The following is a 52,356-nucleotide window of genomic DNA, read 5'->3' as shown; positions in this document are numbered from 1 at the left end:
TTTACATATAAACGATCACCAGTCATCCTCCAAATCCTTTAATTTAGAATGGCGAGCTGCAAGAATAGCTTAGATTTCCAAAAACCTGCAGTAATCTGACAAGGAAAAGTGCACTAAGCACTTTTCCACATCAAAGACCGTTTTTATAAATTTGAGCGTTGGCGTGGATTTAAGCGTACGCACACTCTAAGATCAAATCTGTGCATACGCACGCTTTATAAATGAGGCCCTAGGTGTTTGATTTTATACACTCTTGGTAATGGGTCGGATTTAAAAACTTGAATTCAGAAATTAAGAGGTGTGTCCCAATACTTTTGTCCATATAGTGTATATAGATGTCACTCAAAATAGAGGTAACAGGTTTGCAATTTTAAAAACCTAAATTTAAAATTTAGACTAAAGTCAAATGTTTGTTTGTAGTTACTGAATAATTTCCCATAAATTGAAAATGTAGTTTTATTTGTGCTTACAATACCTTCCAAGTATATGATACAGAACTTCAATTTTGAAAAAAAAAAAGCTTTTTTCTGTGAGACCTTAGCATTGGCAATTTGTAGTTTCTTGACTGTAGGAGGAAGGTACTTTCCATGAATAGGTTACTAAATTAAAATTTAAAAACATAATATCACATTTTCACAGTTACAGTTAAGACCTCTGGCAGGTACAGACAATGTGTTTAAAACAAATAATCTGTACCCTATTCATGGAACATGACTAAAAGACCACAAACAAAAGGTTCAAAATGGAAATTAATTTTGTCTCTTTATGCAGTTTTTTTAAACATTAGTTAAATACATTTGAATGACATGGAATTGAGTTTATCACAGAACTGAGAATTTTTCTTACCAGTTTCTGTCTAGACATCCTACACAATCTAAACACTACAATCATCCGCTTCATCTGACAATGGCAAATAGGCACAGAAGAAAAAAAAAATATATATGTATATAATAAAGAGGAATTGATCATAAAACCATAAATCGCTCTTTCAGACCTGGAATCCTCACAAAATATTGCACAATTTGAATTAAAAAAAAAAAAAAAAATCCAGAGCCTGGAAGCCTGCCATATTGTTGCATAGCCTTTAAATGATCTTCCCCCATCCACAGTCCTATGTCATAAAACACAAGAGATTCCGTTTTTTGTTCTCTTACTTTTAGTAGTTTTTTCAAACGGTCATGAAGATCAACAAACTTGTCCTGTCGTTGGACAGCCACCGATCTTCCCAAGTCAAACACATGGAGAAACCTCTACAAAAGCAGAATATGAAAAGACAATGGACTTCTGGATCAGTGACTTTAGCTGAAGGGCGGCAATGCTGTGAATTTAACAGTCTGACATTCACTGCTTACGTATGATTTAAGTAATATCTGTTAAAAATAATGACATGTTCACTCTTGCTTCAGTTGTCATTTCTTATGACTTTTTTCTCTAATGGCTTTGAAGCCTGTGGTAAGGCTATCGACCCCAATGTACTTCCCAAAGATGGAAATACAAGGTTAATGTTCGGTTTTAGATGCATAAGGCAATAATCTATACACCCTCTCTCTCAAAGCCAGACTTGACCTGAAAAACCACAGACTGTGATGAGTTTGTGCAAAAGACGAAAACATCTGCCTAAACTAACCACAAGAACAAATGTCTCTTGATGAGGATTAGAAAATACAGAAATGACCCCATGACAGTTTTCAAAGAGGATTATGTGGAAGGAGGACTTATTCTGAGTATAATGATTCTCTGTCGTCACCTGTCCACTTCTTTGACTGACAGCCCAACCTATATACCAACATCAGAGAACTCTTACCATGAATAGCATCAAATTTAGTGGTCAAACTGCTCCGTACATATATGATAATACCATACCTGAACACAATGGCCATGAGCTAGATTTTAAATCGGGTAAGGAACATTTGGTGGCTTGCTGTAGTGAACTTTAGTAGGGACCAAAACATCATTCTAAATGAATTCTCAGCATTAATGTTATCATTAGAGGAATGGAAAGAGAGCAAAAACAATCCTCGCACAAGATGTGCAATATGCGATGTGTATTTGGATTTAAAGTAAGATTGCCGCTCACGCGGCCTGCTGATACCTGCAGCTCCATAATCAGGAGCCCCAAAAAGTACCATAACTGAACGATACATCACATTTCAAACTGAATTCTCCCTGTATTAAAAGTTTCCAATCAAAAAAAAAAAAAAAAAAAAAAAAAAAAAAAAAAAAAATCACATGTAAAGTCTCCAAATGATCACACCCTCACACATGGCATCATTTTGACAATTCAATGCGTATTTACTCTTAAGAATATGACTAGATGGCGGAAGTTCTGCTTCTGCCCTCTTCATGTTCACATCAGAGGTTTCCAGGATGTAATTACATAAAGCTCCATCACAGCTTCTCCTCTTGATGCCTTCTGGATTAATTTACAGAGAGGGGTGGCGACTGTAGAGCGTGGATTATTTTTTTCCGAATGGGGGCGACCGAGTAAGCGACTCAAGCCGGGGCGGAGTGGGAGTCCGAGCTTTCGCTTTTGTTCTTTGCCTTGTCGTCCCAGTCCGTGGCACCCTTGTGCATTTCTGCTGCTCTGCAGTCTGTGTGTGAGGTCATTGGGGAGGAAGTAGGATTCGTTTCAGATTCCATCTGCCCACCTCCACCACCAGGGGGCCCCAGACCCTGAGCGCAACCCCGGCCCTTCATGTCAACCGCAGGAGCATTGGCTGCGCTAATGTTTCCATCTTGGTTCTCTCCTGCTGTGCTCATACTGTGCAACTCTGTTACACCTGCGCCAGACGACATTGGCTGTTGGATCCCTCCCGGCTCCAAAAGAGAGTCGCCCAGGTGTGTAACGGACAGAACGTCTGGGCCTATGGCGATCTCAGCCATCCAGTCGAGGTCGGAACTGGATGAGTTGACGGGCAGACCGGGATTTACCACCAATCCGTTGTGGTTTTCAAGCTGAGGTTGGTCCTGAGCGGCTTGCCGGTCCTGGCCATTCACATTAGCAGCTGCGTTAGCCTGGCCGGCGGGCGCAGCATTGCTAGTGTTGTTGTTAAGATTGTCCTGCAATGCAGTCTGGTTTCCTTGGCCCACCTGCTGGTTCTGAAGCAGCATCTCCTGGATCCGGATCTGTTGCAGGATGGCCGGCAGCTCATAGTGGTGGAAAAAATAGATCATCGAGTGCTGTGGAAGATGAAAAAGCTCATGAGCTACAAACAAGTTCATGCAAATTCACAGATTTCCCAATTACAAAAAAAAATCTGAAATAAGATACCTGAATGAAGAGCCAGGAAGTGACCAGAGCCAAGCTGCTGTACTGGCCATTAAAGCGGTAATGATACGCATAGAAGGCAAAGTGATACAGATAAAAAAATCTGAAAAACAGCACAAGAGATACTTCAGATGAGGTTCTAAATGTTCAGCTTAAATGTGTGATATGAATAAATAGTGCTCATAAACCTCTGTTTATGCTTGGACAGTAAAGGATTAGACCCGGAAACAATATTCCTTGCATCCCGACGCTAACACCAACCTTTGTCCGCTTTCAAGCATAAAGCATTTTGTCCCAGTCTTTTTGACCAATGAATTTCTATAACTACTGAACAAGGATTTTTAAAAATAATTCTGATTTACACTGATTTGCCAAAGAATCATTTAGATCATTTTGTGGAGGGAAAAAAAGCAGCTAACTTGGCCTACTTATCAGCTGCATACCTATGATGCTGTCTAGGTAGGCAGCTCACTAAGTTTTAGAACAGAGATAATATACACCACTTTAGTTCAATTTTTAATAGGCTGATCCGAGTAGATTCAACCTACAGTCACCGTTTCCCTATTTCCGATAAACAACAAGCAACTGATCGAAAGTCATTCATTTCCAATGGTCTGGATAGTAGTACGGGAGCTATGTGGAGCATGGAGCGTACATGAATGTTGGAGATAGTGGAAAGGTGGCTTAATTTCGAAATATCTTAGTTTTCTAAACTAGGGCCCTATGATTTCTGCAATGCTGAAAACGTGGATAGAATCGCGTAATTCAGTCATAAAAATGGAATTTACTATATAATGTGAAATGGAATTTGACAATTTTTGGATTAATAAATCAAAAGAAGGGCTGTAAACTTAAATTAACGTGATTTGGACTACGGTCTGTGAATATTGAACCGCACTGTGTAAACTGTGTAAATGAATGGTGCAGTTTCGTCAACTACACATACTCAAGCACTTGTGATGCTCATGGTGTTTTCAGTGTCTGCTGTCCACTATATGAAGACTCAACATGAACTTCATCTCCAAAGTTGCTTTGAGAGTCACTTCATGAGCATTTCACCATTTAATTTCAGAAAAACTTTCATCATATCATATATACACAGAAACTCAAAGGTCTTTACGACATCCTACCAAAATGAAAGTTTGGTTTAACTAAGAAATTGCCAGAAATACACTGTTCCAAATTTTTATGCAAGTGACATTAGTACAATAAACATTCAGTTAGTTTTTCAAAGAAAGTGTTTTATTTCTCATATCTTTTTAAATAACTGGTATCAATCTCAGGTTTGTTAAATACTTTGCCAGGTCTTCTTGGGAAACCTATGGAAAACCTACTTAAAGAGGTTGTTCCACATTATGCAAGTCACAGTTCTCATGCAATATGGGGAGGAAGAAAGATCTTTCTGAAGATGAAAAGCATGAAAAGGTGTAATGTCTTGCAAAAGGCATGAAAACAATTAATTTGTGAAAAATGAATAGAGATTTTCGAACTATCAAAAGATTTGAGAGTGATTTAGCGCAAAGAAGAACTCGGTCAGACAAAGGCTTATTAAGGAAAGTTTGTGTCAAACAAATTAATTGTATTAAAAGGGCAGCTATAAAAAAAGCCACTGTTGAGCAGCAAACAGGTTATTTGAAGCTGCTGGTGCCTCTGGAATCCCAAGAAACTCTCCATGCAGGCTGGCAGTTGTGCATAAAGTATTTCAGCCACCTCTAACAAAAAGCCACAAAAAGAAACATTTACAGTAGATGTAGAAATACATTTTTAAACGGTTTTATTGCTGTGGTGTTTTTTGAAGCATAGTGCATTGTCCTGCATGAAAATCCACAGCAGAAAATGGTCAAATATAAACTCCACATATCTTGCAGAAGTCATTTTGACAGTCTCAGAGACCCTAAAGCAGTGGTCTCAAACTCAATTCCTGGAGGGCCACAGCTCTGCAGTTTTGCTCCAACCCTAATCAAACACACCTGATCCAGCTAATCAAGGTCTTCAGGATTACTAGAAACTCCCAAGCAGGTGTGAGTTAGTGCTGGTTGTAGCTAAACTGTGCAGAGCTGTGGCCCTCCAGGAATTAAGTTTGAGACCACTGCCCTAAAGGGACTTTAGCTTCTAAGCTTCATGAAGCAGTGATTTGAAATCGCCCATCACTAGATATTGCCATGAAGTCGTTATTTTGTTTTTTTGGCACACAAAAAGTATTCTCGTCGCTTCATAACATTAAGGTTGAACCACTGTAGGTCACATGAACTGTTTTAAATACGTCTTTAGTAGCTTTCTGGGCATTGAAAGTGTTAATTGTCTTGCTGGCAATGCAGGCCTCACTGAGCCATTGGATTTTATGAAAAATATCTTCATTTGTGTTCAGAAGATGAACAAAGGTCTTACGGGTGTGGAACGACAAGAGGGTGAGTATTTAATGACAGAATTTTCATTTTTGGGTGAACTAACCCTTTAAGGTGAAGAATTAAGTGTGAAACCATCAGGAATTTATCTTCCAGAATCTGGCAGTAATTTTTGGTGGATCGTTTTTTATTCCATATCTGCAAGACGGACTTTTCAGGATAGGAGATGGAATAAAAATGAACTCCCACACCTTACTGCCAGATTCTGGAAGATAAATTCTTAATAATAATTATGCACACCTGAATAAGGCGTTTTATATTTCCAGCCTTCATGAACAATTATATATCACTTATAAATGAGTAAATACAAAATTAATAATAGTTATTAAAATTGATGTGGTTTGGAATTGGTAAAACGTGCTTGGAAAAAAATATGATCAGAAAATCAACTTGCCTAATAATTCTACACACGGTGTATTTACAAATGACTCTTCATGTATTTCTAAACCCAATGCAAACATTTCTCTTTGTGGCCTTTAGTTAGAGGTGGCTGAAATGCAACTGCCTATGCAGCTTTCCTTAAGCCTTTATCTGACTGAGTTCTTCTGTGCTCTAAATCACTCACAGATCTTTTGACAGTTCGACAATCTCTATTCAGTTCTCACAAAATATTAGTTGTTTTCATGCCTTTTGCAAGACATTGCACCATTTCATGCTTTGAAAATATCAGAATCATCTTCAGAATATCATCTTCAGAAATATCTTTCTTCCTCCCCACATTGCATAAAATCTGTGACTTGCTTAATAATGTGGAACAACCTCAAAGTAGGTTTTCCATTTAACTAAGAAGACCTGGCAAACTATTTAATAAACAGATTGATACCAGTTATCTAAAAAGATATGAAAAATAAACACTTTCTTTTAAAAACTAAAATCTGAATGTTTATTGTACTGAAATCCTACTGATGTGTCACTTGCATAATAATTTGGAACACAGTGTATATTTCTATTGTACAGTAGAATGTACCTCTCAAAGTAATTATAAAATACAATTCTGAAGACTTAAGAATAACCACACAATTTTTCTTCCACGTTTTAATTTTAACAGTTATTAACAGTTAAGTTAATTTTAACACTGTTGTGCAACATTTTGTTTGCCAAAAAGGTGTTGTTGAATTTTCATCTGATAACATTAAAAATTTATTTAATCTTTTTAAAAATGTGTTATGCCTTCATGGAGAAAAAAAAAATGGAATCCAGAAAAATTGTATAAAAGTGTCTGCCAAAGTCATAAATGTAAATGCAAAATGAAAGTAAAACAGCAGAAGTGTCTGAGACATTGGCATTTACCTGTGTTGATGAGGTAACATACCTAAGCCAGTGGCGCTTGCTTGTATTGGTGTGACAGCAGATGGCATCATATTGGTCCGCTAACCAAACAATGAGGATGATGTAGAAGGCAGTGGTTGTGTCATTGAAAAACTCAGACATGATGGCCTCCATCCCTGCAGATAGGATCAAATAGAGGCATTTGCAGTCAAACAACCTTCATAAAATGTTTTAATAAGAAATTTTCATGTGATATATAAAGTCAATAAATTAACAGATCAGGCATCAAGTTGATAGGAGACACAAACAGATATGAGAACATCTCTTCAAAACCCCAGAAGTGATCTCTACCTACCCACAAGTGCTAGGATGACAGTGAGAAGAGGGGCGGCAGGGAAAGCAATGGTCATATTCATCTCCAACATCTGGAGAAGATCCACTGAGAAAGAGGAAATCAGAGAGATAGACTTTTTTAAAATGTTGGCTTTTTTACCGTGTTATGAATTTGATCTTGGAACATGATCATAGATGCTGATGCAGTGGTGAGGAATTGAGAGGCTGATTGGAGCCTACCTATAAAGACAAAAATCTGGTGGTGTGAGTACCGCAGCAACATGGAAACGGACAGAGTCTGAAAGAGAAAAAATAAATAAATAAAATAAAAAACTTGTGTTGGAATTTTCCATTTGATTCACTGTTGTAATAACATTTTCAAGACTCATCTCTCTATGGTCCAAGTGACTCAAAAGAATAGTTCACCCAAAAATTCAGTTCTGTCATCATTTACTCAGCCATATGACTTTCTTCATTTAAAGAATCCCAAAAAGAATATAATGATCACTTTTTTAATATTATGAAAGTGAATCATAACCAAGGGCTATCAAGCTCCAAAAAAAGACAAATAAAAAGCATAAAAAAAAAAAAAAGTCATGTTAAATGTTGTCCATGTGACTTATGCAACACATTATGAATCATTCTTTTGAGTCATCGTTTGAATCACTTCATCCAGTTCACCAAACAGACTACTGATTATGTCACAAATGTTAACACCTTGCTGGTGGGGAAGATTATTAGTGAATAATGACTTAAAATTCAGTCAGTTTCTCACTTAAAACAATCATATAACAGAAGATTGGTGACCATTCACTGTACCGGTAATTGAGTGGAAAACAATAACTAGAACTTTGTTAAAGTTTGTCCTAATATTCCACTTACAAAAAGTCATGGGAATGAATAAATTCATTTTTTGGTGGACTAATTACCTAAATGCTCAAACTGAACTGATGTGATGACATCACACCTACAATCCAATCACTAATAAGCACTCTGTAGTGCAGGGGCAGTAGAGTAAAAGTACTCACAAAGATAACCATGATTACAAAGGCTGCCAGGTAGGAGGTACGAGCCATCCACATACTGACAAAACGGTAGTGTTCTCCAGAGACCACGTTCCTCAAGAACCCTAAAAACAAACAAATCACATTCTCATGTCGTAGTTGTGCCATAATCAAAAAACTGTTTTTGAGAGAGAACTTTTAATTTACCCTTGTTTTCCTCATTCTCTGCTAAAGCCTTCACACTGGACATCAGGATATCATCATAACCCAGGCATTCGTCCAGGAGGAAGCGACTGAAACCATCTCCAAAGCACTGATCCTTCATGGGGTCTGCAGACAGAGAGAGATTCTGGTTACTACACAGCAGTACTAATTAACACTTTATGTGTGTTTTTTTTTTTTTTTTTTTTTTTTTTTTTAAAAGGTATGAAATACAGGGGTTGGACAATGAAACAAACACTGGCGAATACAGTGTTGTCGGTTTCACGACTATATATGCTCAGGTGGCCAATCTTCACTGATTTACATTCCATCAGTAAATGCAGAGTTTGAAGGTTGAATTAGCAGAGCAATTGCACAGCTGTACATATTGCAATTCACACAACATAAATGGGAGACACATCAGTTAAGAGGACAAATTGTTGGTGCGTGTCTTGTTGGCTCATCTGTGACCAGGACAGCAAGTCTTTGTGGTGTATCAAGGTAATGTCAGCATACCACCACGTAGGATGAACCACATCCAACAGGAGTAACTGTTGATGCAAGAGGAAGCTGTCTGAAAGGAATGTCTAGATACTAACCTACATTGTATCAAAAAAAAAAAAAAAAAAAAAAAAAACTAAAAAACACAGCTGCCCGACTCACTGCATAATTAAATACTCACCTCAACTCTCCTGCTTCCACCAAAACTGTTCGTCAGGAGCTCCACAGAGTCAATGTTCATGGTCGGACTGCTACAGCCAAACCTTTGGTCACTCGTGCCAATGCCAAATGTCGGTTTCATTGGTGCCATTCCCAAGACAAACTGATGCTGTATTGGCCACAAAAGGAGGGCCTACACCATACCAATAAATTATTGTGGTCTAAAACCAGGTGTTTCAGTTTCATTGTCCAACCGCCCTGTATGTTCAGTTGAACAGTTCACCAAAAAGTACAATTGTAATATTACTTATACAGTATCTCACACAAGTGAGTACACCCCTCCCATTTTTGTAAATATTTTATTATATCTTTTCTTGTGACAACACTTTAGAAATTACACTTTGCTACAATGTAACTACAACTGTAGTGAGCTTGTATAAGAGTGTAAATTTGCTGTCCCCTCAAAATAACTCAACACACAGCCATTAATGTGTAAACCGCTGGCCACAAAAGTGAGTACACCCCTAAGTAAAAATGTCCAAATTGGGCCCAATTAGCCATTTTCTCTCCCCGGTGTCATGGGACCCGTTAGTGTTACAAGGTCTCAGGTGTGAATGGGGAGTAGGTATGTTAAATTTGGTGTTATCGCCCTCACTCTCTCATACTGGTCACTGGAAGTTCAACATGGCACCTCATGGCAAAGAACTCTCTGAGGATCTGAAAAAAAGAATTGTTGCTCTACATAAAGATGGCATAGGCTATAAGAAGATTGCCAAGACCCTGAAACTGAGCTGCAGCACGGTGGCCAAGACCATACAGCGGTTTAATAGGACAGGTTCCACTCAGAACAAGCCTCACCATGGTCGACCAAAGAAGTTGAGTGCACGTGCTCAGCGTCATATCCAGAGGTTGTGTTTGGGAAATAGACGTATAAGTGCTGCAGAGGTTGAAGGGGTGGGGGGTCAGCCTGTCAGTTCTCAGACCATATGCCGCACACTGCATCAAATTGGGCTGCAAGACTGTCGTCCCAGAAGGAAGCCACTTCTAAAGATGATGCACAAGAAAGCCCACAAACAGTTTGCTGAAGACAAGCAGACTAAGGACACGGATTACTGGAACCATGTCCTGTGGTCTGATGAGACCAAGATAAACTTATTTGGTTCAGATGGTGTCAAGCGTGTGTGGCGGCAACCAGGTGAGGAGTAGAAAGACAAGTGTGTCTTGCCTACAGTCAAGCATGGTGGTGGGAGTGTCATGGTCTGGGGCTGCATGAGTGCTGCCGGCACTGGGGAGCTACAGTTCATTGAGGGAACCATGAATGCCGGAGACTGGGCTGCAGGGCAGTATTCCAACATGATAACGACCTCAAACACACCTTCAAGACAACCACTGCCTTGCTAAAGAAACTGTGGGTACCTAAAGCCTACTAAGCATCTGTGGGGCATCCTCAAATGGAAGGTGGAGGAGCGCAAGGTCTCTAACATCCACCAGCTCCATGATGTCGTCGTGGAGGAGTGGAAGAGGACTCCAGTGGCAACCTGTGAAGCTCTGGTGAACTCCATGCCCAAGAGGGTTAAGGCAGTGCTGGAAAAATGGTGGCCACACAAATATTGACACAAATATTGACACTTTGGGCCCAATTTGGACATTTTCACTTAGGGGTGTACTCACTTTTGTGGCCAGCGGTTTAGACATTAATGGCTGTATGTTGAGTTATTTTGAGGGGACAGCAAATTTACACTGTTATACAAGCTGTACACTCAATACTTTACATTGTAGCAAAGTGTCATTTCTTCAGTGTTGTCACATGAAAAGATATAATAAAATATTTACAAAAATGTGAGGGGTGTACTCACTTCTGTGAGAAACTGTATATACAATTGTAGTATTTTTTTACTCTCATATCACTCAAAACCTTTATGACCTTTCCAAGAATCACAAAAGGTGACTTTCTGAAGAATATTCTTCAACCCTTTTTAATATTATGAAATTGAATGAGGACTGGGGGTGTTAAAGGGATAGTCCACCAAAAAAAAAAATTCAAATTCTTTCATCATTTACTTGCCCTTATGTTGTTCCAGTCCACACAATGAAAGTCAAAGGACACAAGCTGTTTGGTTACCAACATTCTTCAAAATATCTTCTTTTGTGTTTCGCAAAAGAAAACAAGGTCACGCAGGTTTGGAACAACATGAGTCTGAGTAACTGATGACAGAAACTTCTTTTATGAGACTTTAAAGGGATAGTCCACCCAAAAGTGGACTATATGACTTAAATTTTGACTCCATATGACTTAAATTTTGGTCTGCTCATTACACAAATCAAAGTCATACGTGAGTGAAACAGCATGAAGGTCAGTAAACAATAGCTGCGTTTCCACTGTCGGGCCAAAAGCGAGCGTGCTGGTGCGTGCCGGGACCAGAGGTGTTACCACTGTCACTTCCGTGGCTTGATCGTGCCTCGGTGGGGCTTCATCACGGCCAACGGCCAGGGTTTTTTGGCCCACCGAATACCATCCAAAGCGGGCCAACAGGGGCTTGAGGAGTGGTTATAAACAGAGGAGTTTGAGAGTCAACACTGCTGCTCGTTTCCCATGTTTTCATATAAGGCTAACAGCTAACCTCAACATTAAAGACATTTAAAACGATTTTCAGCTCAAAACTCACTTTCAGACACCAGCAAGTGCGTGAAGTAACTTCCGTTTGCAGTCCGATGGGGATTCTGATCACAGTATGTGGCAGAAATGTATTTATATGATTATAATCATGTATGTTTCAAAAAAATTTTTTTTGAAAATTAATTGAACTGCTCGTTCTTTCTAAAGAAATGTGACGCAAAATATGATATTGCAATAGTATTTTTCTAAATGTGTAATCGTTTGGAGTTGTTTTGTGGATTGCTGTGATCACAAACGGAAGCAGGCACGACTGATTAAGTATTCTCTCTCTTTTTATGTGATATAATAATATATTCAGTTTGATTCAGAATGTTTGATGTGAACTCCAGATCTAATTAGTTTTCAGTCTGCTAGCTTCCCCGTGCTGGTGAAATGGTGTGGTTGTGTGACGTTGTTCTATGGAGGGGGTGCTAAGGGCGGGTTTTAGTCTGACAATCTAAACGCAGCTTGATTTTGGCCTCGCTGCTTGAGGTCTGAGGCTACTGGCCCCGCCGGGCACACTGTTAGCGCTGGCTCGCGCTGGCCCGACAGTGGAGAAGTGGCTAATTACAATTCAAATTTTTGGGTGAACAATGCAGGTTTTCTGTTGATGTCCTGGAGAGTGTGATGTACTCACCCAGGGTCACCACCATAACAGGGATGTTGAGTCGCTGACGTGTGGCCTGGGACAGCCGAAGGAAACCGTATTCCAGAGAATATTCGACAATATACTCTTCTTGGGGCCACACTGCACAAAAACAAACACAAACACTGATAAATGCTGACGTAAAATGCTGATTCGTTTCACTGAATTCAGAAATTCTTCCATTAATCTAAAAATCTGTGACTTCACACAAATGGTAGAAAATTATAGTTACTGTATTAAAAAACAAAACAAACAAAAAAAACAAAAACACTCTGATTATGTTGTCATCAATCTTTTGTGGTTACAGTTGTCATCAATCTTTTTGTGGGGACACCTACTATTCAACAATGATAGATAGATGGGGTCCTCCGGATGATGCATTATGTTTACTGTTATCACCTTGTCAAATCATAATAAAAGAGCCATGTTTGCAGTTGTGTCACCCTGACATTTGAGAATATACAAACTGCTGGACAAAAGTTTTTCCATTATCTCAACAGTTTTAAAACTACTTATATTTATAAAAAGTGTATATATGAAAGGTTTCAAACCTAAAATGATGCTACAGTATTTAGTTTTTAATTTTTTTTTTTATTAAGACACCATTTTTAAATAGTTTTCTTGTTCATTTGTTCAGACAGTTGCACCACCTGACATTTTGGGGATTTAAGATAACAAAACATAATATAATATGTATTATTTAAATGTACTAAAAATGAATTCAAAATAAATAGGTTTTATAGAATAAAGTGATATGTCATTAATTTACAAATTATTTTAAACGGAAATAATGCACTTGGACATAAAAATTATGCACATCAAGTCATTGACCCATAGATAAATATGACTTGACTACAGAAAAATATTTAATATGTAAAATACAAATGCTTGTTATGTCCTTTTAAAATATCTCCCTTTTATTTTAACTTCCTTTTGGGTGTTTTAAGCTTTAATTTAGAGGTCTAACACCCTTGCAAATTACATCCTGCTCATCTTACACATTGAAATGAACTAATTTAAATCCAGATATTCAAATGGAAACAGCGTAATCTGGATCTGAACTGTAACGAATTACAGTATTAGGGACAATCCGATATTATATCTTACTACAGTCCATGGTGATCGTTTCTGAAGCCATGGGACTCAGCACACAGGGCCTTAGAAAAGGGTAAGGTAATAAAGGAATGTGGGAACAGAAAGGAAATCTGACCAGGGGAAGTGAGGGCTGCAGTGGATGGAGGGAGGAGAGGGAAGGAATTCACACAGGAGGAAGAGGAGAAGGACCAGATGGCTACAGAGTGGAGCGTATTTGAGATGTTTACCTGCTCGAGTTAGCATCTCAATCTCGGAGACAGTCTCCCTCAGCGGCTGCATACCTTTAGAGGGGGCCTGGCTGAAGGACAGATCCTGGGATTCATTCAGGCTGGAGCCAGGAACACCGCCGCTCATCGACGGATTCAGTCGCGGCTCGATGTCCAGCTCAAACTGCGTGTGTGTGAGAGTTAGAGAGAGAGAGAGAGAGAGAGAGAGAGAGAGAGAGAGAAAGACTGTCAGAAAGATCTGGAGAAGGGTTTTTAATGAAATAATTCACAAAAAAAAAAAAAAAAAAAAATATACTAATCTATCATTATTTACAGGAGCACCCATATTTTTTTCCCCAAAGAATATTCATGCAATTAAAACTTGTGTAAGGACCAGACTGAAATTGTGTGGTTAATATTATATATAATAAATTATATTATATAGACTCTATAATATTATATAAAAAACAATTTTCTATTTTTGAGTGAATTATCCTGTTAATGCTTGGCCCTTAATCTTCGTTTTCCTGTTACTGGGTAATAAACTCACCTGTACTGTGCTGTTGTCAAACATCTCCATGGTCATCTCTTCCTCCTCTTCAGCATCTGCCGGCACCATTGGCTGTCTGGTTTCACTTCCATCCTCTTCTGATTCCTTCACGAGCCCCTGGATTCCCTCCGTCTCGTAGAACTGAAGAAAGATGGGTGCACGGCTGGAGTTGCGCTGGATCTCCACACGCAGGATGCCATCACGGGGCCATTTCTCCCGCACATGCTCTAGGCAGTTGATTGGAGAGCGTGAGAAGGCAATGTGGATGTAGGCCAGGATGAAGAGCATAAACAATGCCTGCCAATCAAATAAAATTAAAGTCAATAAAAACAAAAATGTGCAAACAAACCACAGTTTAGGCAACAAAGCATTAAACATAGCACTTCTACAACAAGGATGGCATGATACGATATATATAAAAAACAACAACAACAACAACAACAAAAACGCTCCTTTCATATTCACAAGTCAAAGTTCTGATTAGTCTGGAACTTCAGATAACCTGAAATTGAGATCATTTACTATAAGAATATCCTGTAAGTTTCAGAACAAAAAACTTCCTCATTGGTGCAAAAACAGCTTTTATTGAAACCAAGCTCAGAAAACGACTCATTTCAGATTTTGTCACATTACTACGTCATAGTGTGACGAAAGACCGCCTCTGCAGAAGTTTGTTAATGGCTACTTCTACATCATTGCCTCTTTAGCCCCGCCTACCGATCTGAGCATGTCATGTAGTAGTAAATACGAGACAGACACAAACACAGTTGTGGAAAAACAGTCTTTGCATTGCAATCCTTGTGATTCTAACATTAAGAAAGCATGGATTAACTTTATTTTAACAAAGTTCCAGTCAGATCGCGTCAGTAAGACACTGTTCATTTGTTCGCTTCATTTTACTGCGAATTCATTTTTAAACACGGCAACAGTTCGACACAGGCTTTTCAGAGATACTGAAAATAAAAGATGATGCAGTGACGACTACATTGGATCGACAGTAATGTCGCAATACATAAGTGTGCGTAACAGTGTTTTTACCATGATATTTTATGATTGGATATGTACTAAGTAGAGCTGCATGATTCTGGATAAATCTCTTGAATGAATGAATGATTCAATGACAAATACATTTTTTTAACAGTCACTTGTGGTGACTGTTCGAAAAAGAGGGTCTAAAATTTCTTCTAAATTAGAATGTTTTTATGTAAAAATCTTGATAACATTATAAGTGGACCTCAGAGAACAATTTCATGGGTTCATGACCCCTTTAAATAATTTCATCAGACATTTCTCATGCTTACATTATTTTTGTTTGTCAAGCACTATTGGGTTTTGTTGTCAAATAAGATAAATACAATTTATGAACATTCTTGTTGGATAATGGCAACTTTTCTCTATTTGTCAGGCAAAAAATGAATAAATAAATAAATAAATAAAAATCCCACACAACTAATGTACAGTAATTGCTTCAGCTTTTTTTAATTTTTTTTAGCAAGATTATTAACCGCAACAATATTTTTGTGGTGGCGAAACAATGTAATCGGTACAATCATTATTTCAAGCGTCAAGTTCCTTTCAAAAGGTGTCTGCCCTATTTTATCATAGACATAGTGTATTTATATGCAAACTGTAAACTTTTATCCCAGTACTTCTGTGATAATTTGAATACTGAATGTGTGGTTGACAAGACTGTTTGTGAAGCTCTTTCATACATGATAACTGCTCTTTCTGGCTCAGTGGCAGCACCAACACAGACTAGAACGTTCCAGTATGATTTTTGTCAATGGTTTAATAGACACAGGCAAATCGTTATAATTTAGAAAAGAGATCGTGCAGGTGTTTGAATTGCTAGTACAGAGCTCTAGTACAGAGTATTTATACTGTAGCGCCGCAGTCAAACTGAATAGTTGCGATTTGCTGTTCTTTCCTTTGATTCAGCATTTATGGGGTTAATGTGTTGGATTATCGGACACGGAAGAGAGCAGTGAGCAACATCTTCTGTTTTGTCATCAGTAAGTTTTAAAAGCATCATGCCTATTAAAACAAAGTGTTCGAAAAAGAGGGTCTAAAATTTCTTCTAAATTAGAATGTTTTTATGTAAAAATCTTGATAACATTATAAGTGGACCTCAGAGAACATAATTTTTTTAATGGGTTCATGACCCCTTTAAATAATTTCATCATAGACATTTCTCATGCTTACATTATTTTTGTTTGTCAAACACTATTGGGTTTTTTTGTCAAATAAGATAAAATTTATGAACATTCTTGTTGGATAATGGCAACTTTCCCTATTTGTCAGGCAAAAAATGAATAAAATAAATAAATAAAAATCCCACACAACTTATGTACAGTAATTGCTTCACAGCTTTTTTTTTTTTTTTTTTTTTTTTTTATTAGCAAGATTATTAACCGCAACAATATTTTTGTGGTTAGCTAAAAGACGTGGGTGCCTCACTAACTTAACCGGTAATTCTTGAAGCAGATCTACATGTCAAAAACATTCCATATACCATCATTCCTGTGTGGTTTTGAAGTTTATGATTGAGTAATGAGAGGCTACGGCAGTCTACTGCTGGAGATTTTCAAGATGATTAGGTAAACGCTTGAATTTTAAATATGCTGCTCTACAGTTCAGGCTTATTAATCATCCAATATCGGTCTGTTTTAAGATTATCGGCATTGGCTGATAACCATGACGCCTGACCAACTAACCTTGTCGTGACACCTTGTGTCAGTTCCAAAGTCTGATGACAGCCTTGTCAATAGATATTAAACATTTTGTGAAGTTAAAATAATTTGAGTACATTTTTTATATTCTTATATTTGCACAACTGTTTAAAAGTTTGTAGTCAGTAATTTTTCAGTATTATTTTTTTATAAATTAAAAAGTTTAAATATATATATATATATATATATATATATATATATATATATATATATATATAATTATTATTATTATATATTATATGTTACAGTACAATTTAAAATATATTCAAATAGAAAGAAAAGGTATTTTAATTTGTAATAAAATGTCAATCTAACTTTTGCAATAATATTTTAGAATATTACTGTTTTACTGCATTTTTGATTAAATGTAGCCTGGGTGAGCATAAGATAACATAACATTTAAAAAAAAAAAAAAATGTACCGACCACAAACTTTTGAACCTTAATGTATATAGTATACATTTATTTATTTATTTTTGGTATGCATACAGTAAACATGAAACAGAATAAATATGCCATATTATGAATGTAAAATAGGTTATTCATTTCCAAATAATACAGAACAAAAAAAGAACGAAAAGGCAAAGGTGAACAGTCTCTGTGAAGTTATTTCAAAGATTATAATATATGAATTTTTTTTTTTTTTTTTTTGGTAAAACATCTACGGAAAGTAAATAGTGTCCATTTTGATTTAATGTCAACTTCAACGTTCATTGCATATATGATATCGGTAACACTTTACAATAAGGTTCATTAGTTAAACATTTGTTAATGTATTAACTAACATGAACTAACCATGAGCAATACATTTGTTACTGTATTTACTAATATTCATTAACTTTAGTTAATGAAAATACAGTTGTTCATTGTTTGTTCATGTTAGTTTACAGTGCATTAACGTTAACAAGATTTTAATAATGTATTAGTAAGTGTTGAAATTAACATTAACAAAGATTAATAAATGCTGTATAAGTGTAGTTCATTATTAGTTCATGTTAACTAATGTAGTTAACTAATATTAACTAATGAACCTTATTGTAAAGTGTTACCATGATATCTGTAGTTGCCAGGTAAGACCTAAAGCCATGGGTTAGTTGCCAAATAAATGATGCTGATGTTCAGCATCCACCCTGATGTTTAGTTAGTTTGGCACTGCATCCTAACAGGTGAGAACAGATAAGCATCAATCTGAGTGTTTAGGGCTTCTGGAAATTATCAACGGATTTAACACACACACACACAAAAAAAGTCGAATCTCACCTTTAACAAGACTAAGAACTCGAATATTCGTCTGAAGGATGGTGGGAAGAGTCTGGCATATGTGACTGCCATCTTAAAGAATAAGGCGTGGAAGAGTCTGTCTCTCACGTTGATCAAGGGATTCTGATTCATCGCGGGGTTCCGGATCCGGTTCGGCCCACCGTTATTGTTGTTGTTCAGAGGAACGTTGTTGTTGTTCAGATTGCCCTGGTTGTCGGACATGGTGGTCGTTGTTCAGTAACTTGTTAAGGAGAAAGACCAACTGAGGTCAGACAGACAGCAATGTGCGTAGATCCAGTTGAGCAGGCCAGCCACACAACATCAGCACACACTAATGATGGTCCTGGGTCACCAAAACTGGACTGACCTTCAGATATCACCACAAAACGCCCAAACAGATTCTGAATTTTTAAGGGTGTTAGTGGGCAAGGCTGCTTGCACTCCTACCATGTCATCATAACCTCGCGACCTATAAAACTACTAAAGCTTCAGAGCCTTTGACACACCTGCTGATCATGTAGCTTATATACCGTGAGATCAGATGGACATGTTAAATTGTATTTTAGGCTCAATTTGTCCTGCAGTTGTGGCCCAGGCCTCCTGCATCCACTGTCACCCTAACTAAAATAGCTAAACTCGCTAACTCACACCGGCTAAATTAATCATATTTACTCGGGTTTGGAAGTGAAATCTGTCCCAGATTGTGCACCTGAGTGTTTAAAAGCAAAGAAAACTGGAATACCACATACAACACGTCTGCTAATAGTGGTAAGCTAACAAATTAGCCGAGCTTCCTCTGAAGAACCCGTATGTTCGGTTTACTTTTTAACAAACCCCTCCTTATATAACGCTGACACTCTTAAGTTAAATAAGGCCTCAGATACTTGATGATATCCCGCCAGAACTATCCGATGGTACCGCAACCTGTCTTACAGACCATCTGTTTACTCAACCATTTTCTGGAGCGTAGCGGACTTGGGAGCAGCAGCCAAGAAGCTTTTAATGAAGGGAGCGTTTCTACCCTGGTCTCGCTTCCGCGTTTAGTCACGCGATATCGAGTCACGTGATTTTTGAACAAGCAAAAATCAAAATGAACGTTATTTATTATGTACATTGAACTTTAATAATATATTTCTATTTTTCTGTAATTTATAATTTCACTAAATCGCAGTAATATATTTCAGTTTGTTTCAGTACAAATGTTAAATAGTTTAACATTTATACATAGTCTACTGAATATTTACTGTAGTTTGGAAGGAAACAAGTTAATACTTTTAATTAACTGACCTTTAAAGTCGGCATGAAACAGAAGCTGCTATAGTCGTTTCTTCACTATTGTGACGTATAGTGAAATGGCTTATTAAACAAGAAAAATATGTAGGACAGGACATGATTTTGTCCTTTGGGAAGTGATTGGATCATTGGATTATTGTCGTTTACTACAGTTGCGATCACATGTGAGTGACAAGTTGTCCCGCCCTCGCGCCGGGAACACGTCGTCAAAGATGTTGTTGCAAGAGGGAGGGGAAGATATTTTGATTAAAGATTACAAGGGGCACATTAATTAAAATAAAAATATTTGCACGGATAAATCATTTATAATAAATACTGCAATATTCCATTAAAAAAATAAGAATTGACTTTCTAACTCAAATGGTTTACCTTACTCGAAGTGTAAATGAATCACGTTATTATTGGAGAGTGGAAAGGCTAGTCAGTACAGCAGCTAAGGAGCATTTCATTCAGTTGAAGTACCACTTGTAACATTAAACCTGTACAGTATATAGCGCCTAGTTGTGGTGGGATGACCACAGGTAAAAACGCACAAAAATATGCAGATTTTACAATGGCAGAAATAAAGACACTTTAATTTAAGAATGACATCGAAAATAAATGTTAGAAAGAAAATAAATAAAATCTTAATTTAAATATTAAACGAATATAAAAAGAAAGGAACAAAAGTGATTTCGTAGAGGATTTAAACAAAAAAATACAGTGCAGACAATGCACAGGCTATGTTTTACCATTAAGACATTACAGAGAAAGAAAGAAAGAAAGAAAGAAAGAAAGAAAGAAAGAAAGAAAGAAAGAAAGAAAGAAAGAAAGAAAGAAAGTGTTTTAAAAAAAAAATCTCTAGTTGTTCTCCAGTCCGATAGGGGGCAGCAAGTGGTAGTTGAGTCTCTAAACGCGGAAATTATAGACGAAGATAGACGCTCAGCGATGCGCCGCTTTAAAGTGCAGATAATACTATTAGAATTAAAATAGATTTCGTAATGCTAGGTCAATTATACTTTAACACATTTCTTTCTTTTGTATCTTAAAAACAGTAGCATGTAGTTTTATAACTGTTATTCCCTTCATTTTGTTCTGTTTCTGTACAGTAGCAGGGATGCTAAGTGTTTGCTTTTATTGACTCACAGTGATTGTTTGCATATTTAAAGGTCTTCAGTAAAGGTATCTGTGCCGTTAACCTTCAGTTTAATTCATTATATAATGGAGATTGCGTATGTTTGCGAGTGGGAGAAGAGACCCAAGAGCAACCACTGTCCCTCAATTCCTCTGGTGTGCGCCTGGTCATGTAGAAACCTCATCGCCTTCACCACTGATCTGAAGAATGAGGAGGATGATAAAGGTCTGGACAATGACTTTATTATCAATATTACCAGACCCGTTGGTGAGTTATTAATGAATGACGAAGAAAAGCATACACTTTTATTTGGTTCTGAATTAGAGATACCAAGAACATCAGTTTTTTTTTCTTTTTTCTGATGAGATACTGTACTACCACCAACAATAATAATGAGGGAATAATTCATTTATGAACGGATGGCCTTTTCTGCTGCAGATTTGAGTCATATGATACACATCATTGACACTGATCACCCCTGGGATGTGTATTCAATCAACTCTTGTCACACTGAGGTCATTTCCTGCCTGGAGTGGGACCAGTCAGGTCAGTCATCATGATTAATATATAAATCATGAAATGTGTGATACATCTGGAACATGTCTGGGTCATAATTACTATTAAAATGAAAAATAGGAAATTATATTTTGCATAAAGACACATTATGCATGTTCTTTTTTAAAAAATGTAACTATTTTAAAAAATTAAATTCATTTTAACCACATTGCTATTATATTTATATTTATATAAAATGTGTGTGTGTTCAGGGGCCGTATTCACAAAACATTTTATCTTACCACTAAGAGTTCTCCTAAATGACAGTAAAAGTTCTTAGCTAAGAGTTTTCTCTTAAAACCTATTCACAAAGCTGCTGAGACCAACTTTTACTAAGGAATAGAGAGAAGTCTTAAGCTAAGAGAAAGGTTGTGAGGTAAGGTTGTAAAGGTAAACAACTGCCACAGGTAATCAGGCATTTTTATTTATTTATTTATTAAATATTTATTTTTGGCGTTTTATCGTAGATTCAAATCTATATGTATACGTAATATGTACTGCATTTATGAAGAAAAGGCCCAGCACCCAAGGCTCTATCGCTATTGCCTCAATGGTGTACAGTACAGTGTCTTTGGGTGGATTGCTAGGGTGGATTGCTAAGGCGGATTGGCACCAACAATCATTTTAGGACTGTTTTTGATTTTGTCTTTGTCTAGCGTTTCACAGATTTAGGAGCTAGTTTTAGCGCTAAAATGCTTTGTGAAATACGCTTAGAGCAAAAATTTAGGAGTCCTAAAATTAGGACTGACACGCCCATTATTTTTAAGAGTTTCTACTAAATCGACAAGTTAGGAGCTACTTTTAGCCTTAAGATGTTTTGTGAATACGGCGTCAGATCTCCTTATTCTAAATAGGTATTCTTATTTTTGTAATGGAGTAATTTTACTGTGTTACGGTAATGTAATGATTTTATTTAAATCAGCATGAATTATAGGCAGAACAATAGATGCTACTGTAATGAATAAATACTTTAAACATTTCACATTTAATCATTCAGCAGACGCTTTTATCCAAAGCGACTTACAAATGAGGAGAACAATAGAATTTAAATGTTTTTTTATTGAGATTATTTAATTTTTTTATTAATATAATTATTGCATAATTTATCATCTGGGGAGGGAAAATGTAAAAAGATCCAAAGTTTGCAAATCAGGGTTATTATTATTACCTAAAACTATTAAAAACATTTTTCTTTAATTGAAATCAAGCTGAAATAAAATAATAAAACTTTAAAAATTATATTTAAAAATTAAAAAAATAAATAAATAAATATTTGAGATAAAATGAAAATTAGAAATGTTTCCTTGGCAACTTAACTAACTTGAATAAGCACTAAAATTAATAACTGGAAATAATAAACTAAAACTAAAATAAAAATCAAACTAAACCGAAGTAGTAAAATAAATTTAAAAACCTCATAAAACAACAAAAGTAAAATTAAAATGGATCATATAAAAATAAAACATAATTCAAACTATTAAAAAAAAAAAAAAATTATATATATATAGACACATATATATATATATATATATATATATATATATATATATATATATATATATATATATATATATATATAGACACATATATATATATATATACATATATATAACTGAAATAACACTCAATGAAATAAACGTGTTAAATGTTTATTTCAGCTTTATTTTCTTTATGCAAAATATTTATGATAATAAATAAAATAATAATTTCTTATTTTTTTCTTTCAGACTTAAATGAGATCCAAGCATGTTCATGAAAGGTTTCTTGAAATTTACCCATTGATTTAAAAATGTTCTCGCCATTATCATCAATTGTTTGTGTGTGGTGTGGTACGCCAGGCTCGAGGCTGTTGTCTGCTGATGGTGATGGTCAGATTAAGTGTTGGGGCATGACAGAACACCTGGTGAACAGCTGGGAGTGCACACAGAGCAGCTCAGTGGATGGAGACCCGATCGTATCCCTCTCATGGTTACACAATGGAGTTAAACTTGCCCTGCATGTTGAAAAGGTAAGGAAATCTCCTTACCACCTACTAACTAACAGTTGAAAACATAACTAACACCCATGTTTTTTTTGCTCTTCAGTCTGGCTCTACAAACTTTGGAGAGAAGTTTTCCCGGGTTAAGTTCTCCCCCTCTCTCACGTTGTTTGGCGGGAAGCCCATGGAGGGTTGGTTAGCAGTGACAGTGAGCGGTCTGGTGACTGTGTCATTGTTAAAGCCAAACGGGACTCTGCTAACCGCCAGCGAGAGCCTGTGCAGGCTGAGGGGCCGTGTGGCCCTGGCTGATATCGCCTTCACAGGCGGTGGCAATATAGTGGTGGCGGCCACCGATGGCAGCAGTTCTTCTCCGGTGCAGTTTTATAAAGTGTGTGTGAGCGTAGTGAATGAGAAGTGCCGCATTGACACTGAGCTACTGCCCTCACTATTCATGCGCTGCACCACTGACCCGGTCCGGAGGGACAAGTACCCCGCCGTCACACACCTTAAATTCCTGACTCGTGAAAACTCTGAACAGGTACGTTTTCATTTCTTTCAAAAAAATAAAAAAATTATTTTATAATCTTAATATAATAATATAATACTTTTGGCTATCAGTTGCGGGAAGACATTGGATGTTAACTTCCATGCTATACGCTGATTTCCGATTATTATATCTTAACGTTTTTTTTTTTGTGATTGCTGTGTTTCTGAAGGTGCTTCTCTGTGCATCCAGTCAGATGGGCAGTATTGTAGAGTGCTGGTCCTTGCGGAAGGAGGGTCTCCCGGTTAATAATATCTTCCAGCATCGATCACCTGTGGGCAAGTTACATAAATCCCAATTTGGAAAAGAGTTTTGTTACAGTGTAGACCTTATTCAGAGAAGCGACATGACAGGAATGAAAGCGAGGCTGTGAGGGATAGACTTACTGTGTTTTCAATGGTATCCGCTTTAAAAAGCTGTATAAAACTCCTAGATCACTTATAATTTTCCACAGCTCATGTTGTCTGGAGTTTTTTGTCTACTGAAATTTCTTGGAAAGATATATTTTCGGTGTTTCGTCAGCAGAACAATCCAAAAACATATTAAATAATAGTACAACCCACTGAAGAAATGTATGTCTAGCTCTCACAGCCTCGCTTTCATTCCCATTAAAAATCGCTGCTGTGAATAAGGTCTATTACACTCATTTTTTACTTTTAAAATGTAAACCTTACAATAATGCAATGTTTTTAAAGGCAGTACAACAAATACTACTATGCTATATAAACAGTCGGCTAGCATTGGCTCATGAGTGATGGGTTTTTAGCACGATAAGGGATCAGATTTTAAACTTGTAGCTGCATATGCAAGTAATCACTATGCCAAAGTGGCATAAATATAACTTGTATCTATATAAAGACAGGGAGAGTGACCCTCTCAAAATGTGGATTATACCTGTGGTGGGAGATGACTCGAAGGCTCTTTGTAAATATATAACTGAAACTCTGAGAGCACAGTTGAATGACTCGATTGAAATCGAATATGTGACGACTCCTGTCCATCATCATGTGCATACCAGGACATCTGCATCTTTTAAACCATCCAGACTGCACTCTATGCTTGTCCCCCGACAACAATTAAGTTTTGACTGTGCAGAGTTCTGCGTTATGTTCTACAATGTGTACTTCAGTAAAGATAAACTGTAGTTAAAGCGCAACACAAAAGTAAGTGCATTATTATTATTGTCATTCATTTTTTTGTACACGAATGACACATTTTCTGCTTTAATGGTGTGTGCGAGGGTTAAAATCTGTTAATTTCTTGACTGCTGTTTGGAAATATTTGACATACTTTAAAAGTTTAAACTAAAAGTAAAAACATTTTTGTTATAGTTGCTCTTTTTCTTTTACTGCATTTGCCATGTTTTGAATCGTTTTCCTGTTGTATTTTTCTCCTGACAGGGAAATTGATTCATTTTTATAATTTTATTTTGTCATCATTATTTAGTTTTAAGGAGGAGGTAAATGGTCCCTATAAACCTTGGTTGTCATGACAATAGAATTCTGTTCTTTCAGACACACAGATCCATTATTCTGTTACACATGCGTTTTCTTTCTCAACTGTTTACATTCACTTAAAACATAACTGACTGTGTATACGTGAATACTCACCAAGACCGGCATTTTGGCATTATTTTGTGTGTATTTGACTCTTTGTGCAATAAGTGCAATAAGCAGCGAAAAAGAACTCAATTTAGTACTAAGAGGTGGCTTAATGTGTGCGCACTTTGGGTGTGAGCACAAAATCTGCAGAAATTAATAAAATTATGCGCAAAATGCGCAGTCCCACGGCAAAATTCAAGCCCTGTAACACCAACTATATTCATCCAGAGCACATGAAATGAGTGAGTGAAGGGAGGCGGGTTTGTGTGCGGAAAGATGCGAGAGCGAGAAAGCGCAGCTGGTATTGTGTATATATTCTGCGGAAAATGATTATTGAAAGCGTTTCTTTTTTTTTTTTCTCTCAATTTGACCCCTTTATTGAAACTTAAGCTGCTGATGTCTTCAGAAGTCAAACCTGTTGTTTGTTTTGTCACCATTTTTAGTAGGCGAAAAGCAGCCAATGATTCTAAAGTGGCGTATCCTCTCAGCAACCAATGATCTGGACCGTGTGTCTGCTGTTGCTCTGCCTAAACTTCCCATCTCCATCTCGAACACTGATCTCAAAGTTGCCTCCGACACCAAGTTCTTCCCAGGCCTTGGTACAGCCTTTGTATCCTTTCTCCTGTTTCAAAGAACTTGGCTTTGATGGCTCAGGTTGACTATTATTCTGTTGTCCTTAGGTCTTGCACTGGCGTTCCATGATGGCAGTATCCAGATTCTCCATCGCCTTTCCCTGCACACCATGGGGGTGTTCTACGGTTCCTCTGGTTCCTCCCAGCGTGTTGGAGAAGAACCTGCCATTAAACGCCAGAGGGCTGGTGGCCCCACACTGCACTTCAAAGCCCTTCAGTTCTCCTGGACATCTCTGGCACTGGTGGGCGTGGACAATCATGGCAAGGTATGACAGCATGACACCTAGCGATGACAGAAGCACCCTCAGATCTTATATTTCCCCTCCTGTGATTTCAGTTGCACATGCTCCGAGTGTCCCCATCCATGGGCCAAATGTTGGACATGAACACACTTCTGCGCCACCTGCTATTCCTCCTGGAGTACTGCATGGTGACTGGGTATGACTGGTGGGACGTGCTGCTGCACGCGCAGCCCGGCATGGTGCATAACCTTCTGGAGAAGCTTCACGAAGAGTACATGAGACAAAACCAAGCACTGCAGCAGGTAGATCAGCCTGTTATTATAGAAACTTCCACTTCATGACTTATCAATTGACTTTCTTGTGGTTTCTCTCTTTATGGCTGGCGATGAAGGTTTTGTCCACCCGTATAGTGGCAGTGAAGGCGTCTCTGTGTAAGCTGTCCTCTGCCACTGCAGCAAGAGCCTGTGACTTCCATGCTAAACTGCTCCTTATCGCCATCAGCTCCACGCTGAAGTCTTTACTGAGACCTCATGTGCTCAACACCCCTGACAAGAGTCCTGGAGACAGACTCTCTGAGATCTGTGCCAAAAACACTGACACTGGTAATAACCCACCACCCAAAAGATGCTTCAGTGTAGGCCTGTTCTGATTATTGATTAATTGTCTGATTATGGTTATTTGATCTAACCTCAATTATTTGAGATAGCCGAAATAATTGTGCAGTTTAAAATTCAATCACTTTTTGCCATCCAAATATGGGAAATTTAAGTGCTTACAGAAGTGCCATCAAATGTGCAGTATCGTATCTCCTTTACCGGTGTGGTAGGGAGAAGCAGGGGACTAATCTGGCAGGGAATAAAAATTAAAGAAAATTAAAAAAAGACTGTTGTAGTCAAATGTCTTCCTTTAAATGAAATGAAGGCTTGTGGGTTTTAATCAGACTGCATTATATTATATTATATTATATTATATTATACACTTATTTTTTTTCTCGAATCTGATTGGCTGAGAGCCTTTTCCAGTCATGTGATATTCAAGTAATATCGCATGGAAAACGTTTCACAATTTGTATCACTCCGCTTGTTTCTGCCGGATCTACTGGCAGCATTTCTCACAATGAGCTTCAATGGCGGAGAAGCCCACTGTAATTTTACAAATAATACTGTTATTGTGTCACAGAATTTAGTTTTAAGAGTTTTTAGGCGAGAATGTAGTTGTTTAGACCTCAAAAATGCAATTTATATATAAACATAGCACCTATTTGAAAATTTGTTTAGGCGTTTTCAGTGATGTGAGCTGGGAAATTTGTATTTACAAGTTGGGAAATAGTAATTATGACAGCAGGTACATTCAAGTCACTTTGTTCAGAACAAGATGGCTGCAAAATTTTCAGCAAGATTTTTAAAGAAAGTTCTGAGTTTCCCACTTAAAATTATGACTTTGTGGTGGTGTTCATGTGCATCAACTCGTAAATATGATCTTTCCAACATGACATGAACAAAATAGAATAGAATTGTTAATCGCAATTATATGTATGACATATAATTGTCATAATTCATATTCAAAATTCATCAAGTCGTTCAGGTCTACTTCAGAGCATCTATACTTCAGTTCTCCCATCTACCCACTTTTGTTGTTGTTTTGACGCTAATGCAGATTTCTGATCTGTTAATGTGTTCAGACATTGATAAGGTGATGATCAACCTTAAGACGGAGGAGTTTGTTCTGGACGGACCACCCCTCCAGTCTCTCCAGCAGCTCATTCAGTGGGTCGGAGACTTTGTTCTTTACCTGCTGGCCAACCTGCCCAACCAGGTGAACTCAACTGGACGACCTTTACCAAGAGTCATGATCCTGCCAATTTTGAGTTTTACGTGATGCTTTTTCTTTTCAGGGCTCCATTGTGCGTCCAGGGTTTGGGTTCCTGCGGGACGGTGCATCTCTGGGCATGCTCAGAGAGATGCTGGTGATGATCCGTATTTGGGGCCTGCTGAAACCAGGCTGTTTGCCCATCTACACGGCCACATCTGACAACCAGGACAGCATGTTTCTCCTCTTCCGCCTGCTCACTAAACTATGGCTCTGCTGTGAGTCACTCTGTCACTCTTTAGGCCAGGGGGGTCCAATCCTGCTCCTGGAGGGCTACTGTCCTGCAGAGTTTAGCTCCAACCCCAATTAAACAGACCTGAACCAGCTAATCAAGGGCTCACTAGGCATACTATAAACTTCCAGGCAGATGTGTTGAGACAAGTTGGAGCTAAACTCTGCAGGACAGTGGCCCTCCAGGACTGACTTTGGAAACCCCTGCTTTAGGCCAACATGTCAGTTCAGTGAAAAAGCTGTTAAATCTTTAAAAAAAATTAACTCTGTTTTGCTGTTTTCTTTTGGTTGGCAGCTCGAGATGAGAGTCACCCTCAGGACCCCGATGAGACATTGATTGATGAGTGCTGTCTGCTGCCCAGTCAGCTCCTAGTGCCCAGCATGGACTGGCTGCCCATCAACGATGGTGTCATCACTAAGATCCAGAGCAAACACCCACTCAGACTTCAGTTTGGCAAACCGTACACCATGCCCGGGGTCAACCCCAATGCACAGGTGGAGGTGTTCAGGTGAGCGATTATGGGTTTCTTAAAGGGACAGTTCACCAAAAAAGATTCTATCATCATTTACTCAGCCTCATGTTGTTCTAAATCTGTATGACTTTCTTTCTTCTGTGGAACACAAAAGATGCATTTTTAAAGAATATCATGTCCACTTTTTCAAGATAATGAAAGTTAATGAAGACTGGACAGCCAAGCTCCAAAAATGGATAAAAAAAAAAAAGCAGCATAAAAGTTGTCCATATGACTTGTGCGCTATAGTCCAAGTCTAATTTCTGAGGAACTGATTTGACAGATAATTGTTTAATAAAAATGTTTAATTGTTGCCAGTGGTTAGTGCATTTCTGTTTTGGTGGTGTTGTTACAGAATTCCAGCATCTCAGAGGATGGACCATCTGCGATGTTTACATTTGGGCATCTCTCCAACAGAGGACAGCAAAGCTTGCACCAGGTATCACTTTAGAAGTATTCCTCACGTGAACATTTTGACAACAAATTAGTTCATTAAGCTTTTAAAATGTATTTTTGAAAAAAAAAGGGCTAAATTCTATTAGATATATGTTATTATTATGCATATTAGATATATGCATAATAATTATACGCAGAACAAACACACATACATTACGTAAACACAGACTCTTATTTTTGGACACGATAATCACGATTATCGTTGAACAGCCCTGACAGTTGTATATTTTAAAATGCCATTTATGCCATTTGTGCTCAGCAAAATCAGTATTGATTTTGAAAATAGTTGTGCTGCTTAATATTTTTGTGAAAACCGTGATATATGTTTTTCAGGATTCTTTGGCGAATAGAAAGTTCAAAATATGAAATCTTTAGGATTATTATAAACATTATATACTGTCACTTTTAATCCATTAAATGTGCTGAATAATGTCTTTGCTGAATAAAAGTATTAGTTTCTTTCAAAAAAACAAAATATTACTGACCCCAAACTTTAGGTTTATATAGGGTATATTAAAGGTACACTATGTAATTTTCTTTTTTGGTTCAGAATTTATAAAATGAGGGAGTACATCATTAATCCATCTTCCAAACCGTGTTTTTGTCTTATCCTGAATCACTGCATATGCCTATAATAAGTGTTTATATTCAAACTAGAGCGGGACGCTACCACTGCGGAGTAGCCCAGTACCTGCGTGACTCATACATAACACAGAGAAGTAGCTCCGGCTACACTGTCCTTCTGCAAGACATATGCAGTTTTGTTTATTAACCGCTAGAGTGCCAAAAGTTACGTAGTGTACCTTTCAATTTTATATATTATCTTCTCCTTCTGCATTTAAAAAAAATTTGTGATGGAATAATAAAGGCACTCAATTAAATTTACTTTTGAAACAAAAAATAATATTTGTAAACATTTGTCTTTGGGCCTGTAAATCTTTTATCTCCACATGATGCAGGTGACTGTACCGAGGCTCTGCCTTCACAAACTCTGTTTTAGCAGCACTCCTCAATGAGCTCTTGTCTTTCTGGTCTGTTTAGGTGTGGCTGTGTCACCATGCTGAGATCCCCAAATAAAACCAACGCCATGAGACAGTGGGAGCAGCGCTGGATCAAGAACTGTCTGTGTGGAGGTCTCTGGAGAAGAATCCCCTCCGCACTAACATAAAGATCACACCATCTAGAAATGAGGAAATGTTAAAGCTGCATGGATCTCTCATTGTAAACCAACGTATAGATCTGTACAACAAAGCAATCTTTATTTTCTTTAAAACATGTCCTACAGGACCTTCTCCCAGCCACAGTGTCTGCTGGAGAGAGTGAATAATGTCTTCTTTTTTGCTGTTGTAAATATGAACCATGTATTTTGTTTTGTAATGTTGTAGTTTGTAATAAACATTTTTGTAATGAAAAAAAAAAAAAGATTTGCCTTCTGATTTGTATTAATGAACATTTTAAAATAAAAATACTGCGCGAGCACGTTTAAAACTAAATCGTAAGTAAAAACTTGCTTATGAACTGTTATGGGAATTATGTATAAAGAGTGGTTCCCTACATATTTACAGGACAAGAAGTTTACTGTGCACAAACATCGGAAGCGCACACCCACCCAAGCCGTGTGAATGAATTGAATTCTTTCATGTCGTCTTGTGCTTAAACTGACATATTCACAAAATTATGTAAAAACTCCCATCTTTGCAAGTATCCTAGTAAACATAGTTGGTAAGTTAATGTAAACAGTTGAGAAATAAAACTGATGCGTAACAGTATATTGGATCTGTGCATTCTGTCTTAAAGGGACAGAAGCCTAATAAACCTGCTGTTGTTTTTTAATGTTAATCAAACAACAATGAAAAAAAAAATCATTCATTGCTCTTGAGTGAATGACATTTGTAACTTTAATAAAAATTAATTTATATTTAATTTTTACAGTGAAGACAACTGTTAGACCTACCATGAAACCTGAAAAGCACTATTTCATTTGTATCTTTGTTCTATTGAGCCTTGGAGAAGCTCTAAATATGCCCTGTGCTATTAAATGAAAGATGAAATATGATAGAGCAATAGAATGAACAGTGAAAGTAACAAGCTTGTACAATACATTTTAACAGGCATAATTAAAGGGTTAGTTCACCCAAAAATGAAAATTCTGTCATTAATTACCCACCCTCATGTTGTTCCAAATCTGTAAGGCTTTCATCTTTGGAACACAAATGAAGATCTTTTTGATGAAAACTGAGACCTTTCTGTTCCTCCATAGACAGCTACGCGACTACCACTTTGATGCTTCAAAAAGTTCATAAAGAGATCGTAAAACTAATCCATATGAATTGAGCAGTTTAGTCCAAATTTTCTAAAGAGACCCCATCGCTTTTTTTTAATTTAGACTTTTATTCACATATAAATATTGATCAGCGAACATAAAAGCTGAACCGAGCCTGCTTGTAACACACAAGAATGAACCTCATTGGTTCTTGAATGTCATGCTTGAGCTTCCATTTACCACAACTGATGTGCGAGTTGATGAATGTTTATATGTGAACAAAAGCCTAAATTCAAACTGTTCATCATATAAAGCGATCGAGTCTCTTCAAGTCAAGTCAAGTTACCTTTATTTATATAGCGCTTTTTACAATGCAGATTGTGTCAAAGCAGCTTTACAGTGATAACTGGTATATAATTTTGGCTGCACAGCAGCTCTTAAAGAAAATGGTGTCAATGCAGGCAGATGCAAAGCACTGTTGAATATCAAATGTCAAGTGTCCCCAACTAAGCAAGCCAAAGGCGACAGCGGCAAGGAACCCAAACTCCAACAGGTGACATCAGGTGGCAAACAGGTGGCAAATAGGTGTTAAAATGGAGAAAAAAACCTTGGGAGAAACCAGGCTTAGTCGGGGGGCCAGTTCTCCTCTGGCAAACAGTGCTTTGTTACAATTCAGGTAGCTATCATAAGTCCGATAGGATCGCAACATTCAAAGTATTTATTCCAGTTCAATCCAGTTGAGGATCGTATTCATCACGCCGGTATGGACGGTTTGTTGAAGAACTGTGCCACTGGCTGTCGTGTCGATGAGGCCTTCACAATGGATGATCTAGTTGACTCAATCTCTGCTGATACTTCAGGGGGTGCGTTGTGGTCGTGTCAAGGTGTAGGTCCTCAATCTCACCTGGATACGGCCCGGATCCGGTTGACTACGGTAAACCTCGGGATAAACAGAAAGACTAATATTAGCGTAGATGTACGAGTACATCTGGTGTTATAGGAAGTGTTCCCGGTTCCGGCTGACCTAATTTATGCAGACTAATAATCCTTTAATGGATTTGAAAATATAAATTGATAATGTGTTATGTGTATGCCAGGTTAAAGAGATGTGTTTTTAGTCTAGATTTAAACTGACAGAGTGTGTCTGCTTCCCGAACAATGCTAGGAAGATTGTTCCAGAGTTTAGGTGCCAAATAGGAGAAGGATCTACCGCCTGTGGTTGATTTTGATATTCTAGGTATTATCAGCTGGCCTGAATTCTGAGATCGCAATAGACGTGAAGGACTATAATGCATTAAGAGCTCGCTCAGGTACTGGGGAGCTAAACCATTTAGTGCTTTGTAAGTAATTAGCAAGATTTTAAAATCTATACGATGTTTAACAGGAAGCCAATGCAATGTTGACAGAACTGGGCTAATATGGTCATACTTCCTAGTTCTAGTAAGAACTCTAGCTGCTGCATTTTGTACGAGCTGTAGTTTATTTATCAAGCAAGCGGAACAACCACCCAGTAGAGCGTTACAGTAATCTAGCCTTGAGGTCATGAACGCATGAACTAACTGTTCTGCATTTGTCATTGAGAGCATATGTCGTAGTTTAGATATATTTTTAAGATGGAAGAATGCGGTTTTACAGATGCTAGAAACATGGCCTTCAAATGAAAGTTTGGTATCAAAGAGCACACCCAGGTTCCTGACTGACGACGAAGACTTAACAGAGCAGCCAGTTAGACAGTATTCTAGGTTATTACGTGAAGAAGTTTTTGGTCCAAAAATTAGAATCTCTGTTTTTTCCTGAATTTAGTAGTAGGAAATGATATCTCTTCAGATAATTTGGAAACTGATATCTCTTCAGATAATTTGGACTAAACCGCTCAATTCATACAGATTATTTTTACAATCTCTTTATAAACTTTTTGAAGCATCAAAGTGTCAGTCATGTAGCTGTCTATGGAGGGACAAAAATCACTCATATTTCATCAAAAAGATCTTAATTTGTGTTCCAAAGATGAACGAAAATCTTAAGGGTTTGGAACAAGATGAGGGTGAGTAACATTTTTGGGTGAGCTAACCTTTTAAGCATGAAAATAATTGAAGGACATACACTGCTCAAAAAAATTAAAGGAACACTTTGAAAACAGATCTCAATAGGGAAAAATATAATGCTGGATATCTATACTGATATGGACTGGGTAATGTGTTAGGAATGAAAGGATGCCACATCATTTGATGAAAATGAAAATTATCAACCTACAGAGGACTGAATTCAAAGACACTCCGAAAATCAAAGTGAAAAAATGATGCAGCAGGCTAGTCCATTTTGCTGAAATTTCATTGCAGCAACTCAAAATGGTACTCAGTAGTTTGTATGGCCCACACGTGCTTGTATGCATGCCTGACAACGTCGGGGCATGCTCCTAATGAAACAACAGATTGTGTCCTGGGGTATTTCCTCCCAGATCTGGACCAGGGCATCACTGAGCTCCTGGACAGTCTGAGGTGCAACCTGGCAGCGTCGGATGGACCAAAACATAATGTCCCAGAGGTGTTCTATTGGATTTAGGTCAGGCGAGCGTGGGGGCATTTCAATGGATCAGTTCCTTCATTCTCCAGGAACTGCCTGCATACTCTCGCCACGTGAGGCCGGGCATTGTCATGCACCAGGAGGAACTCAGGACCCACTGCACCAGCATAGGGTCTGACAATGGGTCCAAGGATTTCATCCCGATACCTAATGGCAGTCAGGGTGCCATTGTCTAGCCTGTAGAAGTCTGTGCGTCCCTCCATGGATATGCCTCCCCAGACCATCACTGACCCACTACCAAACCGGTCATGCTGAACGACGTTACAGGCAGCATAAAGTTCTCCACGGCTTCTCCAGACCTTTTCACATGTGTCACGTGCTCAGGGTGAACATGCTCTCATCTGTGAAAAGCACAGGGCGCCAGCGGTGGACCTGCCAACTCTGGTGTTCAATGGCAAATGCCAATCGAGCTCCACAGTGCCAGGCACTAAGCACAGGGTCCACTAGAGGAGGTCGGGCCCTCAGGCCACCCTCATGAAGTCTGTGACAGTTTGAGACATTCACACCAGTGACCTGCTGGAGGTCATTTTGTAGGGCTCTTGCAGTGCTCATCCTGTTCTTCCTTGCACAAAGGAGCAGATACTGGTGCTGCTGATGGGTTAAGGACCTTTTACAGCCCTGTCCAGCTCTCCTAGAGTATCCACTCTGGGACACGGTTTAAAAAAATAGTGGTTTCACCTTCTGAAAACGCCGGATCCGTCAGGACGAAACGCCTATACGATACAAAATTTTTGCATATACAACTAAACTCGTCTCCGTGTGGACAGGGCCTGATTAACAACCCACTCTCCTACTTAACTGACCAGACCAATATCCCAGGAGTTTAACTGACTTGATGCTATTCTCTGATTAAAAAGTGTTCCTTTAATTTTTTTGAGCAGTGTATATACTTGCTAATCAAATTAAACCAATGAATATGATTCATATTATTTTGGTTTCTCTACCTAACATATTTAAAAATTACAAATGCCATGAAAATATAGGTATCGGTACGGGTGAGTACTAAAAATGAAAGTATCGGCCTAGTTCTGGAAAAAGTGGTATTGGTATCCCTAACAAAAATTATTCTTTTTAGAAATGTCATTATAAAATTGTCTGTCGTCTGACAACCATAGGGAGGTGCTAAACCTGACAAACACAGTCATGTTACAGTATATATCCATGTTGCTTATTTACTTACAAATTAACATCATGTGTTACATCAGTAGATACAAAAGATACCCTACTGATTCTGCCCACAACAGACCATTAGAATGATCACTTACTTACATGTTGACACTGACAGCCACTTCAGTGACAGCACCATTTAACTGTAGGGACAGTATGAAGATTTGTCCACAGGAATAAATAGGAAATCAAGAAGAGAAGTGTGTCAGCCAGCTTTGGCTCTGATTCAAGAGGTCATCACAGCACGGGATGCTCAGCAGAGACATGGCCAGCGGGCCACTGGGCATCTCTCCAGGCCTTCAGTGGCAGCACCTTGCTGGGGGTTCACACTTTTTCCTCAGTGCAACCAGAGTTCGTCCCCATATTCAGACCATCTGGAAGGAAGCAGAGAAATTCAGTCTCAAAATCAGTGGTGCCCCAAAGGTAATTTAAAAACAAAGTATATATAATTCTAATGTTTATAATGGATTTTCTTGATATAAGGTCAGCAAGATTTTTTAAAAGAAATTATTTATTTTATTAGGCAAGCAAGGATGCATTAAATTGATCAAAAGTGACAGTAAAGACATTTATGTTACTAAAGATTTCTATTTCAAATAAATGCTTTTATTTTGAGCTTTTCCATTCATCAAAAAAATCTTTAAAAAAATGATCACAGTTTGCACAAAAATACAACTCACAACAGCACAACTCAATATATAATATTTTCAATATTGATAATAATAAATGTTATCATTAATGGAGTGTGTGACACTGAAGACTTGGAGTAGTGATGCTGAAAATTCAGCTTTTGTTTTAAAATATATTAACATAGAAAAGTTCTTTTAAAATGAAAATTCTATTTTCACAATATTACTATTTTAACTGTATTTTGACTAAATAAATGCATCATTGATGAGCATAAGAGTCTTCTTTCAAAAATATATATTTTTAAAAATCTTACCAACCCCAAAAACTATCTTCTATACTTAAAATGTATTTATAAATGTATGATAGGTGTTATTGAGGAAAGTTTGTTAATGTTATTAATGATAGATTAAAATGTTACCTAGACAATTTGGGATTTTATATTAGGGGTCCACAGGTTTTATTATAATCACATTATTATAATAAATAGGCCTACTGTATGAATCACATGGGTTTTATTGAGTCACCTCTGATGAACTAGCATATAAAATGAATGCATGGAAATTAAAAAAATAATGCAAAAAAATGCATTCTAACAGATTTGTGTCTTACATTCTTTATTCCATCTTCATTACATTAAAGTAATAAAACACATCTAATCCAATTGTATTTGGCTTATTTGGTGGTCCCTAACACGGCTTGAAGGGAAACCGTCTTGCTATTGAACATAAGTTGTCCAATAAACCAGTTACCCTCTCCACCCCACCCTGTTATCTAAACACGTTACCTGTGCAGTAGCTACCATGTTACCACTGCTGGAGGAGATCACCACAGATCTCACACTCAGAAGATGCTCAGCAATGCTGCCACACTTGATGACTGTTGATGATGGACCTATTTTCTATTAAGATCAATTGATGCAGCTTCATACAGCACTGACAGATCGTTGTTATCTCTGATAGTGGGGTCCTTCTACTGAAGCCCCTCAGATAATGGATGTCTGACTGCAGAACAGCAGCTGTGCCAGCAGCTCAAGTGAGTTGAGGAATATTGTGGTTGGCTCCAGCAGGCAGGCATATAACAGGAGTCCACGGCTGCGTGATTGCTCCGTGGAAAACGTGAGCAGAAAGAGGAATATGAACTGAAAGAGCCGCAGTATAACCTCGTGAAGAAGGAATAAGCTGGGAATTTTTCACTCAGGATAACAATCGTCTGTTTTCGCAGTCAAGGTGAGATTTTCCCTCAAATTTTTACCTGCATGATGAACAGAAGCAGATCTGTCAGAATAAACAGCATGTACCCCCGACGCGACGCGACAAGAACGCTGCCATTATAATTAACCTATGTGGGAGAAAACGCGTGCGGGTACGGTCGCGTCGCGTCCAGTGGAGATGCAGTAACGTTAGCCTATTATTTCGATAAATGATCACTGAGAGTGTCGCAGTGACGCTGCTATACGGCAGCAATTTTAGTTTTACGTAACAAACACAATCTCAGTCTCACTTTATTGTAATCAAAATGATTTAGGCAGGGAAATCTATGTAAACGTGAGGGTGTTGATATCGACTGCAGGTCATTCATGTGCAGCGATTCTCTCAAGGTTTCAGTTCAATTGACATCTGGTCAATTGACCTACACCTGATAAATTCCTGAGTGATTAAAAAAAAAACTCTTGCCATTTAATTCACTACTGCAATCGTGACAATCATTTAGTCTATTATATTCCTATCATTTTGCATACTTGCATCTGTCATTTTTCATGTTAATGTTCCACCCTGCCTTTTGTACATTTTATTATAAATGTGCCTATATATATATATATATATATATATATATATAGTCTATTTCATGAACAATAATCAAGGGGTTACAGTGTGACTGAATTTCTAAATTTCCAGTGTAATTGAAATCATCATCAGGGACTTTTCTCATGATGTGTGGACATTAGCAAGACTGATCTAGCTCATTCTTATCTGATTACAATATTGATTTTTCCTGGGTCTCTTCTCTTCAAGTGTATAATGATTTCGCCTTGACTGGTTATCGTGGCTCCAAATCTTTATCGACCCATATATTGTCCTGCAGTTTCGTGGATAAATTTTGCTTGGATTTTTGCGTACAAACCAGGGTCAAAAAGTAGCAGTGTTGCACAGCTCACTCTTTAACCCCACTTTCACAGGGAACAGATTCGTGTGAGAAACCCAGTCAAGTTTAATTAACTTTCGCTGCAGTCAAAGCCTCTCACTGTGAGTATGTGTGAGCACAAACAGTCTTTTTGGAGAGAACTTAGCGCCTATGGATTCTTCCTTAAAAGTCACACACACACTCAGAAATCTTTTGCCTGTGAGACATATGCGGCTCTTCGAGATAAACAGAGCTCCCTCTCTTGAAAACAGGCTCCCTGCTAATTTCAGCAGAGCCTCACTCACTCCCACTCGAGAGTTGGTAGAGTGTCTTCAGGACAAGTGCCTTGTTTAGTCACTGTTGATTTGGCAAAGAGCATGAAACACTATTCTCTTAATGCCTGCTCAAACAATAGCCCACATCAACATTTGTTCATTACGCTCTTTTGAGAATATTCTGAGAGGAACTGTTTATTTAATATTTTTTTCTTCAGGCACACAGTCTGTTATCCATTTTTTCAGGAGGGCTTCATTCTGTTTGAGATGAGAAAATAATTGAACATTTTTGTGCAGGCCTTTTCCTGTGGATATAACCAAAGCTCACACATTTTATTTCAAAATACAATTAAATATATAAATATATTATCAATATTTGTTTCCTCATAAATTTCTTGGAATTTGTTCACATATTACTTTTTTATATCTTAATATATTTCTATTGTGCAAAATATATGTAAAAAATAGCAATTACCCAAACTTGATTTAAGATTAAAAAAGCATTTTTGTGCCATTTGAAGTACATTTTAGAGATATATTGGCAGCTGAAGGTATAAATTACCTTGCTGTTTATATTAGCCTATATGTTAGTCCATGTCTGTTATCTTTATGCTTTATATCTTTATATTAAAATTACACATTAAAAAATACATATTTAAGAAGCTATTTCTCATGTTACATTCATGGGCGTATCCAAATTTTTGTCCAATCAAATGCTCTCTAGAATAAATATGTGCCACTCCCTAATACCGCCTTCTGATTAGCATTAGCAAATAGCAAATCATGGTTCACGGCTGTGATGTGCAGTAAATAAACTGCACTTGTCTTTTCATGGGGTCTTTTAAATGAACTTGTCTTGACAGAATAACTTCAGAAGACCACCACCATGATGACTGCACGTGAAAAAATCAAGAAGAAACCGCCCAAAGACAGTTTGACGCTGCTACCCTGCTTCTATTTCGTAGAGGTACATGCCATCATTTATTACCAGTTTAATACTTCAATAGAGCAATTAATGTCTCAGGTAATTACATTACGCACTCTATACAACTGGGCTTCCTCATTTTCGTTGAAGACATAATTGAAAATGCATAATAGCATTCAGTTTGAGTGCGTTAGTGTGTATACCTTTCATCACACTGTCAGCCCTGGAGTACAGTACTCTGTGTTGACATTTAACAGCCATCTGCCACATTCGCTCTACAGTAATTAAACTGGCTCTGATGTTGTTTGTATCAATCTTTCATATCTGTTTGTACTTGAGAAAGAGCAATTTATTACATTTTAAAATTGAAAAAGACTCTTGCATTTATTACATTGTAATAAATTAGTAATTACCATATAATTACACACACTCTCCCTCCCCTGAGAAAATAGCTACCCATTGTGGCGTCCTCCATGGTTTCACTGTACTTCCTGGAACTGACGGATGTGCTCCAGCCAGCGCAGGTGGGATTCCGCTGCCATGACCGTTCACTCAGCATGCCCTACGTGGACAGCGGCGACGAGCTCATCCCTCTGCTTATGCTCCTGAGTCTGGCATTTGCTGGCCCTGCTGCCTCTGTGAGATGAGAGCAATCATGACAACTTATTGTATTTAAATATTTCTAACATTTGTGACCTAACTCGTCAGGGTTGTTAAAGTCAACATGTGCACAATGTTCCAAAGAAAACCTTTACCTTTTATCAAATGTATTAACTTTCTTCTCCAGAGAAAAGATACAACCTTAGGTCTAAATTATATTTCTCTCCATTTAATATCTGTAATAATTTTATTATATTTAATTATCATCAAATTATATTTACACAGGCCAAAGTTAAAATTTTTGATTAACAATCATATAATTCTGTTGTGTTCAGATCATGATGGGTGAAGGTCTGCTGTATTGTATGCAGTCCAAACTTAAAGTCCGTCCAGGGATTGAGGGAAGCATCAATGCTGGTGGATGTAATTTTAACTCTTTCCTGCGGAGAACTGTTCGTTTTGTTGGTACGTAACAGTCTTTTCATTGTAAGGCAATTTTGTATTGCAAAAAAAAAAAAAAAAAGTGTTTGATGCAAAAATATGCTGAATCTGAATTTTAGTATGGATTTACAGTATAATACTGGCCTCCAGTTGCCTTACACTGTCATTTTTACTTTAGTAAAAGTTTAAAACTAAATGTATTTTTTTGTATTTTGTGACTTTACAGTGTGCAAAATGAAATCCGAACAGAAATGATGCAGTTGAACATTATGTAACATTAGTCAGGCACAGAGTGTTACATGAAGCTGATGAAATGAGTCATCAATGCTTCATTCCTCATAATCTGTCTCTCTTTTTAGGGGTTCATGTGTTTGGGCTTTGTGCAACAGCACTAGTTACTGATGTCATCCAGCTAGCCACTGGCTACCACACGCCATTCTTTCTCACAGTGTGCAAACCCAATTATACTGTCCCAGGTGTGTCCTGTGACAAGAACCCTTACATCACCAAAGACATTTGCTCTGGCCAGGATCAGCATGCTATTCTATCGGCCAGGTAATTGAGTGATTAGCCACTGAATAATATCTGATTATGTGATTAACTGTGTTTAATTTCAACCTTGTACAATCACCATTTTCTTTCTCCCTTTTGTGATTTTCTTCCTGTACAGCACTCCCCATTCACCCACTTTAAAAAAAAAAAAAAAAAAATCTAAACATTTGACATTGACTTCTGCTGCATATCTGGTGTAGACTTACTCTAGATGTTTGCTTTCCTTTGTGACAGGAAAACCTTCCCTTCCCAGCATGCAACCCTCTCTTCCTTTGCTGCTGTTTATATTTCAGTAAGTCTCTTCGACATAGTGTCAATGTGTGTTTCCTGAATGTTTACAGCAAATACTGTTTATATATGTAAACCTAATAGGCTAGTGCGGTAAATTCCTTTATAAGAGAAATGGAGAGTATTTAGTACAGTTTAAAGTGATTGTACTGTAGATAGAAATAATGAACAACCAACATAATATTGTATTATAATTTAGATGTGCATGGAAAAGACATGTCACTGGCACAAGTAATAGATTTCAACACTGATCAAATTTTTAAGAAAGGTGTGATTTAATATGCTCAGTTGCATTATGTTCACTAGATTAGTGGAAGTCTAATTATAAGTAAGCGCTTCACATGTCTAGGTACTTGGCAGGATCCACTTCAAGCGACAGACGCGGAGATAAGTTGTTACTGCTTCCCACCTTGCGCTTGTCAGACTGTCAGAAGCCGTAAGGCAGCTTGTTATTAATTTGCACATGACAGCTGGAGACCTCTGCTGCTCTCTACTCTTCTAGATGTACTTCAACTCAACAATCTCAGATAGCACCAAGCTGCTCAAACCCGTTCTGGTGTTTGCCTTTGCCATTGCGGCTGCATTGACGGGACTCACTCAGATTACCCAGTACCGCAGTCACCCCATCGATGTGTATGTTGGGTTCTGTATTGGAGCTGGTATTGCTGCATACCTGGTGAGTGATTGGTATTCTGATGTATATTTGGATGTTGTCATGTCATGTTGCTAATAAGCTTAATGTTTTACCCACGTAGAACATGTTCCTGCATCAAAATCCTTCTTGGTTCTGGTGCAACATTACAATCAACTAATCAGATTTTAGTGTTTGGGGTTGGGCAAAGCCTGGGGATAGGAACTTCAACAACATTTAGTAAACTATCTGTTTCCTCAGGATTATGACAGTTTACATTTGACATTTGTTAATCCTAAAAAAGGATGCAACTTACTTTAAATTCAAGATATACACCAAATCCTGTATTGCCTGAGAATTGAACCCATGGCTCTGAAGATGCTAGTGCCATACAGTTTGAGCTAGACAGGCAGACCTTTTGATGGAGACATTGTTTTACAACCAACAACACTGATCCAGCAACACACTGATCCTACTTGGCTAAATCATGTTTTTGGATATGTTTCCAAACCGTTCCTGGAGCCTCCCCAACACTGCACATTTTGGATATTTCTCTTATTGTATACACTCAGATCAAATCATAGAGTATTCCACTAATCAATTGATGAGTTAATTTGGCTAGGTTACATAAGGGTGACACCCAGTATCAGGGGTAGCCAATCCTGCTCCTGGAGGGTTACCATCCTACAGAGTTCAGCTCCAACCCCAATCAAATACACCTGAACCACCTAATTAAGTTGTTCATGATTACTAAAAAGTACAGGCAGGAGTGTTGAAGCAGGTTTGAAACTGAAGTTTGTAGGAGGGTAGCGCTCAATCTATTTTGATACCTAGGGAATGCAGAAACTGATATGGGGTATATAAAATATGAATGCCATTGAATGCTATCTATGTCACTTTGGATAAAAGCATGAACCAAATGAGTGACTGTCATTTTGCCAATTCGAATTATGGATAATCACCTTTTTTGGTTAACATTAACAAACATACTACTAACCCTATCCTTAATGCCATCTCAAACCTTAACCATTAACTACACCTTTAATCAATTGTTCAAGCCCCAGCCCCAGCCCTAAGCATTATTCTAACCCTAAACCAAACCCTGATTGCTTGATAGGAGTGTTGTTATTTGTCGTGTCATTGAACTAAACAATGTAATTGCCACATTAGATTGAAAGTCTGATTCATTCCAGGCTTTCCATGCTGTTGCCAACTTCAAATCTCCTGAGGACACTGTCATCCCGCAACCCCCTCCTCTGCAGAAGGATGCTTTAAGGGCTCTGGCCCAGCGAGGTCATGACTCTGTCTATAACAAAGGCCATGCCTCTGAAAGCAACGAGGAAATCACATCACCAGCATGTCTAGACGGGCTGAACCGGCCTGTACAGCGAGAGAAAACCTCATTGGGAAGCTTAAAGAGGGCCAGTGTGGACGTGGAGCTACTGGCACCTCGCAGCCCAATGGGTAAAGAGACCATGGTAACCTTCAGTAACACATTACCCCGTGCTACAGCTCCAGAGGAGCCAACGAGACGTCTGGTGACAGTACCTGTTCCTGTACCACTGGACCCAATGCGGTCACAGCAATTAGTATCTGAATGGAAGCAAAAGTCAATGGAGATGCGAGGTGGCAGCTTGCCCGATGAGGACACCAGCGAGCAGGGCTCAGACGGTGGTGATGACACGACCACAGAGGAGGACAGCGTCCATTCTTCAAACTATCCATCTGTTCCACAAACTACCAAACCAGTTAATCCACCTGCAGGTGCAAGAGTAGTAATGCCCCCTCGTCCCCCTGGACAGCCCTCAGTCCCCCCGCCTGTATCCCCTAAAAGCGCTAGCACTCGGGCCAAATGGCTGTCCATCACTGAGAAAAGTGGTGCTAATATTCCAGTTCTCAAGGCAGGGAATCAGCCTCGGATCATGCAGGTCATTGCCATGTCAAAGCAACAGGGACTCCTGTCTGGATCAGCAAAATCCTCTGAGACTTCGTCCTCTTCTGGTACCTCGTCCATCACGGGCACAGAATCATCACCCAATCGCTCAGAACGTGACAGCGGTTCAGGCATCATCACTGTTGATGCCCATGCCCCCCACCACCCTGTAGTTCGTATGACCTCCAATCCCAATAACCCCTGGGAGTGGAGAGGATCTTGTGATGGAAACATGGCTGAGTCGTATGAGCTCAAAAACCTCAACCGTGAGAGTTCCCGCGCTTACCGTCATGTCAGGAGCAGCTCTCCTTGTTCCTCTGTCAGTGAGGCTGACCACGGGCCGCCCCAGCCCCCTCAACCTCCCCAGCCACCACTTCCCCCTCAACTCCCACTTGTGGGTCAAACTTCAGAAGGTCGCAGTCTGCGTCGCAAGACCCCCCTAGTTTCGCTGGATAGGGAGGGCAATCAGAACCACACTGAACAGGAAAACTACTACAAAAAGCTACAAAGCGGCAGGCATTTTAAGGAGTGACAATGTGCTAACACTTTTTGGTCTTTTGGTTTTAAATACTTTATTTGATTCCATGAGGAATATCTGAATGACCAGATCCACTACACTTTGAGTCAGTAGAGCCTTCAGGAGATGCTGCTTCTGACAACTTAAGAGCACAATGGTATTGCCCTCTGAGGGTAAACCAGACTACATTATCAAAATTCCTCTCAGCTGTATTGTATTTACATAATCTTTATATTCTCAAATTCCTACAAGGCAGATTGTAAAATAAGGTTCTCTATTTATATTGCTGCTCTTTTTGTCCATACTTGACGTAAATAAATGTCTGAGGTGACTGAGATGTCAAGTTTATGTGTTTATTTTTGTTTTATTTTTTACAATTTATGTGTATGTGTGTTTACGCACGATTGTTTAGTGTATGTTGTAGTGATACAATGATATTAAAAAATATTGCCTTGTAACCCTCATAGTGAAAACCAAGTGTTTTGTTGGCTCTCTATGAATGATAATTGCTTTGCAAAAGGGTAATGTACTTCAATCTACATGTGACTATAATTGCTGATACTGTGTTCTGGACATTTTGCAAATCTACTGAAAACACTCTGTGAAAAAGCAGTTGAAATATGTGGAAGCACTTTGAATAAGCACTTATGAATTACTTCATCTCTTTGTGTGTTAACAAATGAGGTGAATTGGTATATCTGTGAAGTATTCCAAAGGAATATTAGACTGACCTGGACTCTATAAGCAGAGTTTTTTTTTTTTTTTTTTTTAATTCATCGTTTACCTTATAATGCAATTGAACAATTGAACAACAAGTCTGTGTGAAGAATTTATTGAAAGTCCCACATTTTATGTGTCATAATGAGAATTTATTTATTTATTTATTTTGGTGTAAATCAGAAAAATAATTTCTACAAACTCTCTGGGATTTATCTGTAATAGTTAGCGATCTCCTTGTCATGCTGTTTCCCAGAGGTTCTCCTCTAGATGAACTTGGTGCATGTTATGTGAGTGTCGTCAAGGTGGAATTGAAGCCTTGTCAGTAAAGAATTCCAATCTGTTATAATGTACATGTGCAGCTGTCACTGCAGGTTGAATTCTGTGTGTGTCAGCTCTCTCTTTCCGGTGCTCTGAGCTACTCCTGGATCTCTGTAGATGGTTGTCCGTAATGGATGCTTCGTGTTGATGCAGTTTCTGAAAAAAAAGACAACATAAATGACAACAATAAACAAGCTGCTGTAAATTACAATGTATGTAAATTGCAATTTGTAATGCACTGCAAATCTTTTCTTCATTTATAAAGTGTAAATCTGGTGGCCTACAGCAGGTTTGAACCAATCAGTAGACATTTGGCCATGATGTACATGAGAGGTAAGCAATTCTCTGCTGGTTGGTTTATAAACTTTACTTCATATCACAGGAAGGCGGTTTACTGGGCTATAGTCTTAACCATGCTAAGCAAGACAATGAACATGTCTTGCTTTCTGTCTTTCACTGATCTCAAATTAACATCTCATTCAAAGAATGGTGCCTTTTCACAGTGTACAGTACCATCCTCATCTCTATACTGGAGCATTAGGACAGAGAGAAAGAGACCTCAGGGTGAGCACCCCCTGTTGGTCTCACTTCCATGAGCAATTTAATTCTCATAATAAGTCTCCCATCCAGGCACTGGCCAAGCTTTAGTAAACCAGGTTAGAGCTGCAGGGTGGCAGGTGCTCTCGACTGATGTGATGAGCCAACTTCTTAGGCCCTCACAGACCCCAAGATAACCCATACAGAAACATAAAACACCAAACATGCATTTCATATTTCTGTCAGCAGGATACATGGGAATAAAATAAAACAAACATCGTCTATTGTTAAAAATTTTTATGAGAACAGATATTATAGTTTAAATGAATCTGTAACTGCTCCGAGACTCGAAGGTTGAGGATCCAAATGCAGTTTTGTTGGAAAGGTAATCCACACTCAAGGTCCAAAACAGGCAAAGGGTCATAAATTCACAGGAAGGCAGTCCAAACAAACAACAAGTCAGAAACACACAGGCAGACAGGGAAATCCAAGAATGTGCAGAGATCAAGAAACCAAAATACAGGAAACCAGGACAATACTCAGAATTGCAGTGTTACACTAAACAAGACTTCACAGAGAATGAATGCGTAAACCAGGCTTATATAGGGTGAGGTAATGAGCTAATGAAAAACAGCTGTAAACAATCATGGATGATTAGACCAGGCAATGAACTATGGGAAATTAAGTCCTTGATGGTGTGTCAAAAGTCCAGGGTGGAGTGCCCTCCGGTGGCAATACGGGCACTCTCACAGGTGATCGTGACACATGTAAAGGTATGGCCACAAAACCTCTGCAAAATTTTACGGGTTAAGTAGGTCCATTGTCAATAATGTAGCGATGCATGAAGTTTACTAACATTTGTAGTAAATTTGCATTAAAAGTTTCACATTTCACCTGTGGAATTTCGCTGGAAAAAGATGAATGTGACCACCTTATAATTTATTAATGCTCAAAAAATAAACCATGCCTGTTCAATTTTTTTTTGTTTTTTTTTTGCGTTTTTACAAAAGGCCATTTTTAGATACTGCTTAGAGGTACATGTGTGTGTGTGTGTGTGTGTGTGTGTGTGTGTGTGTGTGTGTGTGTGTGTGTGTGTGTGCGCGCGCGCGCGCGCGTTTTTGTGACATATCAGTACACAAATTTGTATAATGACATGGGTATGACATAGGTATTACAAGGAGAGGGTGACTTATGAGGACATTACCCCATGTCCCCATTTTTATATGTATATATGTGTGTGTGTGTGTGTGTGTGTGTGTGTGTGTGTGTATAGATATAGATATAGATATAGATATAGATATAAGAAACTTAAAACACATTTTTAAAATGTTGAAACATAGGTATAGTGTATAGAGAAGGGCCATACTATAGTGACTTTTAAGATTTTTTCACACATTCTTATATATTAAGAATAGTTACACTAAGAAAGCTCCCAGGAGCGCAATGGCTCTTGAGGTCTAAATGATCACTTCAATATTTACAGTAATTAACCAAAAAAATACTCTGCAGATCTGCAAAATGCTGTGCTTTTAAGTTTGATTCAAATATGACATGCTTGCATTTGGGACCTGATTTTTAAACCGCTTGATTTCTCATTAAACTGGATTTTTTAATCTCCCCACCAGAGATAATTTTTAGCCTAGAGCATTTTATAACATTTGCAAGACTTGCTGAGGTCATACTTTAAATTCTTATTAAATGCAAATTAAACCAAAGTACTGGCAGTGCAAGCGTTCCTAAATATAAAATGAGTTTGAATATGAAAATTTCAGATGCAGGATGTCACAAGTCACCATTCATAACTGGCAGGAAGAGAAGAAAAAAATAAGGTTTTTCAACTACTGCAAGTGCACCATTTGTAACAGATTGTTATTACTTAAATTAAAGGAAAATAGGGGTTTATGAGTAATGATTATAGTGATTTTACCAAGAATTAAAAATGATGAAATATATAAGATGCCTAGACAGCATCCCACACCTGGGGTTTAATTATACCGTTGCCATGCAATGCTCACAGTGAATACTGCAGAGATGCACAAAAGATGTTTTTTTCTCCGCTAGAGGCATCAACAATTAGCTTTCTGTCAGTCCAAATCAATGTCAAGCCACCTAAAAAATATTTTAAAGGCAATAACTTTTAAAGATAAATACGTATTTCACTGCTACATTTCAAACAGACTGCAGATGTAGTCTGCTAAATGAATAAATGTTCTGTAAATGTAATTATAACAATTAATAGTCGAATTGGATATACCAAAATGGATGCCCAAGTAAATCATTTCTTAGTTGATGATCATTAGGCACAGACACGCTGGCTTACGTAATAATGTTTCAAGTCTTTATGTGTGATGTTGCAGCCTCTCAAAAAGCTGATGGTTCACCTGGCATCAGTATTTGCTTCTTCCATCTAGTCAACTCTGACGCCTACATACGTTTTCCAAACACGAGCAGTGCCCACGCCATACACTGCAACTATCGTGAACTCTGCAAAAACACAAACAGGGCTCTGGCTGTTGCTATGGTGACTGGGTTGAGCAGTGGGGGCCTCCAGTGCGGTGCAATTTTTCATTTTAATAAGAACTATGTGTGTTTCAAGGGGCAGGTCTGGGCTCACAATCACATAGACATTCAATTCATTTGATTACATTGAATGCTTTTGAAAGATGAGAGGTTGGAATGAATTTTGAGCACTGACAAAGTTTCCTTTATTTTCAGCTGTGAGGTGTATGGCTCGGTTTATTACATGATATCTGATGTAATCATTTTTCAAAAGACTAAAGAAAAATGAAACAGAAGACTCTCTGGAATAATGTTATGTAGAAATATTATTCATTTGAAAGCTGTCACTTTGCTTCATTCATTTCCAATTGAGGAAGAATGCTGTAAACCTGAGGAGATAGTGGGTGATGAATTTCTCTCGTCCCCTCCTGGTATTCAGTTTACTCACCCTGATTAAATTCACGTTGATTAAATTTTCAAGAGCTTTAATGAAGACAGTGGCCCTTTGATCTCCAGGTGCTTCGGCTGCTTGTGGTGATAAAGCTTTTATTTTGCAAAGCACTTTTACTGGGCTCTCGCACCAACTCAGGAGGCCAAATGTCACACTTTTTGCAGAGCTTTGAGTTGTGGACCACTTCTCAATGCTAATGACTCAAACAGGTATAGTGGACTTTTACTTTGCAAAACTGGTCATTATGAACTGTAGAGGTTCTCAACTGGTGAGCCCTCAAAATGGGTCACACCAAAAGTTTGGTAACAGTAAGAGATTAACACTTTTATTCGGCTAGGATGCATTAAAATTAGCAAAAGTGACAGTAAAGACTTTTACAATGTTACAAAAGATTTATAATTCAAATAAATGCTGTTCTTTTGAACATTCAAAGAATCCTGAAAAAAAGTATAATGATTTCTACAAAAATATTATGTTTTCAACATTGCTAATAATAATATTTTCTTGAGCACCAAATCTCAAATTGTAATTTTTAAAGAAATGTAAACAATAAATACCGTTTTGTGGCTCTTTAAAGGGTTAGTTCACCCCAAAATGAAAATTCTGTCATTAATTACTCACCGTTCCAAACCCGTAAAACTTTCGTTCATCTTCAGAACTCAAATGAAGATCTTTTTGATGACAGAATGCTGTCAGATTTAATTCCATAGACTGCCTTTGTAACTACCACTTTGATGCTTAAAAAACTTTATAAAGAGAGAGAGACAGATTTAATTTGTTTGTTCTTCCGGAAGCTCAAACGTGCTGCGTAACCAATGTGTTAAACAGCAGCTTCTGCTTATGTTCGCTGATCAGTGTTTACATGCAATTAAAAGCCTAAATTAAATCTAATTATCATAACAAGCAATCGATTCTCTTCAGAAAATCTGGACTAAACCGCTCTGTTCATATGGATTAGTTTTCCAATGTCTTTATGAATTTTTTGAAGCATCAAAGTGGTAGTTACAAAGGCAGTCAATGGAAGGATATCTGACAGCATTCTGTCATCAAAAAGATCTTCATTTGTGTTCTGAAGATGAATGAAAGTCTTACGGGTGTGGAACAACATGAGGGTGAGTAATTAATGACAGAAGTATCATGGTGAACTAACCCTTTAATGTGTCGTGACAGATCACTGTAGCGCCTCGGTTCAAGCGGCTCGTGAACCAATCATCTCTTCCTATATTTATAGCATCAAATAAACATGAATGAACATCAGAAGGAAGGTTGTTTCAACTGTGGAAAGACATCAGTACACACCATTTTCAAGTTCAAGTCAACCGACGTTAATCTACTATGCTTTTTGTGTGCAAAAACAAAACAAAAATAACGACTTTATTCAACAATTTCTTGTCTTTCCTTTCAGTCTCCTACGCTGTTTACATTGTACACACAGTGCAGCGCTTCTGGTTTAGTATTTGCCGACGCTGTTCACGTGAGCACCACGATGCATGCACGTAATGTGGACGAAGGAGCAGGCTAATAATATACGTAACCAGCCTAGTAGACTGATAGGGAAGAGAAGAAATTGTTGAATAAAGTCATGCACAAAAAGTATTCTTGTCCCTTCATAACATTAAGGTCTAACCACTGTAACCATGTGGACTATTTTAACGATGTCTTTACTACTTTTCTGGACCTTAAATATGGTGATTATGTCGCTTTCTCTTGGGGATGAGAAACCTCTCGGATTTCTTCAAAAATATCTTAATTTGTGTTCTGAAGATGAATGAAGGTCTTACGGGTGTGGAACGACATGAGGGTGAGTAATTGATAGAAATTTCACTTTTTGGATGAACTAACCCTTTAAAGCATTATTGGTGTTTCAATGGAAGTAAAAGAAGAAATTGAGGGTTCCACGGATATGACGACATTGACCTGCGACGCAATGACACGGTCCATTACACTGGTTAAAATAGCTGATTTCTCTGGATTGAAACATTGTTGGAAACATTTGGGATAATGTAAGTACACAAGTCAACAAAATATATAACATTGTTCTAGTGATTTTTGGATATTTAATCCAAAAATCGGTAGCACTTTACCTTATAGTCCTGTTCCACATGCACATACTATGTACTTATTATAGTAATTGGAATAACTGGGTAATAACTAACCCTGAACCTACCCCTAAACCTAAACTCTATAAAATAGAGGAGGTACACTAAATTCTAGTGGTCTGGGGATCCCTTGCCGAAGATTATTATTATTATTAGCTTAACTTCTTTAAATTGGCTTTTTTTGCTCACTTGTAGATAGAAAATTTAAAGAAAATGACACATATACAGCAAGATAATACAAATATAATTTCAATCACCTAGCCTATCACTTGAAGCAAACATCAATCCCTCCTTAAATGTCTGTGTTAAAAGAGCACATTGGGCCGCTTAGTAAAGCTGACTGCTGTAGCCTATATATCCAACTTAGGCATGGAGTCTTCCTTCATTTTTAATTTGTAGACTGTTTGAATGATAGCTTGGTAAATTTGTTGGTGATCAAAATCGCTACTCTCCATAATTAAGATACTTGGTACATTATCAGCACAGTGGTAGCAGTTCAAACTAATATCACATTATTCACATACTTTGCATCTCTGCGATGATTGGCTGATACACTGTAAAAAATAATACACTATATCTACTCAATAAAATTGTGGCAACAGATTACAAGCAATATTATTAAATAATTCAACAAAATAAGAATTCAGTTAAAATTAATCAAATGAGCTCCTTAAAAGTGAACCATTTAAAATGAGTAATAACACACAGATAAATTAAGTAAAATTTAAACAAAAAATATTGGGTTCATTGGACAAAAGAACACTATATTAATGAATACTACTTAATGAAATTATTTTGACATAACACAAAATTAAGTTAATATTATTAATAATATTAAGTAGATTATTTAAATGAATGTATTTTAATTAATTAAATTGGATTTTAAGTATAAATAACAGACAGACATCAAAGATTAAGAACTCTTTATTTATCAGAAAATTGGCAATACAAATGCAGACAAGGCACTGATTTTCCAGGTAACGTTACAGATGACCGGTGTTGTAGTATGTAATGTAAAAGATTACCCCTTGTTGCAATCTGCAGATTTTACACCGCCATCTCATTACGCTGCACCTATTAAAAACACATGAGAGAAAAAACTACACATGAGTAGCTACATTTAGATGTTTTAACTGCATTGTTTTTTGCACTTTAAATCATTTTTGTGACTCTAATACCTCATTATACTGTGCAACCAAATGCATCTATGTTCATAGTTTGTTGTAAGAGTTAAACAAAATGTTGAAACGATAATTATAAGGGCTGGAAAGGGAGCGGTGCATGTGAGCACTGGAAACAGCATACACAGTCAAATATTCAAAATCATAATTAAGATACTTGGTACATTATCAGCGCAACGGTAACAGTTCAAACTAATATCATGTTATTCACATACTTTACATCTCTATGATGATTGGCTGATACCAAGGGAGGTTAGCCTCCTCTGTGAGGTATCTTTTCTCAACTGCTGAATGTAAAACACTCGATGGTGATTGGC

General features: G+C 37.8%; 3 protein-coding genes across 6 annotated transcripts; 2 read left to right on the top strand and 1 right to left on the bottom strand.

The window, feature by feature from the left end:
* Positions 1 to 736: 736 nt before the first annotated feature.
* On the bottom strand, positions 737 to 19,309 carry tmem259 (transmembrane protein 259). Of its 2 annotated transcripts, none has more exons than XM_051912944.1 (11): positions 18,282 to 19,309; positions 14,294 to 14,590; positions 13,819 to 13,927; positions 12,434 to 12,544; positions 8,487 to 8,609; positions 8,304 to 8,404; positions 7,516 to 7,573; positions 7,298 to 7,381; positions 6,986 to 7,118; positions 3,272 to 3,371; positions 737 to 3,180 (listed from the first exon to the last, which is right to left on the bottom strand). In XM_051912944.1, exons 1-11 carry the CDS (start codon positions 18,501 to 18,503, stop codon positions 2,494 to 2,496), a joined length of 2,025 nt encoding a protein of 674 aa, XP_051768904.1. In that variant the 5' UTR covers positions 18,504 to 19,309; the 3' UTR covers positions 737 to 2,493. The 2 variants fall into 2 exon arrangements, with proteins under 2 accessions (XP_051768904.1, XP_051768903.1); XM_051912943.1 differs by having other exon boundaries at positions 13,765 to 13,927; positions 18,282 to 19,308.
* A 1,128-nt stretch (positions 19,310 to 20,437) lies between these two features.
* On the top strand, positions 20,438 to 30,730 carry med16 (mediator complex subunit 16). 3 transcript variants are annotated; one of them, XM_051912939.1, is made up of 15 exons: positions 20,438 to 20,561; positions 20,723 to 20,955; positions 21,127 to 21,234; positions 23,082 to 23,251; positions 23,328 to 23,759; positions 23,938 to 24,043; positions 25,810 to 25,965; positions 26,047 to 26,264; positions 26,336 to 26,542; positions 26,632 to 26,842; positions 27,922 to 28,055; positions 28,135 to 28,327; positions 28,636 to 28,849; positions 29,208 to 29,291; positions 30,350 to 30,730. In XM_051912939.1, exons 2-15 carry the CDS (start codon positions 20,775 to 20,777, stop codon positions 30,474 to 30,476), a joined length of 2,541 nt encoding a protein of 846 aa, XP_051768899.1. In that variant the 5' UTR covers positions 20,438 to 20,561; positions 20,723 to 20,774; the 3' UTR covers positions 30,477 to 30,730. The 3 variants fall into 3 exon arrangements, with proteins under 3 accessions (XP_051768899.1, XP_051768900.1, XP_051768898.1); XM_051912940.1 differs by having other exon boundaries at positions 20,451 to 20,913; XM_051912938.1 differs by having other exon boundaries at positions 20,451 to 20,955.
* Positions 30,731 to 36,771: 6,041 nt separating this feature from the next.
* plppr3b (phospholipid phosphatase related 3b) lies at positions 36,772 to 45,483 on the top strand. The gene is made up of 8 exons (XM_051912942.1): positions 36,772 to 37,177; positions 39,211 to 39,314; positions 39,725 to 39,910; positions 40,208 to 40,337; positions 40,673 to 40,868; positions 41,100 to 41,157; positions 41,656 to 41,829; positions 42,978 to 45,483. The coding sequence occupies exons 2-8, from the start codon at positions 39,234 to 39,236 to the stop codon at positions 44,247 to 44,249; spliced, it is 2,097 nt and encodes a 698-aa protein (XP_051768902.1). The 5' UTR covers positions 36,772 to 37,177; positions 39,211 to 39,233; the 3' UTR covers positions 44,250 to 45,483.
* Positions 45,484 to 52,356: the final 6,873 nt, after the last annotated feature.

Source organism: Ctenopharyngodon idella, chromosome 11 (assembly GCF_019924925.1).
Source record: "Ctenopharyngodon idella isolate HZGC_01 chromosome 11, HZGC01, whole genome shotgun sequence".
NCBI classification, from domain to species: Eukaryota; Metazoa; Chordata; class Actinopteri; order Cypriniformes; family Xenocyprididae; genus Ctenopharyngodon; species Ctenopharyngodon idella.
Note: the sequence above shows the minus strand (reverse complement) of the source record. Positions and strands in the feature narration are given on the sequence as shown.

Coding starts and splice junctions, on each gene's coding strand:
- tmem259 (XM_051912943.1), bottom strand. CDS start 18,503: ATGTCCGACAACCAGGGCAATCTGAACAACAACAACGTTCCTCTGAAC. Junction 13,928..14,293: donor TTGACAACAGCACAGTACAG/GTGAGTTTATTA, acceptor ACACACACGCAG/TTTGAGCTGGACATCGAGCC. Junction 8,405..8,486: donor AGAGAATGAGGAAAACAAGG/GTAAATTAAAAG, acceptor GTTTGTTTTTAG/GGTTCTTGAGGAACGTGGTC.
- med16 (XM_051912939.1), top strand. CDS start 20,775: ATGGAGATTGCGTATGTTTGCGAGTGGGAGAAGAGACCCAAGAGCAAC. Junction 21,235..23,081: donor CCTGGAGTGGGACCAGTCAG/GTCAGTCATCAT, acceptor GTGGTACGCCAG/GCTCGAGGCTGTTGTCTGCT. Junction 23,252..23,327: donor TTGCCCTGCATGTTGAAAAG/GTAAGGAAATCT, acceptor TTTGCTCTTCAG/TCTGGCTCTACAAACTTTGG.
- plppr3b (XM_051912942.1), top strand. CDS start 39,234: ATGATGACTGCACGTGAAAAAATCAAGAAGAAACCGCCCAAAGACAGT. Junction 39,315..39,724: donor CCTGCTTCTATTTCGTAGAG/GTACATGCCATC, acceptor CTGAGAAAATAG/CTACCCATTGTGGCGTCCTC. Junction 40,869..41,099: donor CATGCTATTCTATCGGCCAG/GTAATTGAGTGA, acceptor CCTTTGTGACAG/GAAAACCTTCCCTTCCCAGC.